Genomic DNA, 72,089 nt, shown 5'->3' on the forward strand with positions numbered 1-72,089 from the left:
CTCTTTTTAATTCCACTCACGTGGTCAACACATAACTTTAAGAGCCACGGTTTAATAAAGGTTAAATTAGCTTAATCTTGAAATAGGACCTTAACTCTAATTGACAGTGATTAAAAATAAAACACATAAATGGAAATAATACCTGGTCCAAAATTTCAATCCGTAGATTCAAGAGAATTTTTTCACTAGGAATAACACACAACACCACACTCAATCAATTATTTAATAACATAGAAATTACAGATTTTTGGACCTCTTGGATCGATTACAACAATTTCTCTGACCTCTGTTTGCCACGCAAACCCTATCTCTCTCTCAATCTTTCTCCTACTCACTCTCCTATTCCATTCACCCTCTCATTACATTTTTTCCTTTCTTTTATGGATTGAATCTTATTCTAACAACATCGACAACTCAATCTCTATTTTTATCAGCTTAACTATTAAATCTGTATTCTTAGGCTCTGATACACACCTATCCTAACAACTTATCTCCTATTCTAAAAATAATACAATGGTTTAATTATTACAATAATTGAAGTAAATATAAATTCGAGAGATCCAAATATCTCTATTAAAATGGATTTTGACCACTCAAGTGAATGAAATTCATATCATTTTAGCCACAACATGTGAACATACAATCACATTGCTAGCTAAGTCAAAATGCTCCTACATCACAAGGAATTGAATTTCTTCCTATAGCCAGCACAAGAGTGTCGAGTGATGGTTTCAAATGAAGGAACCATAAATTTCTCTGGAAAGCGCCATAATATCTAGCTATCCATGGGAGAATATGTATTGGATATTCCAAGGCTTTCCATTCCAATGGGTTTTGTTGATGTTGTATGAGGATTCAAATGGCTGCAATCTTTGGATACGATATCTTTTAATTTTAACGAATTTTTCTTGATTTTTTTTTTGAAGGAAACGATGTTCAATTAAGGGGTATCACAGGGTAACTAGGAAAGATAATCAACTCTAATGACATGAGAAAGCTTTTACAGAAAGAACAATAGTGTGTAACTGCACAATTATGTTCACTAGAGGTTCTCACATTGAAATCGTATATTTCTCTAGATCTCCAAAAAGTCTCGGACAATCATTCGAAGGTATTTGAGACTCCCAAAGGCCTCCCACCTATTCATGATCATGATCATGATATTAATTTGATTTCAGGAAGTGTTACTCAAAGCATCACACCTTACAAATATCCCTATTCCTAAAAGAGTGTAATTGAACCTATGGTTGCATAAATTCTAGAGGCTGGTATAATTCAACCTAGTCAAAGTTATTTCTCTACTCCAGTAGTATTATTGCACAAGAAGGATGTATCATGCCACATGTGTCTGTCTTATAGGGAGCTCAACAAACTCGCTATTAAAGATAAATTTCCCATTCCTGTCATTGATGAATTATTGGATGAATTTCATGGAGCAATTTACTTCGCCAAGTTGGATCTTCGTTCATGATATCATCAAATTATAATGAAGAATAAAGACATTCCAAAAACAATATTTAGAAATCATGAGGGTCATTGTGAATTTTTGGTCATGCCTTTTGGCCTTACCAATGCACCTTCTACATTTCAAGCTTTGATGAATTCCATTTTCAAACCCTTCCTTAAAAATATTGTTTTATTAGTTTTTGATGATATACAACATGATGATTAGTTTTTGAAGGATCATATTCAACATGTTGATAGGGTGTTAAACTATTGCAGGAGAAACGAAAAAAAACCTTGAAATGTTTCTTTGGAGTACAGGAGTTCGAATATGTGGGTCATATTGTATTGAATGAAGGTGTTAACGTAGAACCTAGCAAAATTAAAGCCATTAAGGAATGGAAAATCCCCACATCCATAAAGCATTTGTGAGGATTTATTGAGTTGACGGGGTATTATCGTAATTTTGTTAAGAGTTATGGGAGAATAGAAACACCTCTAACAACATTATTGAAGAACGATGCATTTTCTTGGACTTCAGAAGTAATGAAGGCCTTTGAACATCTTAAAGAGGCAATGTTCCAAGCACCGGTCTTATTTATGCCAGAATTCACAAAAACCATTATTGTGGAAGGTGATGCCTTGGGAAATGGAATTGGTGTTATATAAATACAAGAAGGAATACCCCTTTCTTTTTAAAGTCGTCCAATCAAGGGAAGTTATTTACACAAAGCTATCCATGAGAAGGAAATGTTGGCAATTCTACATGCACTTAAGAAATGGCGACCTCACCTAATGGGAAGACTCTTCAAGGTAATATCAAATCATGATAGTCTTAAATAATTTTTAGGACGAAGATTATCTTCAAAAGAGTGACAAAAATGGGTCACAAATATGTTGGGTTATGACTTTGAAATCATCTAACAAAAAGGGAAAAAAATGTTGTTTCATATGCACTCTCAAGAAAGGATGAGGATGTGAAAGCATTTCTTTGTGCCATTTATATCATCCAATCACATTGGATAAATAAATCAAGGGATGAATGGAAGAATGACAAAGAAGTGTGGGCACTGATTAAAAATTTGCAGCAAGATCCTAGTATATCTGATACATTTAGCTGGAAATCTAATTCATTATGGTATAAAGATCACTTATACCTCTGTAAGAATTCCCAACTCAAACAAAATATTCTTATGGAATTGCACACCTCTACCTTAGGAGGGCACTCAAGAATTTTAAAAACTTACCATAGGGTTAAGAAGGAATTTTTTTTGGGATGGCCTTAAATATAATATCCAAAAGTGTGCAACAGAATGTTTGGTTTGCCAACAAAATAAAGTTGAGACAATTAAGACCCCGGATCTATTACAAAATTTATCCATTACAAGTCAACATTGGGAGCAAGTTTTAATGGATTTTATCACAAGTTTACCCAAATCTGAAGGAAAGAGTGTCATCATGGCCGTAGTGGGTAGAATTACCAAGTATGCACAATTTTATTCATTATCTCATCCATTTAAAGCCAGTACAATTTCGACTGCATGTATGGAAACAATTCAAAAGCTACGTGGAAATGTAAAGATTATTGTAAGCGATATCGATCCAATTTTCACTGGAAATTTTTGGAAAGAATTATTTTCTTGTCTAGGTACTTAGTTAGCTCATAGGTCATCTTATCATCCTCAATCTGGTGGGAAAAATGAGATAGTGAACAAATGTTTGGAAGAATATCTTCATTTCTTTGTATTTGATAAACATACGCAATGGGTCAAGTGGTTGCCTCTGGCTAAATGTTGGTATAGCACTTCCTTGCATACTGCAACAAAAATGACCCCATTTATGGCACTTTGTGGATTTCATCCACCATCCATCACATCATATTTAAGAGAAAATTATATGGTTCAAGCAGTTGAAGATCACATCAAGCATAACAACAATTTCATCAACTCTTAAAGGATAACCTCACTTTGGCTAGAATAGAATGAAACAACAAGCAGATCAACATTGTAGCAAAAGAAGTTTTGATGTAGGTGACTGGGTGTTTATATGACTACAACCATACAAACAAATGTCCCTAAAGCAAGCTTAGAAAGATCATAAATTATCACCAAAATATTATGGTTCGTACAAGGTGTTGCAAAAGATTGGTACTATCACATAGAAATTGGAGCTTCCTGCATCTTCCCGAGTGTACCCAATTTTCCATGTTTCATGCTTAAAGAAGGTTGTAGGTGACAAGTTCCTAGTTCAAACAATATTTTCAAAACTTGAAGAGGAAGGAAAAATCATATTGGAACCTGAAGCAGTCCCAAAAACAAGAGCTCGACAGCTACGAAATCAATCAATTTTAGAGTATCTCATAAAGTGGAAGAACATACCCATTGAATATTCCACATTGGAGGATGACAATTTTATATAGAAGCATCCAGAACTACTCAAGCGTTGAGGAAAATACTTTTTTTAAGGAGAGGGGCATGTTAGTTCCCTATACTAGTGTGCCCCTTTTGTCCTCATATTGTTATTATTATGCCCCATAGAAGCCCACTATTATTATTGTTGTTCCCTTACCTTATTATTGTTATGTCAACTCTGATTATATTGTGACCCCTTAAACTCATTTATATAGAAAGGAGGTTTTTTCATCTGTATCGTCCAAGAATTGTTCTTTCTTGTAATGTAAAGGAGGTTGCCCCATCGAAGAGGCCAATTTTTAAGGTCGTTGATATATCTCTTATTCTATTTTGTGAGCTAGTTTCATAACATATATTCATATCAAAATTACGTGTAAACTGAGTAATGGCACTCTCCATCATTTGGTGGAAAGGTTTCATTTTCCCTTTACATTTTTGTTAGGTTAGAATTATTTTGTCCGTTAAAGAAGATACTATGTGAAATGCAATTTTTGTGCTTTTAATTGGTAAGGTGTTGGGTTGGGGTCCCTGGGGTAAATTTTGATAAAATTTGTAAGTTCTTTTTGTAAAAATATAAAGTCTCTGTGAAACATGGAAGCAGAGTGCGAAGATAGTCAAGTTCAAAGGTGCTTTGGTCCCTTAGGTGGGTAGGTGATATGATCGTTTTGAGACCCACCCATGGTCTGTGGACCATGGTATTGTAAAAGTGAAGCTATAAATAGAGGAGTCATAGAAAATATAAGAGAGAACACATGGATATAAATATTTGTAAGGGAAAGTGAACTAAGTGAGGAAACATTTGTTTCTTGTACTTAGGCGAAGGGCAAGCCTCCTACAGCTGAGTGCGCAGAGACCTTGGTAAGTGCGTAGGCTAAGTGCGCAGGCCCCTGCAACTCAGTGTGAAAGGAAAAAGAGTCTATATCTCAATGAATTCATCTAATAAGTACTATTTTGATCCAATATTTGTGCATCTTTGTATTATTTCTTACTTCCGCAAGTTTCTGTATTTTCGCTCTATATTGCAAATTATATGAATTGATGCTTATCTTGTGCACAAAAGTGGTAGATCAATACTATTTATAAATGTAATGGATGATTAAAGGCCTTCGTGAAGGTCTGGAAGTTGTAAAAGTGAATTCACTGTAATTATATGTTTCGAAAGGGTTAGGGTTCAAAAAGAGAGAACTAAGACCTAGGAACTACAGGAACCTATCACATTGACCTTTGGATGCAGAAACTAGGTTTTGTCATCCCCCAATACTACTTTGGGTGGGACTATAGCCTGTGCTATCCTGGTTGTTGCTGAAAGGGCCAACAATTAGGATTTTGTTTGTTGGTGCAGATAACCTTGAACCTATGTCAGGCCCCATCAAGCCAACAAATGGTTTTGTTTCCGAGGTGAGAAATTGTCTAACACACACAATGTTAATGATCATTCAGCTGAAGTGTGACACACAGAACGTGATGGGTGTCTCTCACTAGGAGAAACCATCCCTATCGCTGACATGCTGATCCATTGGATTACCATGCTACCCTATCAAGGTGTGGATCTAGCAGTGGCATTTGGAGGAAAAAGAAAATAGAAGCAACTCGTGGATCAGATGAAGAGCAAGTTCAGATTGGTGAAAAATTCATGTGTATGTTCCATCCTCTCCATTTCAGATAAAGCAATACGGTTTTCCACGAAGAACATGCAATGAAAAATCATGTGGAAGTGTCACATGAATGAGGTTCCGGTGCTGGTAATTTCCTTAGCTGCAAAATGTGTCAAAGTAGTCTAGTACAACTAGGCTCAGTACCTTTGTAAGGCATTTTTGGTGAACTGTCGTGAAGTCCAAGATGAGGGAAAGGCATTTCATTATGCCTAGTTATTAATTTTGATAGTACTGGTAGCATGGAGGATGCGAGAGGACAACTAGTTTCCTCCAGAAGACCCAAACCTTCCAGAGGCAGCGAAGTTCACTTTTCTCTGGGCAACCAAAGATGCACCGCAGGACACAATGTCCAAGATGTTTTGGGTGCTCATGGAGATGGATTTGCGCACAGTGATCAACCAAAGGCCAAGACTGTTACCTACTTTATATGAACAACTTGAGCATTATGCGGAATTCAACGTGGATTTGTACAATGTGTCAACCCGCATGTGGAGGGATCCATAGAAGACATGGTATAAGTTTTCCTACCTTGTGTGTGAGGTGAATGTACAAGAGGTTATTGAGAAATGGCTAGGGAAGTAGTTGGTTCCAAAAGATCCAAGTGCAAGAATGAGAAAGGCAGCAGAAGGTACCACCACGCACCTAAGCAGTAGACGAATAGAAGGAGGCCCAGTAGGCTACATCTCAGGAGAAAACATCGCAGCAAATTGAAGCTGCTCCTAAGGAAGCCGCTAACAGGGATGTTGTTGCTAAGGAAGCCACTCAAAAAACGTGGGCAGACAAGGAAACTACCTGTTGAAGCCCCGAAAATTGGGTCTACAACAAGGGGAATAACCACCCGGTGCAGAACTTGAAAGCAACTCCTTTTCCGTTTGGGATTGTTAGAGCCTAAATCTACCTCAGTCTAAGAAAGGTAGGATCTATGACAACATCAAACCATGCTTAACCTGGTAGCTAGCCCTACCAGGTCGGGAGAGGGCTCTCTCCTTGTGAATCTCAGAAAAATATAATCAATGAGGGCTTGAGATGATTGATATGAATACATATCTCAGGCTACGTATGTGTGCAAAAGAATTTGATTGAATAAAATGATGTTTTGTTGGCTCAAATGGAAAGGTAGAATTTGGGTGTGGGGAATGAGGCTCAGCTTTTCTGAGATCTCTATGGGGCAAGGTAGGCAACTGATTTGGCACTTCAAATTGAATGAAATGGAGAGATTTAGATAGGTGAGGAGTTGAACGGGGCAAGAAAACCTCAAGGATCCTCTTCAAACAACTGAAAACATCAATAACTAAGCAAACCCTAGGTACAACATTGCAATTTCAATGGATTCTACCTTTATCTTTGTTTTTTTTAGTTAAGAAGAAAGCAAGAGAGATAATGGCATACATAAAACACATATAAACTTACAATTTATAGAAGGAAACACAATACCAAAGCAAGATGCCACATGAATCCCATAAAGTGCTGCAAACCCTTGTCTATTCCTTAGCCAAAACTGCTGAGATGAGTATGCAATGAAGCTCCAAGCTTTCTCAAAAGTTCAACCATGCTAATGACTGAAAAATTACAAGATATAGGCAACCAACAACTCATCCTAACCTCTAGGGGTCGAGCTCATTATTTTAGGAGCTGTTCCAACAAATTCAAAACTGAGAACTAAAAAGTAGGTAGTGGAATAGCTTGCCTCTAAAAACTAGGGAACTGATTCATTTAGTTGCAAACTACATTTTCATGGATGAATCTACCTCTGTGAGTGAAAATTTAGCATAATTACATCAAGATCCATCAAGTTACATTAAATTACATCATGAGTTTGACATTTAGAAGGAGAAAGGTCAAACTGGCAAGAAACTAGGCAAAAAACAGAGTATTTTTGGTCAAACAAAGCAAAATTTCCCCAAAGTGCCACATTGATTTCCCTATGCGTAGTGCCTATTTGCAGCTGCTTTTGTAGGCCTTCCTAGTGTCCAAATTTCCTCCAAATGTGCTTTCTAGAAAGGTCTGCCTATCTTCTTTCAGGAACAAGTGTAATTTTTGAATTTTGCCTCCATTTTCCTTCCAAAATTGAGTTCTCCCAACACTGCTTCCTGTGCGTCCAAAAAGGGGCAAAAATGTCATTTTTGGGGTGTTTTTGACCTTTTTGGGGGCTCAAAACCTGTCAAAATTTCTTGGAAATTTGTGAGCATGCACATTTTTTCATGAAAAATTCAAAAATGTTGAGTTTTCATTAAAAGGAGACCCCCATCAAAAGCGAGCGACAGGTGGTGCGACACATTGGACAAAAAAACCTGTGTTTTGGCCCAAAAATTCCAAAATTGCAAAAAGTGTCTCAATTTTTTTGAATTTTGGGCTGAGTGTCCTCCATCAAGTGTTTTGCTGGGCCGAGGAAGCCTCAATCAAGATCTGAAGTCTATCTTGCTCTTTTCGCTTCGTCAATGGCTTCTTCAACTTGGCCTTCAAATTCCTGATTCTTGCCTTGCACACTTTGTTTCTTGCCAAGTAATGTTAGCTCATGTGCATCAAAATTGTTTTCTTCCTGTTGGCCTTCTCTAGAAACTTTTCCAAGTGCATGTTTGTCACCTCGAGCCAAGATCTACGATCAGCTTGAATTTCTGTTTCAAGTGTTGCCAATTTGGTTTTCATCCTCTTGACAGCTTGCCGATTTTTCTTTATGTTTTTGAGCTCCATGTATGAGTGAGACTGATGAGGGGAGGATTTGATGCTAACTATAGGGTTTTGGGGAATGAAAGGGTTTAGGGTATAACATTTAGGGATTAGGGATATTTGTTTAGGTTTTGGGATAGTGACATTAGGGATTTAGGGTTGGTAGTTTAGGGATATGGGGAATATGGAAAGGGTAAATATAAATGAAAAGGGAGGGAGAAAATGAAGTGAGGGAGTGAGGGAGTGAGTGAGTGAGAAGGATGGGAGTGGGATTTAGCAGTAAAAAATGCAATTTATAAACCCTATGCAATGTTTTTTCATCAAACTGCAAGGAGCTAGGGTTTCAATATTTCCCTATTAAATCACCAAGAGGACTGAGAAAAACTCATGCATTGAGAATATTGGAATGTGAAATTACTTGGGAAATGAGGAATTTACAATTTTGGGAGCTTTGGAGGAAGATTTGAATGATTTCAGGCCTGGAAGTCCTGTGCGCCGTGCTACCTCAATGCGTCGTGCCCGTTATAAAAATACACTGTAAATCACTGCCCAATGTGCCACACTGTCAATGTGTCACAAATTTTTAACTTTTACAAGGGTTTGCATCTTTAACAAATGGAAGGTGTGGTCAGGTGCACTGGAGACATGACCATTATGGTGCGGGACCGCAGGTAAGACAAAGAGAAAGTGTTGAGCACCGATTCTATGCGTAGCGCCTTTTTGTAGACCCATTTTCAGAGCCTTATCGATGTCCAAATTGGGTGCACGATAGCACGTTCGAAATATTATTGAGTCTACCTTCCAACACAAGTTGAAATTTTGAATTTGGAGATCATTTGCACTATCAAAGGTCAAATCTCCCAAGACTGGTCAAAATGTGCAAAATGAGGCTACCTAAAGGCAGAGTGTTGTTGCAGTAAAATTTTGAAGGTGTTCCTCAACTCCAAATTGAGCTCATGATAGCTCATTAGAAATATATTTGTGTCTAGTTATCATTTCGTTCCTCAAGCAAGTCATTTGGTCAACCAGACTAGGCAAAATTGTGATTTTCCCAAGGCCACGCCATAGGTGCAACAACCCTCCTGATGAAACTATATTTTTGACATTTCTCTAAAACCATGATAGCTATGTAAAAACTGAAAGAGTCTTTTCTTACTGGGTCATTGAAGAACAAAAGCCTCTCTCACTTTTTCCAAATTCATCTTTTCTTGCTCAGAAACACAATTTTAAGAAAAACCATCCCTTTTGTGTGATGAATGGCTTGTTCCTTGGAATGACTTCTCGACAAATGATGGAGATCTGATGTTCGATGATACGAAATGGACTCATATCTTCTGATATCCCTTACAACTCCTTTTCTCAGATATCTCTGATCCCAAACCTAACCCTAGCTCAGTGGGAGAGGAAATTAGGGATTGTTCTCTTTTGCTTTTGCAGGCAGATTGGTGCTCAAAATGACTTAATTTTTGTGGCGGCAGGTGCTTGGCAATATCACCAGGTGACCAGGAGCAGCTTGTAGATAATTATTACATATAGAAGACACTTAAAATTACATAAAATTTGTACATGAAATGGAGAAACCCTATACCCTTTATGGAGCAAATCATGAGTAAAATTTGTGATTTAGTAAACTTATTAAACATCCTCATGTGACTGCTGGCATGTTATTGAGCTTTTGAATATCATGGTGTTAAACCCTAGACCTAATGAGACTTGAAAAACCTAAAATGACTTCTGCAAAGGAAATGAAATAAAAATGACGGCAAATGATCTGTACATGTGCAAATAGGCCAGTAGATGAAAAGCATGAGGGAAATTGACAAAGAACCACTACCATCAGATGAACCATGAACTAATTGTTGTGGGGAAAAGTATCCGACTTGGATGACCCTATCCCTACTCTAAAGGTGACAGTCTTTAGCAACAACTGAAAGTAAAGCTTTGATATTTTCCTTTATGAAAGTACAGAGAGAAGGAAGAAAAGATTAACCAACCTGGTGTCTTTCGCTTAGTCGATCCTTATCCTCTCTCTTTGTCTCTTGTTCCCAGCTCCTTGCTCTCTTTGCCGGTCCAGCTACACACAGATCCTGCACAAACAAGAGAGGAAACTACAAGATACATGTACTCATAACTGATGCATGGATTAGAGTGAATCAAATATACATGTAAATACAATACATCAATGCAATACAAGTATATAGGAGAACATGCAAAACTTTATTGATAGAAGTAACAGGGTTCTGAGAAGGTTACAACCAATGATGGCTCCAATCCAGCAGCACCTCCCCAGCAGCAAGAACTCTCCTCTTCACCTCTAGTAAAACAATCACCCAATAGCTCTAACTGTAAACCAACAGCACCTCCTTACTTTACACAAAATTCCAGCCTCCTTAGACCTCATAGAAGAGCTCTATATATAGGAGAGAAGAAGAGAGGATGAGTCAGCTTGAGGCTGGCATAGAGCTGACTAGTGTCCTCTCCCTCTTCAGTTAATCTTCAGTTCTTGAGTCCACTTGGAGATCCTTGCTTACACATGGTGATCAAGTACCTCTTACTCATCACAGGGCGAATCTCATGAACCAAGTGTCAGTTTGGAAGCTTCCTCGGCAGTTGACACCTTGCAGAATGACTGTGCCACTTGGCCAATCTCGCCCAGCGCAGGTAGCCTTCATTAGATTTGACTTCCAGCGCAGGTACAAGGAGGAGTAGTTGCATTCCAGCGCAGATGCTCAGTGGAGCAGCTGACATGATCCAAAATTAGCCTGTTTTGAAGTGTTTTCAGGTGGAGAACTGATTGGAAGTGCTGTCGTTTGATGACCTTGTTCTTTTAGGGGTAAGAACAACATGTTTAGGGGCTGAGGATCCCTGTAATTATTGACATTTCATGCTCCATGTCGCGAGGCACAAAAATGTCTATAACACTAATGGAATGCAACTGATCAGATGAGACACTATTTTTGCAAGCAAAAAGAGAATTTTGATCGCTGATGGAGGGATGAAGATACCGGCGCTAACAAGGATAGTGGCTCCAACTAGGGATAATGGGACTAGTTTCCCAATTTGTTTGTGATGATGTTAAGGGATGATGTTCTCCTTCCTAAAAGTTTCTATAGAGAATGTTTTTAATCAAAATCTAATCTAACACATGCAATTTTATTCTAATGAATGGAAACATCTAATTCTAAAAATCTATCCCGAGATTAACTCTTCACTTATGCGATCTAAAATAGTTTCCAACAGTAACTGGCAATAAATATTATTCAATTGATATGAGAAAACAATCCATTAAAAGTAAATTGTTTCGTATAACAAATTAGCCGAAACAATTATGATAAGCATATCGCATAATAAGTTATTCATACACTCAACATAAAAAGAATAGTTACCACCGTACAAAAGCGCAAAAATGATAATTGAACATTCAGGCCTTCATATATAAACAACTGAAAATAACATATCACTTGATGCATAAACAGAAATCATTAAGAGATAAAAGTACCATTGGTAATAAGTCCTACTCATGAGCTTTAGGAATAAAGATTCATCTTCTCATAATTCAATATCTACTAAGAGTAAAAAAGTGCATTTCAGTAGCAGACATTAAACACAGATACAAATAAATCTCATTCCATTCATTTATAAAAACCTCCTCAGCGGGGCAAAAGTGCATGCTCTGAAGAACTATTTCTGATAAATTTTTGGACCCCTCTCTAAATACATGAGAGGGGTTTAAATACTACTAACTAAAGACTAAAAATAGCTATTACAAAAATATAGGAGGAGGTTTAAATGAAAATCCTCATATAAAGCAAAAATAAATTGAAATTAAATTGAAACTGTATCTAAAGATCAACTATGCATCTGTCTCTTAAGTCACAAGCGTCCAGCATCAGCTTCAGGAGTGTCGGTTGGCCAACCTCCGATTTTAATTGTCCTACGAAAATGAAATCAACAAGTGTTGGCGCTATCTTCTCGGTGGAATTTGTAAGGCACTTCAGAGTCATACACTGACTTTGTGGTTTCAGCAAATATTGTGAGTAAGTGTCGCATTTTAACTTAGTTAACTTTTTGATTGAATCTTCCTTTTCTTCAACTTTCTGTATCCAACTCGTTTGCAGTTGCTGTGTTTTTGGGAGAAATCCTAGAGTAGTTTTCGATATTAGGTTGGTTTTTTACAGATTTTTGTTGACACAGTCAATGATATTGCTTGCTACTGTCGCTGCTTCTTCCGTTGCCTGTTCTGCTTTTCTAATCTATGCATCCCATTTATTAAACATCATTTCTTTGTGGGATCATTGATCTTGGGTAACCTTGCTTTCTTTCTTTGCTCTGATTCCTACCAATTCAAATAGTCAGAAAATTTCTTATAAATTAAATCATAATCAAGTCACAAATCTATGACTTGACTTGTGATATTGTCACTCATTTCATAGTGAGGGTTCCATTGCGATATTCTTTGGCAAAGCGTTTCCTATTGTTGCAAGAGTTGATCATTCATGGCAAGGGCTTATGTGACAAATTCTGTGACTTTAGGGTCATCTTTGTGCATTTCTAACGTGGCCTGTAACTATTGTTCTTTTTCGGCCAGACTGCTTTGATAATCCAGTTGCATTTGCTAAAAATCCTGTTGTAATTTTACCAATTTTTCTTCTACTTCCCGGCTAACGCTAGCCTGTTGTAACTGTTGCTGCAAAAATAGGATTTTATCCTCTTTATCTTTAAGCAATAGTTGAACTTCGGATGCTTTTTCAATAGTAGCAGAAGCATAAGCTCCTGCGATTTGGGATAATCTAGTTAGGTTCTCTGTCGGATCAGTGGTAGGGTCTTGCCAAAGGACATCAAGTGGCTCTACTTTAGGTGAGAGCATGTTGACTATTTTTCACTTCTTTCTCTGTCTCTTGACCACAGCTTTGTGCTGTGGACTGTAATAAGCAAATCTAGAGGAGGGATTTCCTCTATATTTAGTATAATTTCAGATGATGGAGCTATGGGAATGTTCTCAGTTTCTAGAGCATTAACAATTGTTTCGATCACCATTTATGTGGTTGTCTGTGCTGGATTCTTTGGTGTCTCTACGTTTTTCTCCTCCATGTTGATCAATTCATTAATGTTTTCCCATTCTTTCTCTAGCTCTGTTCTTAATGGCTTTGTTGGCTAGATGCGGGGAACGGGAATTTCCACATGTGTCCGTGACAACACTTGCAGCTCAGGATTCTGCTTGGATTGGGCAGTATCCCTGACTGATCTTCACTCTTATTGTGATCACTTTCTGACCGTTTAGACCTTTATGGAAATTCTCTTTAGACTTCGATTTAGACTTGTCTAGCCCCGAGCTTCCAGTCATGCTAATGCTGGGAGTGGTTTCCCTCATTGGTTCTATGCGCAATTTGTCCAAGGGGACATTTGCCAATCTTCTTTCTCTGTAGATTTTAATCTCTTGGAATTCTGTTGGGCCAAACTAGATTTGGGCCTGGTGTAAGATCTCTCTGAGTGTGCTATTCTGTTGGAAGACGTCATTGAAGAGGTCATCTTCCTTAGTGAACACCTTTATTTTAACTATCGTGGAAAAATTATTTATCACATCAAAGGGATCAAACTATCTCCCTGGGAAATTAGGAAATTGTAGACTCAACATGTTGTCTACTTTCTTCAAACCATGACCTAGATCAAACAATGAAAAAGCTCCACAGACCACAGGGAATTGCGGCCATATTTCATTTTTCTTGTCCTTAAGTTCTCTACTTATTCCTCCAACACCACAGGTTTGGTAGGCTATTTCCCAGGGCATCAATTTTTCAGGAACATACAAGAGAAGTACATGAGGAGAGGTAATTCTTCTGAATACTCTGATATAAGTGAAAAATTCTTCTCCGAACCATCTTCCCACATGGAGAATATCAATTTTGGCTTCAGGATAAAATCTTGGGGCATCTGTATTATACAACATCTTGTGAATAGGTAGCATAACTCCATGGAAAATTTTATAAAAATATGGGGTGAACTTAGAATCCCACAGTTCCTTATTGTAGACTTGAATGGGTAAGGGATTCTGTACCATCCATTTGCAACCCATGAGAGGAAATTTAAAAACAAAATAGATAGCATCCATGACATAGGCAGCTAGAAAGAAGGGAGGATAAATCCTTTGAGAAGGACTCCTTTTAGTCCGATAGTTCCAAATAGCAGAGGCTAAGTTATTAGAAAATATTTGGGCGCAGTCCATTCTATTGGCATTGGTGGCCGCATCAAGTAGGGGTAGCCACTCGGATGAAAACTATTGATATTAGGTTTTCCAAATAGCCTACATAAAATTGCAACAACGAAACAATACGGAGAAGAGAGGGAACTGCTAATGTACATACCATTTTTGTCCTTCTTTAACGGCTCTTCCTTCACTGACCAACATTTTGTGCATTCTGCCAAATCTTCATTCTCCTTGGCGAATTTCTCCACGAACTGTTTGTTATAGCTAGCCTGCGGCTCTGGTAAATGATACATGCATCTTAAATTTTGTGGGGTAAATGATCCTATAACTTCCTTGTTCCACATCTTGAATTGACTGTCTGTTATCTCAACATGGTCTATCACTCATTTGACCATATCTGTATAGGGAAGTATTTTTGGCCTTGCCGCAATACCGTGCAGGAATGAGCATGCAAGCTCTATAAGTGATGCTTCGAATGACCCGTGTTCATCTGCAGTAGTTGTAACCTCCATGACTCTCAAGTTTTCTTCCTTCAGCAGGCTATACATGCCTTTCCAAGTAGATATCCCTGCTTCTCTGGTATAGGTGGTGTCCATGAATAATGGAGTCAAATCTGTTTTTCAGATACCAGAGCTTTTCCTTTCTTCCCCATCACATTCTGCGCACTGCTCTATGTATTGTTCTGCGTACCGCTCCTGTAAGTTCACAAGTAGAGAACTAAGAAATAATAAGAAAGATAACGAATGATGGTAAATAATAAGGTGAACGGGAAAGCTCTTTGTTTCAAAATGACATCAAATATATCACCTTGAGTGAAATAACCCTTTTGCTTAGATCTAAATCATTTATCATAAATAACCATCAATAAACCACTAAGTTGACATTAATTCCCATAACTCGGTATTGGATGACCAGAAATATTTCATCGAACTGTGAGCCCTTTTGATCTGCGATAAAGTGATTTTGTGATTTGCTTCGCAATATCACTAATCCTTTTTTGTTAACAATCTTTTGCTTCATTATGCGACTGTGAGATGTGATTTGCAAGATGCTTTATCGCATTTCGCAATATCGGGACATTTTATCTTAGGTGGCGTTGCGATATATGGGATCTGTGATATGTAATGAATCTATGTGGCTTCCTATCTCGCATCATCGTGTTTTCGCAATTCCAACAGTTTCTTTATATATGATGCCCTCCGTTACCCTTTTGCGATGTGATGTTCATCACTAAGAGAACGATTTTATTTGATACTTTTCATAATACTTAAGACTTTGCGTTTAAGGATGTATTTCCTAAGTTTATGATAGTGTGTTTTATTAAAAGGGAATTCTAAGTGCTAGTTTTTTTTTTAGAAGGCTCCCCATTTATTTAGTGTTATTACTAATACTAAATAAAAGCGGGGGTTGTTGCTAGCCACAACAATTTGCAATTCACTAGAAAGAACTAGTTATCCCTAATTATCTTTTGAATTTTCTAAAACTTCTAAAACAAAATTTTTTTCTGGAAAATCAAACTTTATTACAGAAATATTAAGTGCATAATGCTCTTTGCCATTAACAATAGTTTGTTCCTTCTGTGCCAATTCTGATTATTTTGTTCCCAAAGCTAGTCATTGCATTTACATCAGTCACTACTTGGTTTATAAGGATAAAAACAAAGACATCTTTGTAGATCAATTTTAAATATGCTCATTTGTTGTAGGTAGAGCTTTTGCTGCCATCAAGCGTTTATAGCCTTGACAGGGTTACGTGTTACCCAGCAATGATCGAGTATCCTACTTCAAGAAGTATACAATTTTCAAACATAAATCCACATTCACACTTATTGCTTTCATTTTCTTTTAATTCTTCAAGAACAATGTCTTGGTTTGGTGGCCAAATTTTGACAGTGCCATTCACTTGATTTATAACTCTACTGAACAAGTTGGCTCATGATGAGACCCCTTGTATTTTGATTGCAACAATCTTCAGTGATTGCCTTATTTTGGTATGCATATTGGCAATGTCAACTAGTTATAATCTTTATGATCATGATAAGCTGGCTCTTGATGAGACCTCTTATTCTTTAAGTTTATAGTGCATAGGTGGATTACTCTTTGAAACTTGCAATTCCCTAAGTGGGGAGGAAGTCATTGGTTCCTTAAGAATAGATCTAGATGACAATTATAGAGTTTTTGAAGACAACTTTTCTATATAGAACTTCGTTTTGTTATTGACGCTTTTTGTGACCGATATAAAACAAATTCCCACTAAAGGTTGTTTTTAATCAAAATTTGTAAGGTTGAAACTAGTGATATTTTCAGGCTTGTAGCACTTGACTATATTTTTTAATAATAATGATTAATTTTCCAAATTAGTTCTATTTATACAAGAGAAAAACAAAATTTACAAGAGACACTAATCTTTTCTGTGAAATCCAAAAGTAACCATTTACAACCTATTTTATTATCAACATAAAGCTATAAATAATAATTTACAAAAATATAAGAGGTCATCTTCTATGGAAAGTATCTTTTAAGGATTTTCCCATTAACAGGTAAAGATTCTCTTTTCCCTGCTAAATATTGCAACATGAAAGTCAATGGACCTATAATTTCAACAATTTGGAGTGGTCCAAGCCACATCTGTTGGAATTTAGAATGTTTGCCTTTTTCTTCGTGAGCCTTATTCCATTTCAATACTAAATCTCCAATTTAAAAATCCTTCCTAGATACCATGTTTGAATCGAAAGAATACTTTACTAATGCTTAATTATGTGCATAGGTAATTTTGGCCTATTCTCATTTCTCTTGTAGCTTAAGGATCTGCGATTGTCTTAGTTGCAAAGATGAAGAAGGTGTTTCCTCAATAAATTGAACTAAGTCTAAAGAAGGAATTGCTAGATGAGTTGCGAGAACTACTTCTTTCCCATAAACTAAATTAAAGGAGAAGTGCCAATGGAAGCCTTCTGAGTTATTTGATCTGCCCAAAGAGCATACATCAAAGATTTGTGCCAATTTCTATGGTTCTGATCAATAGTTCACTTAATGATTCTGATTAGGTTTTTATTTGTTGATTCAACCAACTCATTTTCTTATGGGTAATAATTGGCAGAAGACTTAACCTTAAAACCTCTTTTAAGTGCAAATTCAGCCATAGCATTGCCAGAAGAATATGATGCATTATCAAACATTGAAGCAGAAGGTAAGCCAAACGTGGTAATTATGAACTGATCTATGAAATCAATGGTATGTTCAGCATTACTTGTCTTGAGAGGAACTGCTTCTACCCATTTAGTAAAATAATTTGTATCTATAAGGATGTACCTATGCTGTTTAGAAGAGTGAGGAATGATCTCACCTATTATATCCAATCCCCATTGCTCAAATGGTTGGTCGATATTAACCAGTTGCAATGCCAATGATGGTTTCTTCTGTCTTCCAGCAGCAGTTTAAGAAACTTGACATTTCCTTACATAGTTATGTGGATATTTAAATAAAGTAGTCCAATAGTATCCTGCATGCAAAATTTTCTGTGCTATTGCATCTCCTGTATAATGTCCACCTACTGGTCCATGATGGAGTTCCTGCAACACTTTTTCAACTTAAGATTTCTCAAGACATCGAAGAAGAACATAATCATAATTCATCCTAAAAAGTACATCGTTTACAACTTGATATTGCGTAGCTTTCAATCTTAGGCTCTGTTAGGGCCTAAATCTACCTTAGGCTAAGAGAGGTAGGATCTAGGGTAACATCAAACCACGCTTAACCTGGTAGCTAGCCCTACTAGGTCAAGAGAGGGCTATCTCCATGTCAATCTCAGCAAAATATGATCAATGAGGGCTTGAGATGACTGATGTGAATACTGATCTTAGGCTAGGTATGTGTGTAGATGATTTTGACTTAATTTGATGATGTTTTGTTGGCTCAAATGTGAAAGGCAGATTTGGGTCTTGGGAATGAGGCTCAGTTTTGCAGAGATCTCTATGGGGCATGGTAGGAAAATGGTTTGGTACTTCAAATTGAATGAGATGGAGAGCTTTAGATAGGAGAGGAGTTGAAGAGGGCAGGAAATTCTCAGGTATCTTCTTCAAACAGCTGAAAACACAAATAAAAAAACAATACCCTAGGTAGAGCACTGCAATCTAAATGGATTCTACCTTTATCCTTGTTTAATTTAGTTAAGATGAAGCAAAGAGAGATGATGGCATTCATAAAACACATGTAAACTTACAATTATAGAAGGAAACACAATACCAAATCAAGATGCAACAAGAATCCCATAAAGTGCTACAAACCCTGGTCTATTCCTTAGCCAAAACTGCTAAAATGAGTATACAATGAAGCTCCAAGCTTTCCCAAAAGTCCAACCATGCTAATGACTGAAAAATCACAAGATATAGGCAAACAACAACTTATCCCAGCCTCTAGGGGTCGAACTCATAAGTTTAGGAGCTTTTCCAACAAATTCTAAACTTAAAACTAAAAGGTAGGTAGTGGAACAACTTGCCTCTAAAAACTAGGGAACTGATTCATTCAGTTGAAAAAAACCTTTACATCGATGAATTTACTTATATGAGTGAAAATTTAGCATAATTACATCAAAATCCAAAAAATCACATTAAATTACATCATGAGTTTGAAAATTAGAAGGAGAAAAGTCAAACTGTCAAGAAACTAGGGCGAAAAATAGAGTATTTAGGCCAAAATAAGCAAAATTCCCCTAATGCGCAACGTTGATTTCCCTACGCGTAGTGTCTATTGCAGCTTCCTTTGGAGGCCTTCTCATTGTCCAAATTTGCTCCAAGTGTGCGTGTTAGAAAGGTCTACCTATCCACTTTCCAGAACAAGTTGAATTGTTGAATTTGGCCTCAATTTTCCCCTCCAAAACTAAGTTCTCCGAACACTTCTTCCTATGTGTCCAAAAAGGGGTAGAAAGATCATTTTTTAGGTGTTTTTGACCTCTTTGGAAGCTCAAAACCTGTCAAAATTTCTTGGCCATTGCTAGGAATACATATTTTTTCATGAAAAATCTAGAAATTCTGAGTTTTCCTCAAAACGAGGTCTCCATCAAAAGCGAGCGCCAGGTGGCGTGGCGCATTGGGCAAAAAAACCTGTTTTTTGAGCCAAAAATTTCAAAATTGCAAAAAGTGTCCCAAATTTTTTTAGATTTGGGTTGAGTGTCCTCCATTAAGTACTATGTTAGGCCAAGGAAGCCTCAGCCAAGATCTGAAGTCTATCTTGCTCTTTTCACTTCCTCGATGCCTTCTTCAACTTGGCCTTCAAGTTCCTCATTCTTGCCTTGCAACTTTTGTTTTTCGCCAAGTAATGGTAGGCCATGTGCCTCAACATAGTTTTCTCCCTATTGGCCTTCTCTAGAAACTTTTCTAAGTGGATATTTGTTCGCTCAAGCCAAGACTCATGATCATCATTGATTTCTTGTTCAAGTGGGGTGAGCTTCACTTTCCTCCTTTTGGCAGCTTGCCAGTTTTCTCGTATGTTTTGCAGCTCCATAATGGTTTGCTAATCCTCTAGTTGTTTTTTTCTTTGCTTCAGGTATTTTATTATCCACTTAGCTCTTTCTAGATTGGGAGACAAATCATTGATGTCTACTTGTTATTCCTGAATGATCTCCTTGAGATTTGAGCTTTGTGGGCCCAAATTGGTCTCATCATCCTGAATGAGAATGAAATTTGTCTCGTGCTCTCTCAAGGGTCCCTCATCATGTAATGGCCACTTGCCCTTGTCCTGAACCTGCTCTACTTAATGGAGGAAGTGAGACCCCTTCCACCCTATGTGGAGATAATACATGCTTTGCTGCTGCAAACAACCATCTAGTGCCCTTTTGGTAGGTGATAAATATTGGCACACTAGCGGTTTGTTTCTCATGAATCTCCTGTTGATGTGAAGGTCCACCTGTCTCATAAAAAGCTACTAGTTGGCACTTGAGGACCTATGAAGACCTCATGTGAAATGAAATCCTCCCATGAGATGTTCTGTAAACCAAGCTGATGCAAGACCACAATTTTAATTAGTCCAAAATGATATATGTTGTTATATTGCTGCTGAGGAGTCTTCCTTTGCACTAAGGTGGTCATATTCTCAATGTTTCAGCAAATAAACTAGGGGAGATTCATCATATTCACCCTTTTAAGTGCATCAAAAATCTGATGTGATAGGCATATAAGTGAGAAAACTGGCCCTCACAGCTAAAATACTTAATTATGAGTTTCATCAAGGGAGCATATGAGTCTTTCAGATACCGAAAGGGAAAAACTCTGCTAAGATGTCTCTAATAACCATCCTTGATGTAAGGCTCATAATGTTCTCTATCAATCTTTTGCTTTTTATCCCACTACTCACCGACATTTGGAATGCCAGTTGCTAGAGAAATAGACTCCAGTGTCAAGGTGAATGTCACACTTGCTAGAGTGACTTGGCCATTATGAAGATGGTGCACAAACAACTTGGCCAACTCATGATGGTACTAGACTCTCTCTACCATCTCACAGAACTGATAACAAGATTTGTGTTGAAATAATGTGACAACAAGAGGGTAGGCCTGTAGCTCAGCAAGTGAAGTAGGCTCCTCTCGTATATGTTTACCACCCTTGTGAGGTATCCTTGGTGCATGCATTTCTGTAGGAGAATCACTGTGTGTCTCCTCATCTCGGTCATAGGAAGGATCAGATTCCATGTTTTCCAAATGTTTGAGTTCTCTTAGATGAGTATGAAGAGATTTAGAGTGTCTTAAATTTTTTTGTCAAATGTATGAAAATGTATGAGGGACTGTGGGGGAAGAGGGTAAGAGGGATTTTTGGGAAAGTTGCTGACAGGATTTTGGTGAATAGAAGGGTTTTAGAGGGACAGTAATTAGGCTTTGGGATAACAATTAGGGTTTAGGAATTTGTAGCTCGGGTTTGGGATAGTGAGAATTAGGGATATGGGGTTATTGAATTTGGGGATATAGGGATTAGGGAATGAGTTGATGAAACTAGAAAATGATTGTGGGAAATAAAGAGTGTGGGAGTGAGGGAATGGAATTGGCAGCAAAAACACAAATTGTAAACCCAATGCAACTGTTTGTTGGCAAAAATTGCAAGGAGGTAGGGTTTTGATTTTTTCTCACTAAATCACCATAAACATCTAGAGGCACACATTCATTGGTAGTGGAAGAATGTTTGACTTACTTGGACAGGTGGAAGCCGAGCACATTTGGCAATTGGATGAGTTTCGTGAGTGAAATCAAGCTTGCAGCCCTATGCACCGTGCCACAAACCAAATGCATCGTGCGAGCTCTATGAGCCATGCTAGTGTATTTTTTTCACTGTGGAGGGCGGTCCAATGCGCCGCACCAGCTCTATGCGTCACACCCATGACCCAATGCTCCGCGCCCCTAAAACTTGCACAATTTGCTGCGATTTTTCCCTCTTTTCTCCAACACCACCTTGCTCTTATTTCCTTTTTCTCCTTTGGGTGCAAATGAGTTCTTTAAAAACAAGAAATGGTTTATATACAAAATTTTTTAATTTTTCACTCATAAAACCCACTTTTGTAATGTTTGCATTTGACATTTTCTTTTTCAAACTCTGTTTTTAGGCATTTTTCTTTATTGTTGCCTTTGATGAACTGAATGATTGGACTTTTTGTTTTCCCTGCAGGTGATGGAGATGGTAAATCTTGGCAAGGTGACCAGGGTTTCCACTAAAGCTGTTACATATGAAAAACTGAAATTACATCAAATTTATACATGAAAACATAGAATACTCTATTTTTCCTCAAAACATGGTTTTGAGGAAAAATAAGTTTCTAAGCATGTGATTATGGAATTTATTATTACTGGAACTTTATTCAACCTCTTCATGCACCTGCTGACTATTATTGAGCATTTTGAAAACCTTTTTGACGAAAACCATAGACCTAATGAAACTAAAACCCTAAAAATGACTCTTGCAGAATTAAAGACAAAAAATGACTGTTAATGATCTTGATGAATGGAAATGGGCCACCAGGTAAAGGAAATGAGGGAAAATGTATAATGAGCCACTACCATCAAATGATCCATGATCCTAATGGAATGCAGCTTACCGAGCAAGACACCTAACATGTAATGCAACAAGAGAATTTTATCACTGACGGAGGGATGAAGATACCGACACTAACATTGGCTCCAATGGTGATGGTAGCTCCTTGGAGGTGCCAAGAATGACAGATCTTTGGGAGAGAAAACCAGTGCCTTATCCATTGGGCAATGGAGTGAAAAACTCAAGCTGAAATGCATGACTAAAAACTGAAAACTTGATGACACAAACTAACTCTCACTCAACTAAACACTCACTCGATACTTAAACACAACTGATAGACTAGAAATGATGCTCAAAGTAGAGCTTATTCATCAAAACGTACTCTAATGGTGTCATTCATCACCTGATCAAGTGAAATGAAACAACCAATGCAACCAAGTAAGTATTCTGACTTCTATTTGAATTCTCCGCAAGTGCTTGCTTATGAACAACAGGAGAGAACTATTGAAAGGCAACTCCCATGACAACTTGTGAAGAGATCCATTGAATACTATGGATTCTCTATATGCCGCTGGGACTTAGCTCATCCAATGGATTACTTCTATTCTCTTCATACCATGAATGCAAACTTTGATATGAGCTTTGTGATGAGACTCCTGCTAAAAATGACAAAGAAACCATCTGTCGGATCAAGTTTGTATCAGTATTTTTTTCAAGCTCACAGATAGGAGAAGGACTTTGACTAGAGACATTATCCAACACATCAGCTATTGGATCATGAAAAACTTGAAAAGGCTACTACAACCCATTTTCTGTTGGTCCTAATGACATTGCATGACTTTCTACAGGCTGCTCATTTGAAGATATACTATGAAAATTTTCCTTCAAAAATTGAAATGATACAAAATAAAAAGGTACAAAATCATCTTGTATCATTTGATCGTATGTGCCAGCTTCCATGTCTTCATCTGCAACTTGAAAATCAATGGAATTCGAGGGCCACAAATCTGGATATAAGAAGTCTTGAACAAGGTTTTCATTGCCCTCAAGATGGTCCAAATCAAGACTTGTCGACATTTGATTTCTAATTGCATGAATGTTGTCTCTGATGAACTGAAATGAAGCAAAACAAAAAGGAAAGGATCCTTCACTTGCTTCAAAATTTGCTACAATTTCCTCATCATTTCCATAGCTGATATGTGATGGCTGAACATTGTATTCGAGCTACTGAAAGTGAACTTCTTCTTCCCACAAACTAGCTGCTGGTTTGTCTACAAGATTAGCTTATGTTTGGAGAACATAATCATCATCATCATACTGATCAAACTGAGGCAAATCATCAGTATAAAATACATCATCAAGCATGCATGTCATATCAACAAATCTCTCTTCTCTGAGATGATCTATAAAATGATCATTATCATATCTATGACAACTAGGATAAGAAAGAAAATGTTTTGGAGCAACCATTTGTTCTTCTTCAATTAGCGAGTGATGGGCTTGAACAATATACTCATTCCTTGTGGTGATCCTTTGCATCATCTCTTCCACTGCACTTACCAAAATGTCAAGCTTTACCTCTAGAGATGTCAGTTCATCTGGATCTATGTTTTTCATCTCTTCTTCCTTCAAATTTGCCCTTCTGATCAACAAGTGAACCTATACATCTACTACACTATTTTGCATCTCTTCAAGTGTTCTAAGGTTCCTTTCTCTTAGGTGAAACTCCATTTCCGGATCAAAGGCACCGAGGTAGTGCAAGAGAGTGGATCCAGGAGGAGGTCTTATATTAACCGACATCAAAAAGTAGACTTGATTAAATCTAACATAAAACTGTTGTACTTTCTCCCCTGGCAATCTTTTCAGTTGGTTATACTCTTCTATAATCAACAAAGGGTTTTTTCTGATCATCCATCTGTCGAGGAAAGCTTTGACGAACTGCTGGAAATCTGAGATGCTCGCATTAGGCAGGGTTTTGAACCAACTCTTGACTTTGCCTTGCAAAGAAAGAGAAAAAAGCCTATTACTGACATCTTCTTCATCAACTTCAAAAAGGTCGAGAAAAGACTCAAAATTCAATACATGTCTCTTACCAGTGATGTTGTCGCATTCACCGTCAAATATTGGTAGATATAGGTCATGATTTTTAGGGAAAGCACGGGATATAGGAGGTAAAATCAGAGGCTTGTATCGATCTGGAATTTTACAAGGTAGTGGGGTATTTAGAGAAGCTGTAGAATCAGCCTTGGTCTCATTAGGCTCATCAGTTTGAAGATGGTCATCACAAAATTTTGAAAAAGGGTCTTGATCAAGCTCAAAGGCATGCAAATCTTTGGTATTTATAGTCTTCAAAGGGAAGGAATCAAATGTAGGCCGAGGATCTCTTCTCAAACATAGTATACTTTGCAAATCCTTCCTGACATTCTCGGGAAATGAGAAGAAATAATTAACAACAAAGAAAAAAATGTCTTGGATGAAATTCCAACTTGAATAACTGATCTTTCCATATTGTCCTTTCATGTTACTGCTGGTCAGGTTCATCCTCCGGTGGAATCATTGGATCTGATCTCAAAATTGATTTGGAATGGCCAGGTGAATGATTTCATGCTTTCCGGTGTCTGATCATTGTCCACCATCAACAATCAGATCTAACTTGATACATGTACTAGGGAAATTTGCAAGTCAGATGTTCAGCTTATAAGACTAGACCGGAGATTGACTGAAGCAACTTTTATCTACTTATGCACTTGCAAAGCAATGTGCAGTTCGAAGGCTTCCTGGCATAACTTCAGGCTCCCTCTGTACTTTATAAAGAAAAGAACACTAACAAACAAATAAAACTTCCCCAATACGGTCGCCACTATGTTGAGGCCCAAATCTGCCTCAGGCTGAGAAAGGCAAGATCTAGGGTAACATCAAACCATGCTTAACCTGGTAGCTAGGACTACCAGGTCAAGAGAGGGCTCTCTCCTTGTCAATCTCAGCAGAATATGATCAATGAGGGCTTGAGATGACTGATGTGAATAATGATCTTAGGTTAAGTATGTGTGAAGAGGATTTTTATTGAATTTGATGATGTTTTGTTGGCTCAAATGTGAAAGGGAGATTTGGGTCTGGGGAATGAGGCTCAATTTTGTAGAGATCTCTATGGGGCAAGGTAGGAAAATGGTTTGGTACTTCAAATTGAATGAGATGGAGAGTTTTAGACAAGTGAGGAGTTGAAGAGGGTAAGAAATTCTCAGGGATCCTCTTCAAATAGCTGAAAACATAAATAACTAAACAAAACCCTAGGTAGAGCACTACAATTTCAATGGATTCTACCTTTATCCTTTTTTGATTTAGTTAATATGAAGCAAAGAGAGATGATGGCATACATAGAACACATGTAAACTTATAGTTAAACAAGGAAACACAATACCAAATCAAGATGCCACAAGAATCCCATAAAGTGCTGCAAACCCTGGTCTATTCCTTAGCCAAAACTGCTAAAATGAGTATACAATGAAGCTCCAAGCTTTCCCAAAAGTCCAACCATGCTAATGACTAAAAAATCACAAGATATAGGAAAAAAACAACTCATCCTAGCCTCTAGGGGTCGAGCTCATAAGTTTAAGAGTTTTTCCCACAAATTCTAAACTGAGAACTAAAAAGTAGGCAGTGGAACAGCTTGCCTCTAAAAACAAGGGAACTGATTCATTTAGTTGCAAACTACCTTTACATGGATGAATTTACCTCTATGAGTGAAAATCTAGCATAATTACATCAAAATCGATCAAGTCACATTAAACTAAGTCATGATTTTTAAAATTACAAGGAGAAAAGTCAAACTGTCAAGAAACTAGGCGAAAAACAAAGTATTTAGGCCAAAATGAGGAAAATTCCTCCATTGCGCCGCGTTGATTTCCATATGCATAGTTCCTTTTTGTAGCTGCTTTTCAAGGCCTTCCTAGTGTCCAAATTTTCTCCAATTGTAATTTTTGGAAAGTTATACTAGTCTACTTTCTAGAAAAAGTGGAATTTTTGAATTTGGCCTCTATTTGTCCCTCCAGAACTGAGTTCTCCCAACATTGCTTCGTGTGTGTCCAAAAAGGGGCAGAAATGTCATTTTTTAGGTGTTTTTGACCCTTTTGAAAGCTCAAAACCTATCAAAATTTCTTGGCCATTGGTAGGTGTGCATATTTTTTCATGAAAAATCCAGAAATGCTGTCTTTTCCTCAAAAGGAGGTCTCCATCAAAAGCGAGTGCAAGGTGGTGGTGCGCATTGGGTAGAAAAACCTGTTTTTTGAGCCAAAATTTTCAAAATTGCAAAAAGTGTCTCAAATTTTTTGAAATTTGGGTTGACTATCCTCCATTAAGTACTATGTTAGGCCAAGGAAGCCTTAGCGAAGATCTAAAGTCTATCTTGCTCTTTTTGCTTCCTCGATGCCTTCTTCAACTTGGCCTTCAAGTTCCTGATTTTTGCCTTGCAACTTTTGTTTTTCGCCAAGTAATGGTAGGCCATGTGCATCAACATAGTTTTCTCCCTGTTGGTCTTCTCTAGAAACTTTTCTAACTGGATGTTTGTTCGCGTAAGCCAAGAGTCACGATCAACGTTGATTTCTTGTTCAAGTGGAGTGAGCTTCACTTTCCTCCTTATGGCAGCTTGTCGTTTTTCTTGTACGTTTTGCAGCTCCATATTGGTTTGTTGATCCTCTAGTTGTTTGTTTCTTTGCTTTAGGTATTTTATTATCCACTTGGCCCTTTCTAGATTGAGAGACAAACCATTGATGTCCTCTTCTTGTTCCTGGATGATCTCCTTGAGCTTTGAGCTTTGTGGGCCCAAATCGGTGTCATCATCCTCAATGAGAATGAAATATGTCTCCTGCTCTCCTGAAGGCCCCTCATCATGTAATGGCCACTTGCCCTTGTCCTGAACCTGCTCTTCTGATGGAGGAAGCAAGACCCCTTCCACCCTGGGTGGAGATAATACTCGCTTTGCTACTGTAAACAACTATCTAGTGCCCTTTGGGTAGGTGATAAACATCGGCACACTAGCGGTTTGTGTCTCATGAATATTCTACTGATGTGAAGGTCCACCTGTCTCATAAAAAGCTACTGGAGGCACTCGAGGACTTGTGAAGACCTCATGTGAAATGAAATCCTCCCATGAGATGTTCTGTAAACCAAGCTGATGCAGGACCACAATTTTAATTAGTGCAAAATGATATATGTTGTTATAATGCTGCTGAGGAGTCTTCTTTTGCACTAAGGTGGTCATCTTCTCAATGTTTCAGCAAATAAAGTACGGGAGATTCATCATTCTCACCCTTCTAAAGTGCATCAAAAATTTGATGTGATAGGCATATAGGCGAGAAAACCGGTCCTCACAGCTGAAGTACTTAATTATGAGTTTCATAAAGGGAGCATATGAGTCTTTCAAATACCGGAAGGGAAAAACTCTACTGAGATGTCTCTGATAACTAGCGTTGATGTAAGGTTCATAATGTTCTCTGTCAATCTGCTACCTTTTATTCCACTGCTCACCAACATTTGGAATGTCAGTTGCTAGAGAAATGGACTCTGGTGTCAAGGTGAATGTCACACCTGCTAGAGTGACTTGGCCATTATGAAGATGGAGCACAAATAACCTGGCCAACTCATGATGGTACTGGACTCTCTCTACCATCTCACTGAACTGATAACAGGATTGGTGTTGAAAGCATGTGATAGCAAGAGGGCAGGCTTGCAACTCGGCAAGTGAAGTAGGCTCCTCTCGTATATGTTTACCACCCTTGTGAGGTCTCCTTGGTGCATGCATTTCTGTAGGAGAATCAATGTGTGTCTCCTCATCTCGGTCATAGGAAGGGTCAGATTCCATGTTTGCAAAATGTTTGAGTTCTCTTAGATGAGTATGAAGAGATTTATGGTGTCTTAAATTTTACTGTCAAATGTATGAAATTGTATGAGGGACTGTGGGGGAAGAGGGTAAGAGGTATTTTTGGTAATGTTGTTGACAGGATTTTGGTGAATAGAAGGGTTTTAGGGACAGTAATTAGGCTTTGGGATAATAATTAGGGTTTAGGAATTTTTAGCAAGGGTTTCAGATAGTGAGAATTAGGGATATGGGGTTAGTGAATTTGGGGATATAGGGATTAGGGAATGAGTTGATGAAACTAGAAAATGAATGAGGGAAACAAAGGGTATGGCAGTGAGGGAATGGAATTGGCAGCAAAAACACAAATTGTAAACCCAATGAAACTGTTTGTTGGAAAAAATTACAAGGAAGTAGGGATTTTATTTTTTCTCACTAAATCACCATAAACATCTAGAGGCACACATTCATTGGCAGTGGAAGAATGTTTGACTTACTTGGACAGGTGGCAACCAAGAAAATTTGGCAATTGGATGAGTTTTGTGAGTGAAATCAGGCTTGCAGCCCTATGCGCCGCGCCACAAACCGAATGCACCGTGCCAGCTCTATGCATCGTGCTAGTGCAATTTTTTCTTTGTGGAGGGCGGTCCAATGCAACGCACCGGATCTATGCACCGCGCCCATGACCTAATGCACTGCGCTAGCTCTATGCGCCGTGCCCGCGACCCAATGCACCGCACCCCTGAAACTTGCACAATTTGCTGCAATTTTTCTCTCTTTTCTCCAACACGACCTTGCTCTTATTTCCTTTTTCTCCTTTGGGTGCAAATGAGCTCTTTAAACACAAGAAATGGTTTATATACAAAAAATTTTAATTTTTCACTCATAAAACCCACTTTTGTAATGTTTGCATTTGACATTTGCTTTTTCAAACTCTGTTTTTAGGCAGTTTGCTTTATTGTTGCCTTTGATGAACTGAATGATTGGAATTTTTGTTTGCCTTGCAAGTGATGGAGATGCTAAAGCTTGGCAAGGTGACCAGGGTTGCCACTGAAGCTGTTACATATGAAAAACTGAAATTACATCAAATTTATACATGAAAACATAGAATACTCTATATTTCCTCAAAATAGGGTTTTAACGAAAAATAAGTTTCTGAGCATGTGATTATGGAATTTATTGGTACTGGAACTTTATTCAACCTCCTCATGTGCCTGCTGACTATTATTGGCCATTTTGAAAACCGTTTTGATGAAAATCCTAGACCTAATGAAACTGAAACCCTAAAAATGACTCTTACAGAATTAAAGACAAAAAATGACTGCAGATGATCTTAATGAATGGAAATGGGCCAGCAACTAAAGGACATGATGGAAAATGTATAATCAGCCACTACCATTAGATAATCGATGATCCTAATGGAATGCGACTGACCGAGTGAGACACCTAATATGCAATGCAAAAAGAGGATTTAATCACTGACGAAGGGATGACGATACCGACACTAACAGGCTCTTTTCTCTGTATGATTCAGATTTGAAGGAGCATATCCATTTTTTAAATAAAACATGAAATTAGCATATCTTGATTCAATATCGTTTAGGCTTACCTCATATATTTGTACCTCTTGATTGGGAGATGGTATTTCTAATATAAGTGATGCTCCAGAGAACATTCTGCTAAAGCCTTGACCTTTTATAATATTTGTTGGCTTGACCTCAACATTGTATTCATGTAGGGCAGTGACCCAATTTACTCTCTCTTCAGCCACATCTTTCTTTACCAAGAGATTTCTTACTACTAGAAATGACACTATTATCTTTGTATGGGTCTTAAGAAGAAAGGGTCTAAAGTGTTTGAATGCTTTGAAAATAGCATAAGCTTGTTTCTGAACGTTCGAATAATTTAATTCAACCCCTTGAAAATTTGAACTAAAAAAGGCAATTGGGGCTTCTGCTTTGTCTTCATTGGCTTGCGTGAGTATTGCATCATATGAATTCTCAGAGGCAAATGTATACAAAATGAAAGGATTGGAAAAATTTGGAGTTGCTAAGGATGGGGCATTAACAATCGCTTGCTTCATCAGATTGAATGCTTCATATTCTGCCTGACCCCATTTAAAGAGTGAATTTTCTTGATCATTTCTTGTAATGGTCACACAATTATTGAGAAGTCTGGGACAAATCTTTTAACAAAATTAATTTGACCAACGAAGGATTGCATTGCTTTCTTATTATGTGGTAAGGATATTTCAGAAATTTCCTTACTCCTATCTAGGTCAATATGGATTCCAGATTTAGACACTATAAATCCAAGAATTTTTCCTTCACTTAATTCAAAAAAGGAATTTTTTGGATTAAGTGAAATCCCATACCTTTGACAACGTTGAAAGATCTGCTTTAAATCTCTAAGGTGATTACTACGTTTTTTAGAATATACTGTTATGTCATCTAAGTAAATCACCACTCCTTTGTTTACTAATCCCTTAAATGCAATATCCATGGCCCTTTGAAATGTGACGCTAGCGTTAATTAGCCCAAAAGGCATCTTTTTATATGCATATGTACCCCATTTGGTTCTGAATGTGATTTTTGGTTGATCATCCGGATGGACTAAGACTTGGTTGTAGCCAGAGAAACCATCTAAAAAGGACATCAATTCTGATCCCACAACTGCTTGTAATATTTGTTCCATAGGAGGCAATGGAAAATTATCCTTTTGGCAGGCTTTTTTAAGATTACAAAAGTCAATACAAATTTGAATGTCTTCGTTTTTCTTTCTGACTAGAACCGAATTGGAAACCCATCTAGAATGCTGAATGGGAAAAATAATTTTGGCTTTCAACAATTTATTGAGCTCACACTTAATCTAACTTTCCATATTAGGATGGATCTTCCTCAGGTTTTGTTGGACTGGTCTTTCATCAACTATCATCGAGATAGTATGTTGAATGATTGAAGTGTCATAAGTCTTAAGGTCAATGTAATTCCACGAAAAGACATTTTTATACTGTTTTAGGAGTTGAACAAAGACTAATTTTTCTTCTGGGGCTAGACCAAGACCTAAGTTGATATTCTACGACTTAGTATCCATTCCTAGATTTGCTAATTCATATTCTAGAGTTGAGCTCTGAGGTTTTGAATTGGTAGACCTTTTGAATTTGTCTTTTAAATCGTATAGGTCTTTTAACTTGACTACAGGTTTTGGTATGGCATGATTGGTGCTCTCTTGTTGTCATTTCTTGTCATGTTGGTCCTCGTTAATTATCTGATTATTGTAAGATCCTTCTAAAGTTAGGAAACTTACAATATCAGGGTCATCGTTAAAAACTCTCCAGTTGGTAACATTATCAGGGATGGAGGACCTAAAAATCAATTCGATTGAGAATCTGTCTAGACTAAGTCTTTTGAGGGAATGAGCTTGGAAGTTATATTAGCCAGGAGGTCAGCACTAGCATTTTGGAGTCTGGGGATGGATGAAATGTTGAATGCTATAAAATGTGCAGTCGGATCTTGTACTAAAGATTGATAATGCTTTAAATGACCTGATAGACAATGTATAGTATTTCATACCTATTTAATAACAATCTCAGAATCTCCAAAGACTTGTAGATACTTGATGTCCAGTCTGATTGCCTTGTACAACCCTTGCACTAAAGCTTCATATTCTGTAGTGTTGTTTGTGCAATCAAACTCGAGTCTATAGTTTAGCATGGTTTTATTCCCTTCTAGACTAATTAATACACATCTTGCTCCTACTCCATCATTAGAATTAGAACCATCAAGAAACAATTTCCAAAACAAAGAGTTATTTAGAGGACTATCTACAAAATTAACATAGTTAGAACTATTTGTTTGAGAAAAAATTTCTACTTGAGACAAAATAGAATGTTCTAAATGAGGCGAGGCATGAGCATTAAAATTTCCTAAGAAAGAGTCAACAGAATAGTTCCCAATTATATTTTTGTTGTACGTTATAGGTTCATTTTCTCCTTCTAGTTCCGTCACTATGTATTTTTTATGTCTTTCTCTCTCAACCTTTATCTGATTTCGTTTACCATTGTAAGGGAGCCACATATGTGACCAGTCAGTCATGAAGTATCCATGAAGATTTTCAGACCAATCCCTGCTAAGAATCAAACCGTAAAATTCAGGAATGTCTGCAACTAAAATATCAATGACTTGACATACTTTTGGATTCAATGAGAGCCTTATGGTCACTTGATTTAGTTCACCAATAACTTCAACTTGCGAATGGTCCAACTAAAATATGCGTACTGCAGATTTTTGCGGTTGGAAATTTAACTTTTCACAAATTGTTTTAGGCAAAATATTAGATGAAGCACCTAAATCTACCAAACAATTATGCAAGTCTTTATTGAAAATTTCAAAAGGAGGAATGGAGGAGTATGGGATTTTGACCTACCTCTAATTAAACCAATATCATTTGGGTCAACTTTATTTGCCATACTAGTTGGAGGTCTTCCCATTTCATGAGAAGCTTGTGAGATTACAATGACAGGAAGAGGTGCAGCGGGTACTGCATGCAGCTCTTTCAAAGGTAGTTTCTGCTGATGCTTTAATTTACTCAGTTCATGAAAAGTAATGTTGGCCATAGTCTTCTTCATGTCTTCAACAATATTATACTCCATATCATTGGAAACGATGAGTGTTTTAGATGGAGTTGATGACTCGGATTGTACTCGGTTTGTTTGACTCGCTTTTGGTGATGATTTCTTACCTGCGACTTTATCCTTGGAAACCGAGCTTACGTTCTTCTATTTATAACTAGGCTTTGGAGGATCGAATTGATTTCTACTTCTGGTACTGACTGATGATGCCTCTTGATCCTCTTCGTCTGGAAGAATGAAGTCCCACATTCCCTGTAGCTCTACAACCTCATCTTCATCAATAGGTTCTTCATTGAAAACTTTTTCTTCTTCTCCTTTAGATTTTGCATTTGCTATAACATTGGGAGGCTTTGGTTCAGTTGAAGGGTTTTTCCTATAAGGCTTGTAGGGTTTCTTAGAAGAAGTCTTTGCTACTTGTCTTTTAATGTTGACCATTTTGTTAGACACGGTTTTCAAAACTTTCTGTAATCCTTCCAAATCAAATGGGTCCTTTAATTGCTTTTTCTTAGGATCATCTCTAAAGGAAACCTTCTTAGATTTTATTTCATCACTATTGTTTTTCTTTTCTAAAGCTAAGATACGCTTTTCCACTGCTATCACTTGCTTCATGTTTTCGGCCAATGTTGGCTTAGTGGCCCATCAACAAAGATTTCTATATTCGATGGTAAAGAAGATATGTATCATTCACTTCGAACTTCTTTGCTAGGCTTGGAAGTGGTAGGGATTTTATTCAAGAGTTTGTTGAAATGCGAGTTGAAATCTTTGATAGGTTCTCTCAATTCAGTCTTAAGATTCAATAGATCATTGATCAATGTTGCCGTAAAACTATCATCGCCAAACTTTGTCAAGAATTTCTCTTGGAAAATGTTCCAACTAGTAATGGATCTTGATGGTGATGAAAAATACCAGGACCCAACAGCTTCTTGTAAAGTATATGGAAAAATTCTAACAACAGTGTCTCCATTTGTAACTCCATTTAAATTTATTGATAACATAAAGCTATTTATGTGTTCTTCTACTAGCATGCCTATTTCAGGATTAAAATTGGGCAGCCATTTCTCAGGATCGGCCGGTAATTGACTCAAGGGTGTAGGCATTGAGACTGCCCCTGGATTGTTCCATGGGCTTTGAGCTGTCATTGAACTACTAACAGAGGAAAGCGCAGATGAAGTTCCTTATGATGGGGACGAAGATGTCGAAGGTCCAGTACTCTGTTGAACAATGATATGAAGTGGAGGAGTGGCTAGTTGACTTTGAAATGGAGATGATGAAATGGATGATGATAATGAAAGAGTCTCACTATCAGACCCTTGAGGTGTCTTCCTTGCTCTTTTCCTTTTAGGTATAGGTAATTCGGTTGGTTCAATACCAAGCTTTTCACTCTGCAATCTGGTAAGAGGATGAGAAGGAATATATTGCGAAGTCACACTACCTTGAGATAATTCAGATTTCTGTGGTGATATGGAAAACACTTGAAGTTTATGGGTCAAAGAATGAACTTCAGGGGGTTCGATAGAAGATTTATCTGAAATATTCGGGTCTGCGGCAGTGGTTGTTGTTTTATCAACTTCTCGCTTAAGGTTTAAAGACTCAGAATATGATGGAGAAGTTGAGGGAGATGTTGAGGGTGATTTACTCTCAGAATGGGTTTTGGATTTAGATTTACTAGCCATTCACAGTTCGGGCCCTCCTTCTAGCGCCAAATATGTTGAAGCCCCAAAAATCAGGTCTATAACAAGGGGGATAACCACCCGGTCTGGACCTTGAAAGCAACTCCTTTTCCATTTGGGATAGTGGCTCCAACTGGGGATAATGGGACCAGTTTCCCAATTTGTTTGTGATGATGCTAAGGGATGATGTTTTCCTTCCTAAAAGTTTCTAAAGAGAATGCTTTTAATCTAAATCTAATCTAACACATGCAATTTTATTCTAATGAATGGAAACATCTAATTCTAAAAAACTATCCCGGGATTAACTCTTCACTTATGCGATCTAAAATAGTTTCCAACAGCAATCAGTAATAAATATTATTCAATTTCTATGAGAAAAGAATCCATTAAAAGTAAATTGTTTTGTATAACAAATTAGCTAAAACAATTATCATAAGCATATCGCATAATAAGTTATTCATACACTCATCATAAAAAAAATAGTCACCATCGTACAAAAGTGAAGAAATGATAACTGAACATGCAGGCCTTCATATATAAACAACTGAAAATAACATATCACTTGACGCATAAGGAGAAATCATTAAGAGATAAAAGTACCATTGATAATAAGTCATACTCATGAGCTTCAGCAATATAGATTCATCTTCTCATATCTCAATATCTACTCAGAGTACAGAAGTTCATTTCAGGAGCAGACATTAAACACAAATATAAATAAATCTCATTCCATTCATTTATCAAAACCTCTTCACCGGGGCAAAAGTGCATGTTCTGAAGAACTGTTTTTGACAATTTTTTTGACCCCTCTCTAAATACATGAGAGGGGTTTAAATAATACTAACTAAAGACTAAAAATAGTTATTACAAAAATATAGGAGGAGGTTTAACTGACCATCCTCATCTAAAGCAAAAATAAATTGAAATTAAACTGAAACTGTATCTAGATATCAACTATGCATCTATTCTCTTAAGTCGCAAGCATCTACCATCGGCTTCAAGAGTGTCGGTTGGCCAACCACTGATTTTAATCGTCCTACGGAAACAGAATCAGCAAGTTCTAGCACTATCTTTTTGGCAGAATTTGTAAGACACTTCAAAGTCATACACTGATTGTGTGGTTTCACCAAATATTGCCAGTAAGTGTCCCATTTTAACTTAATTAACTTTTTGCTTGCCTCTGCCTTTTCTTCAGCTTTCTGTCTCCAACTTCTTTTCGTTTGCTACATTTTTGGGAGAAATCCTGTAGTGGTTTTTGATACTAGGTTGGTTCTGTGTAGATTTTCATTGACATAGTCAATGATATTGCTTGCTGCTATCACTATTTCTTCCGCTGCCTATTCTGCTTTTTTGATTAGTGCATCCCGTTTATTAAACGTCATTTATTTGTGGGATTCATTGATCTTGGGAAACCTTGCTTTCTTTCTTTGCTCTGATTCCTGCCAATTCAAATAGTCAGAAACTTTCTTATAAATTAAAACATAATCAAGTTGCAAATCTACGACTTGACTTGTGATATTGTCACTCATTTCACAGTGAGAGTTCCATTGCAATATTCTTTGGCAAAGCGTTTCTTGCTGTTGCAAGAGTTGATCATTCAGGGCAAGGGCTTCTGTGAAAAATTCTATGACTTTAGGGTCATATTTGTGCATTTCTAATGTGGCCTATAACTGTTGTTCTTTTTCGGCTAGACTGCTTTGATAACCCAGCTGCATTTGCTAAAAGTCCTGTTGTAATTTTACCAATTTTTCTTTTGCTTCCAGGCTAACGCTGGCCTATTGTAACTATTGCTGCAAAAATAGGATTTTATTCTCTCTATCTTTAAGCAATAGTTGAACTTCGGATGCTTTGTCAATAGTAGTAGAAGCATAAGCTCCTGCAATTTGGGATAATCTAGCGAGGTTCTCTATCGGATCAGTGGGAGGGTCTTGCCAAAGGACATCCAGCGGCTCTGCTTCAGGTGAGAGCATACTGTCTAGTTTTCGCTTCTTTCTCTATCTCCTGACCACAGCTTTATGCTGCAGACTATAAAACACATCTAGAGGAGGGATTTCCTCTATCTTTAGTATAATTTTAGATGATGGAGCTATGGGAATGTGCTCAGTTTCTGGAGCATTGACAACTGTTTCAATAACCATTTCTGTGATTATCTGTGCTGGATTCTTTGGTGTCTCTACGTTTTGCTCCTTCGTGTTGATCAATTCATTAAAGTTTTCCCATTCTTTCTCTAGCTTTGTTCTTAATGGATTTGTTGGATGGATGAGGGGAAAAGGAATTTCCACCTGTGTTTGTGACAACACTTGCTGCTCATGATTCTCTTTGGATTGGGCAGTATCCCTGACTGATCCGTCACTCTTATTGTGATCGCTCTCTGATCGTCTAAACCTTTCTGGCAATTCGCTTTTAGACTTAGATTTAGACTTTTCTGGCCTAGAGCTTCCACTCATTCTAATGTTGGGAGTGGGTTCCCTCATTGGTTCTACGTGCAATTTGTCCAAGGGGACATTTTCCAATCTTCATTCTCTATGGAGTTTAAACTCTTGGAATTTTGCTGGGCCAAATTGGATTTCAGCCTGGTGTAAGATGTCTCTGAGTGTGCTCTTCTACTAGAAGATGTCATCAAAGAGATCATCTTCCTTAGTGAACACCTTTATTTTAACTGTCGTGGTAAAATTATTTATCACATCAAAGGGATCAAATTGTCTCCCTGGGAACTTAGGCAATTGTAGACTCAACATGTTGTCTACTTCCTTCAAAGCGTGACCTAGATCAAACAATGAAAAATCTCCACAAACCACAAGGAATTGCGACCAGATTTCCTTTTTCTTGTCCTTAAGTTCTCTTCTCATTCCTCCAACCCCACAAGTTTGGTAGGCTATTTCCCGGGCCATTAATTTGTCAGGAACATACAAGAGAAGTACATGAGGAGAGGCAGTTCTTCTGAATACTCTGATATAAGTTAAAAATTCATGTCTGAATCATCTTGCCATAGGGATAATATCAATTTCGACTTCAGGAGAAAATCTTAGGGCATCTATATTATACAACATCTTGTGAATAGGTAGCATAACTCCATGGCAGATTTTATAAAAATATGGGGTGAACTTAGAATCCCACAGTCCCTTATGGTAGACTTGAATGGGTAAGGGATTCTATACCATTCATTTCCAACCCATGAGAGGAAATTTAGAAACAAAACAGATAACATCCATGACATAGGTAGATACAAAGAAGGGAGGATAAATCCTCTGAGGACTCTGTTTAGTCTGATAGTTCCAAATAGCAGAGGCTACATTATCAGACAATATTTGAGTCCAGTCCATTATAGTGGTGTTCGTGGCTGCATCCAGTAGGGGTAGCCACCCGGATGAAAACTTATTGATATCAGGTTTTCCGAATAGCCTACATAACATTGCAGTAGTGAAACAATACGGAGAAGAGAGGGAACCAGTGTTATACATACCATTTTTGTCCTTCTTTAATAGCTCTTCCTTCGCTGACCAACTTTTTGTGCATTCTACCAAATATTCGTTCTCCTTAGCGAATTTCTCCACGAACTGTTTGTTATAGCTAGCCTATGGCTCTAGGAAATGATACATGCATCTTAAATTCTATGGGGTAAATGATCCTATAACTTCTTGGTTTCGCGTCTTAAATTGCCTGTCAGTTATCTCAGCATGTTATATCACCCATTTGACCACATCTGTATAGGGAAGTATTTTTGGCCTCGCTACGATACGGTGCAGGAATGAGCATGCAAACTCTGTAAGTGATGCTTCAGATGACCCGTGTTCATCTGTCGTAGCTGTAACCTCCATGACTCTTGGGTTTTCTTCTTCCAGCAGACTATACATGCTTTCCCAAGTAGATATCCCTGCTTCTCTGGTACAGGTGGTGTTCATGAATAATGGAGTCATCTCTGTTTTTTTAGATACCAGAGCTTTTCCTTTCTTCCCCATCACATTCTATGCATTGATCTATGTATTATTCTGCGTACCGCTCCTGTAAGTTCACAAGTAGAGAACTAAGACACAATAAGAAAGATAATGAATGATGGTAAATAATAAGGTGACGGGAAAGCTCTTTATTTCAAAATCACATCAAATATATCACCTTGCGTGAAATAACTCTTTTGTTCAAATATAAATCATTTCTCATAAATAACCATCAATAAACCACTAAGTTGACATTAATGCCCATAAATCAGTATCGGATGACGATAAATATTTCATTGAACTGTGAGCCCTTTTGATCTGCAATAAAGCGATTTTATGATTTGCTTTGCAATATCGCAAATCGCAATATCGCTAATCCTTTTTCGTTAACAATCTTTTTCTTCATTATGTGACTGTGAGATGCGATTTGCGAGATTCTTTATCGCATTTCGCAATATTGGGATGTTTTATCTTAGGTGGATATATGGGATCTATGATATGCGATGAATCTGTGTGGCTTGCGATCTCGCATCATTGCGCTTTCGCAATTCCAACAGTTTCTTGATATATGATGCCCTCTATTACCCTTTTGCGATACGATGTTCATCATTAAGAGAATGATTTTATTTGAGACTTTTCATAATACTTAAGACTTTGTGTTTTTGGATGTCTTTCCTAAGTTTACAATAGTGCATTTTATTAAAAGGGAATTCTAAGTTCTAGTTTTTTATTTTTTTAGAAGGGTCACCATTTATTTAGTGTTATTAATAATACTAAATAAAAAGGGGGGTTGTTGCTATCCACAACACTACCATAGAGGTTGAGGAGTCTGCCTCTCAACACACTCAGGATCAGTAGGAATCAAATGTTGAAGGAGGTTGGGGTGCGGATCAGGCCACCCCCTTTGTGGTCAAGAAACGACCAATGTAGACATCCTCGGGACCATGAAACAAGCAGAATTCCACCAGATTCTCCCAGGTGGATCCGCTAGTCCTCACTAAGGGGGACTTAGACAAGATTGGAGATAAGGTATGAGATATGCGAATAGAGCTATGGAACTAGTTCGAGCAGCAGTACCAGCAAGTGCTGCGAAATGTGGAGAAGGATCTGTGCGATCTGCAGATCTAGATGGGGTGACTACCAGTGAGCATTGGTCATGTGAGTAGGACTGAGTCAATCCTGTAGAAAGTGAGCACGATGGTCCCAAATACAGATCGGACCTTGGATTCAATTTCGGGATGGAGTTGTGTGCACCCAATTAGAATAAGTCACCGCCAAAATTTCACAGATCATGTTTTTGGGTGTCAATCTCATGACACTCCCTATCCAAACCCTACATGAATTGCACCAAGGCATATCCGATGAGTTGAGGATTAGGGAGCAGCATGCGCTGCTAGTGATCAGTGAAGTCAATACCAACAATAAGAAGATATCCGAAGAAAAGGCACAAGCATTGAAAGAGAAGGAAGAAATTGCTACGCATAACCAGCACTTGGAAGAAGTGATTACATAGGCATGTAATGCATTGCCTAAGCTCAATATTACAGCAGAAGTAGAATCAGTAGAGAAGATACTGAAATTGGTTGCGGCAGTCAGGGAATCAAAAGATGAAATTGGCCAAGTCTGATTTAAACTACAACTGCAGATTTCAGAGCTACAATTGAAGCTCCAACCAACAACTCCACCAGAGGTCTGGGAGTAGTGTGGAGTAGCAATCAAGGAAGGAATGGCCACATTAGATGCAACAGTATAGGACTACACCAAATTGTTTGAGTACACCATGGAGCTTTGGAAATCTCTGCAGGAGGGCTCCACTCTGTAGAAGATTGGCACTGACCTTAGGGAAAATCAAAAACAATTTGATGAGATAAGGTCCATTGTGTGCACATTGGTGCAAGTCCAGTAGTTCGCATGATTATAGGCAGGAAAGCAGCTGAAAACTGAAATTGAAGAGCTGCACTGAAAATATGCCATTCTAATGGCCAAAACGAATCCTTGGACAAAAGAAGCTAGCAATATCACTCTGTAAGTGTAGAACAAGTTAAAGGGCATGCAACGGACACAAAGGACAATGGGCCTTGCGGTGGAAGGCCCAACTATAGAGAAGCTCATAGAGGAGGTACATTAGGAAACTATGCAAGCACAATTGGTATATAGCTTCTAAGGATGGAGTTCCACTAACTCTAGGAAAAGATTGTAGCACCCACTGAGTGACTCGAGGATGAGTTAGCAAACTGTGTTGGGGGCCTATTGGGATGGAGTCCCTGGGGTAAATTTTGATAAATTTTGTAAGTTCTTTTTGTAAAAATGTAAAGTCTTAGTGAAACATGGAAGCAAAGCACCAATATAGTAAAAGTCAAAGGGCCTTTGGTCCCTTAGGTGGGTACATGATAGGAAGGTTTTGAGACCCACCCATGGCCCGCGAACCATGGTATTATAAAATCAAAGCTATAAATAGAAGAGTCATAGCAAGTCTAAGAGAGAACTGATGGATATAAATCTTTGAAAGGGAAAGTATCTAAGGTAGGAAAGGTTTGTTTCTTGTACTTAGGCAAAGGGGAAGGCTCTTACAGCTAAGTATGCAGAGACCTTAGTAAGTCCGCGGGCTGAGTGCACGGGCCCATATAGCTGAGTGCACACAGAAAAAGATTTTTTATTGGAACAAATTCATCTAATAAAGGCTATTTTGATCCAATATTTGTACATTTGTGTATTATTTCTTACTTCTGCAAGTTTCTGTATTTTCCCTCTGTATTGCAAATTATATGAATTGATGCTTATCTTGTGCACAAAAGTGGTATATCAATATTAGTTATATATGTAATGAAGGATTAAAGGCCTTCACAAATATCTGGAAGTTGTTTAAGTGAATGTACTATAATTATCTATTTCATAACTGTTAGGGTTTACGAAGATAGAACTAGGCCCTAAGAACCCAACGAACCTATCGCATTGACCTCTGGATGTAGAAACCCAGTTATTTCATCCCTCAATACTACTTCAGGTGAGACTGTAGTCTGCACTACTCGGGTTGTTGCCTAAAGGGCCAACAATTAGGGTTTTGTAGGTTGGTGCAGATAACGTTGAACCTGGATCATGTCCCATCAAGCCAACATAAGGATTAGAGAGGAATTTATACTTACAAGATATTAAAATTTTAATTTCTAGAAATAATGCCTATTAATTCCATTTATGGAAATATATATGTGCATAAATTAATGTTTATAGGCTTGTGTGATAAGTCTCCCCGCTTGAAAAATCTTACAAAGTCTAGAACTAGTGGAAGTAAAGGATGTGTGCAATAAGGAATGTGCAGAGTTAAATATTGTGTAGATGCAAGGTATGTGCAGAGTGAAAGTTCATGCAAGAGTAAGGCATGTGCAGAGCTAAAGTTCTCTTGCTCGACACAAGGTGGGACCAAAAATGAAATATTTAATTTATAATTTTGTTGGCTAACAGGCTGAGGTATTTAGAGTACAGTGTGAATGTTAAATAATAAATTTGCAATGATGAAATTAAGAAGAGATAATAGATTATTATTTATAATTTCTGGAATTTGACACGATTATTTAAATCGGATACGAGGTGATCAAATAATTCAATTATGATAATAAAGTAAAAAGTTAAGAAAAGGTCTTGTACTTGTTCGTTGGAATTCAAATAATTTAGAGCTTATTTTGCATTTGATTGTTTTTTTAGTCGTCATTTAAACTCTAAATGTAGAGTGTTCAACTTTGCGTTGTATGTTTTTATAGCGGTGAAAAATAAATGCCATGACCATAACATTTCAAAATTGGATATAAGAGTAAGACAATGTAAGGAATTACATTGCACAAGTTAAGACAAGATAATACAACAATCCAGCTAAACTTTTTCTTATAGAGTTCAGACACCTAAAAACATTGAAAAAGAAACATAGAATATGGATGAAAAATATGGACTCATAAACATAATTTATAAGCTATAAAACCATTAAATAATGAGAATTCATTATTATTATTGTTATGTAATATGAGGATGTACAATGTTGAAAAGGAATGTTAGTCGCACCATACAACCGTAATGAACTTAATAATCACAAAGAATTACATGACCAAATTTCATGTGAAACATATGGTTTAATACTACATATAACCTTTAGTCAAACATGGTTTTTCCCTAGATTATTTTTTCTTAATCCTTGTTGCATTTATTATTATTGAATCATGTTATTTCATACACAACTATAAGGAAAAACATAATGATATTTCCATATATACCATGCATATGAATCAACAATATATATTAAAACATGAAGTATATGATTGCTTACATTTAGGTAAGTAATTGATTTAGACACCGTTTTTTTTAGTTAATATCTTGCTTGCTATTGTTCCTATTTCTACATTTCTTCCACGTAGGAAATTGAGAAGACATAACCAAGACAAAAAAAATAAAAATGATATTTACACTAAACTAACACTAGAAGGCTATAAAAAGAAATGAGAAAAAAAAGAGTGAAAAATGTGAAAAAATAACTTACTAAATACTAAACAAGGGAGAAGAGATAAGAAAAAAATAATAAATTGAATAGAAATACATTTGTTTTATATGAAATTCCTTTAACAAAAGTGTATCACATGAAATTAAAATGTACAAAGTCATTTGCATGGATGCTGAACAGTGCAAACAATACAAAATGGAAATAAATTACAACTGCCTTCCAATTATGTCACTTGGGTTTAACACCAATTTTTATTCATGGATATATTTTTGGTTATTTTTGTTGAGCTGATTTTGTTTAGAATCAGTTAGAAATTATTGAAAATGGTAAGTTTGAGATGTGTAATAACAATAATTATAATGCACAACATTATATATGTATATATATTAAGCAATACTTATTTAATAGTATTGCAATACTTTCAAATAAAGAATTAAAGAATGGCCATAAAGTGTTAAGATGTAATTAAAAACTTGTTTGAATATTTTTTGTGTCTACAAATAAGATTTTTTTGATTCAAAAATATGTAAGAAAAGCTCGACCCCCCAGCAATCTGGTCCTGGGCTTCACAATTGATGGTGTCGAACCTTCTCGCAGTTGCAGAAGTGTCAAGATCTTTGCGGCCCTAAATTTTATGTTCATTGTTCTAATATCTAATAAGAAGAGCCCTAAAAGCTTTGCAAATTATAGAATGATCTCTTTATGCAATACAGTTTACAAAATGATCTCAAAATTAATAACAGGTAGGTTGAAAGTGACTATGTCATTATTCATATCCCTGGAGCAGATTCATTTCTTCGAAAGAATATAGATTGAAGATTACATTTCTATTTCTCAAGAGGTTTTACATTCTATGAAGACACAAAAGATCAAGGTATTCTTTCTCAAATTTGACTTGATCAAAGCCTATGATTGTGTAGATTGAGAATTCCTAAGGCTGGTCTTGCATAAAGTCGGTCTCAGTACACAAAATATTTGATGGATTATGGCATACCCCATTACTAATAAATTTGTATTAATCAGTAATGGATTACCTGCAAATTTATTCAGGGCTTATAGGGGTCTAAGAGAAGTATGTGCCTTGTCTCCTCTCCTTTTTATTCTTCGTTATTAACTTCTTGAGTTGTATGATGGGGGGGCTGAAGAACAAGGGATATTTTTGGTGTTCACATCACAAGAGACAATGCCATTACCCATTTGATGTTTGTGGATGACTTATTCTTTGCGGGTGAGGCGACCATTGAAGAATGGTTTCATATGAACCATATTATTTTTACTTTTAGTGAGGCTTATGGTTTGTGTATGAGAAATTCAAAATCCATGTTGGTCCATAGTGATAGTGAGATTTCAATCATTAGGGAGATTGGTAATATTTTTAACATCACCTCCACTCATTATGATGATGGGTTTGAGTATCTTGGTTTTACATTAAAACCAAGCAAATACTACATTAAGGACTGGGAACGGTTGACAGGTAGTTTTGCCAAAACGTTGGATAGTTGGGGGCGTACGTGGTTAATGATGGGAGGTTGCTTGACATTGTTGAAATTAGTTCTTAAAAACATATTTATATTCTGGATGCATTTGTTCAAGTTACCAACAATGGTTATTCACAGGATAGAGGCTATTATGGCCAAGTGTTTGTGGGTTGGCTACAATTAAATGGATAAGATTCACTTGGTACAACAGAAAGCGTTAACTAGGCCAATTATGGACAGTGGTTGGGGAGTATTAGACACTAACTCATTTAATCAAGCTTTGATTATTGAAAATTGTTGGATGGTTATGTCTGGTAATGGTATTTGGACTCACATTGTTAGAGGGAAATATACGTTTGGTCATCATTTCACATCTTGTATTAGGTGTGGGGCAAGAAGGAAACCTTTCCAACCAATCATTTAGAGTAGCATGATGAAAAATATTAAATGGATGATGGGTTTATTGCATAGGAAGTGGGCGATGGGGCTAAGATTGAGATAGGTTTCGATGCAATGAGGGGTTTCACAGGGAATCATACACTATCGATCTAATTACTTGACTTTCTCCATGGAAAAGATATTTATCATCTTCATCCAATTCACTCCATTCACCATAACAACATCAATCGACAATCATGATGCAAAGATATGAGTTGGGGCTAGATGGTGATCTTTCTATTGAATGGGATTTTTTTATATCTCAATTAGGTATTACTGGTATATCTGTCTCTGAATTCTGACAAAATGGTTTGGAATGGGAAGATCATGAAAGGACAACCAATGATGAAGGAGATTTATCATAACATGCCCATGGCTGAGAGAGACTTTGTATACTTCTTATGGTTTCGGAGGAAATGGAAATGAGAGATTCCACAAAAGCTTAAGTGTTTCTTCTTTTTGGAAATTCATGATCACATTGTCACGTGGGTGAATCTATCACATAGGGGCTTTATAGGCCCTGGTATATGCTCTACATGCAAGTTGGAAATCGAAGATGTTGACCATATGATTATTAAGTATCCATTTGTAGTGGCAGTATGTAATGGGGTTCTAGATGTATTTGATATTACTCGTAATAGGACCCCATAGTCCTTAAGAATGTGATTTTATTATTGGTTCAATTCAATGTCTCAGTATCATGTCCACCCCTTCTACATTATATGGTCCATATGCAGTAGTCAAAATGCACTAGTTTTCGAACAGAAACGTATCATGGTGCAGGAAGTGGTTATAAAGGTGTTGAGCGATAAAAATGTGTCTTTTTAACTCCTAATTATCTTCACATTAATTGTCAACCCAGGGACGACTTTTTATTTCAAGAGTGTACTTAGTCTGAGGCGGCTATTTACTCAAGAGTAATGTTTTGCAGTATAGTACTTTAAATGTGAAAGTAAATGAATGTTTGAAACAAAATCTACTTACAATTAAAAGAAACTTAACACTCTGAAACTTAAATCACTCAGTGAAAAAACCACAACAATTATCAGTCAAGGATACAGTAGCAATAACTCATTCCTTGTTTAACTGATATAAATTAAATCAAGCATAAATAAGATCCACAATCTGAGAACTTAGGTAGTGATAGCCAATGTCCTTTATAGTTGTTGGTCTCACACACAACACTAAATAACCAATTGGAAATTGCAAAGAACTAAATCAATCGTGCTACTGCAACTTAATCGGAATGAGACAATTGTGCTAACTATAAGAATGCTGAAAGGAAAGCTTAAATAATTGTAGATAGTAAATGAACAATAGTGCTAGGTATTATAAATGAACAGCCAAACTATTATAGCTATAATGAATAGAAAATTGTTAAGTTACTGGACTGATCAACGCAGCTCTGTAGATGAAATGAATGGCACAACAATCTGCTTGCGAAAAGAAGTGACCTCTATTAAGAAGGAAATGAATAGCAATGCAATCTAAGTACAGTATATAAAACAGATCAATTCATTTAGTCTGGAAATACCAAGCAGTAAAGTAATATGATTACGATAAATAGAAATAAAGTCAAACCATCACACGGAAGAAATTGTAAAGATATAATACACAGCAACAGCGTAATCCACCAAAGGCTGGGCCCTTAGCCACCAGTGGATGCTATTGGGCTACTTCAAATGAGAGGAATGAACAACAACTCCCAAATCATATATTAACCATTAAACTTGGTTGGCATTACAAATATGATCACGTCCTCTTGGCACCACAAGTCTGTAAATCAGAATTACAATTTGAAATAATAGAGACCCATGCTCTTTCCTCCTATCCTATCCTATTATCTCTATTTAATCATCCATCATGGATCATGAATCCATAATTTTGAATCTCGAATCCATCATTCCCTTCTCTGATCTCTGTTTTGATTTAAATACATAGAGAGTAGAGAGTAGTTGCAACCATGATGATTACAATATGATCATTATTATTAAAAAATTGAATTGTTTCTAACCAATTGATCAACAAGAAAATATATTTCCATCCATCTTTCAACAAGAGCAAGGCGAATTTGGCTTTGTAGCTGAGATTTGGAAAATGGCTACACAGCAAATCTGAGAGAATCGTGCTCAAAGAGCCCTGTGTTTCCCTCAATACAAGCTGAATTTGGGCGAAACAACTTTTAGTAAAGTTAATTTGGCCTGTTTTTTACAAAACCCATGTTTCGGATTTTCTAGATTCTTCTTCATTTGCCCAGAATCTCAACCGAAAAACTGTCATTTCTGATTCCAGCAAATTTCTGAGTTGGAATATTTGATGATGAAATCTTCAATTTGGAAATTATCTTGGAGGTTAAAAATGGTGAGTAATGTTACAATCAATTTGTTAATACCATCATTGAGAAAATCATGCATAATCATCAATTTATTAGAAATAAAGGAGAATAAATAATATTTTTCCATAAGAGCATAAATCATTATAAAATGGATTTATATAATAAATTATAATAAGTGACATGATAAAGAAGAGTAAAAATGGATGAAATAAGTGTTAAAAAGTGGTCGTATTCACGGCCCAACACACCCCCGCACTGAATATATTGCATGTCCTCATGCAAAAAAAACTGAATATATAGCATGTCTTCATGCAACCCAAAGACAAAACCCATGTGTTAACCAAGCAATAAAAAGTTTGTTCATCCCAGCTCATGAAATGGATAGAACAAATGAATTCTTCCTTAATTAATGAATATTCAATTTTAGCAATCTTAATGAAGGCATAACAATGTTTACATTGACGTTTAAATTATGTGCATATGAAGTTGCAGCAAAAGATGATATAAGTAATAGAAAACTTCATTAACCATTTTCTCAAAAACTACAAACCAAATTTTGCTAAATTTTTGCAAGCAGATTTCTACTATATTAATGTTTCTATGATCCAAAAATCAGAACGTTTTGATGCATGGATCATAAGATATGAACAAAATGGCTGTAGGTGATAGTGCATGATTTCTGAAATTTTATGAACCAATTTAACTCGAAATATTTGGGTTTGTATATTTTAATAATATGTCTGTGTTTTCCTGAAATCACAAGAATTGAGTTCATAGTTTTAAAAATATTATGGAAATCAATTTATGCACTGAAATTGTATGCCTTAAATGAGAAAGAAAGTAGAAAACATCCATCATGTGTAGCAATTCCTCCCCCTCTCTGAAGAATTAGCATGCCCTCATGCGATGCTAGAAAAAAATTCAGGTGGTTGCTACCATCTACTGAATTCTATGCCTGGTGTAAAACAACATGGAATAAGGGAGGTGCTGAGAAGGAATAAGAATAGAAATGGATGATAAAGATATTAATAACATGGTCATAAGAAAGAAATGAAGGAAAGAAACACTCTCCCAAACTGGAAGATGATATGTCGCTGAAAAAGGGGAAGTAGTAAAGATGTGGAATGAAGGATGATAAATAATGCTCAAAATGGATTTTCATTAAATTCTCCTAAATTCATAATAAATCAGAAAATTATTCTATTTTATCTCAAGTTGTACCTCCAAAAAGAAAAATGTGGAATGACATATATGTATTGGCATGTGTGGAAGCTGATGTAGGCAGAGTTGGTGTTGAAAGTGATGCAAAAGTTGGAATCCATGCAAGCACATCATGTCTGAACAATTGTTCACGTTCGCAAGCCTCTTGTGTTAGTTGCAATAGTGTGGTCATGCTATGAATAGAGTTCTCCCCATACTTGTTGTTTTCCTGTAAAAAAATCACTATTTTGCATAGAATGTTCTTGAATCCATAGTGTTAGTTTTGAATAGAAATAGATTAAGATGCATGCAAAAATTTCAATTAGAAAAACTTTTGTATACATGCAATACTAATCAGTGCAGTAATCATATTGCATGCTATCCCATAATGCATAAATTCCCCCCTCCAATTGGAAAAGGGATTCCATGACCATAAAGCCTATGAAAGGTGTTATACTAACGGCAAGGCAAGGTAATGAACAATACAACAGTAAATGAAGTAGAGTACACATATCAATGATAAGATGGCAAGAGTTATGGTTATAATGAGAGCACAGTGTGTAAAGATAGTTATGAAAAAAAGATAGGACGCTTTGGATTGATGATAAGTTATGCGAAAAAGAAAAATGACAGAAATATACCAAAAAGATGCTATGCTAACGGTATTCTAGCTAAAAATGATGTGATTGATCATAAAACAATTTCTCATGCATAAAGGTTCAAACTAGGGAAAAAATTAAGGAAATAATTTCTCCGATAAAAGGAAAAAATAAGAAAATGGTCTTATAGTAATAATTGACAATAAAATATAACTTCAATACCATAACCAGAGCCTCTGCTGCCAGCAGGCATCCATGGCCTCGACAAGGTTGCTTTTTAACCCATATGAGCCAAGACCCTCAATTTATAAATAGAGAGTTTCAGTGGTGTTCTACATAAGAGATTAATGTCCTAGTGTAGTAACCAGATAATCACACTGTCATTCACTGGAATGTAGCAAAAGTGATCAGGTCGGCTCATGATAAGATCTCCTGTTCCAAGGATAATTTAGTTATCCAATGGATCATAACCTTGGTGTGGTGGCCATAATGGGAATGTCACTTTGTTACAACCTTCTGAACATGGTAGGCTGGCTCGTAATGTGACCCCCTATCCTCCATCTGCGAACAAAATTTTGTTGTTATTACAGATTTTTATGATAAAAAGAGGAAGGCTAAGTACCCCTTAAGAGTAGGTATGGTGGAAGAAGTTGAACATGTCAATAGAAAAAAATATACCCATAATCTCATTTATTACAAACAGGGAAGATTATAACTAGGAAGGGTGGAACCAGTATGGTATTAAGATGATCAATCAATATCATGTTCAATAGAAAACAATGCAGTAAAGTAGTATATAAATAATTGTCCCTTTTGAAAAGAATATATCATCAAGGACCTATCCTGTTAAAGATCATAACGTGAATGATATTAACTCGCTTCAAAAAAATCCAGAATTCTTATCCTCATAAAAGTAGTGTACTTCATGCCATGAAAGGGAATTAGTAAAATGTGGTTGAGACAAATTATGAATAATCCCACAAGAGGAAGAAAGGGTTGCTCCTGAAAATACTCCCAAAGTGTTGCTCCTTTGAAGGAACAACAAAAATACTCAAAAAAAAGTGTTGTTCCTTGTAGGGAACAACAAAGGAAATGCACACCAAACAGAAAAAATACACACGAAAAAGTGTTGTTCCCAAATGCATGTTAAAAAGTGTTGTTCCCTAAGAGAAACAACAAAAAATGCGAAAATGTTGTTCCTTTGAAAAGGAATAGCAAAAATGTGAAAGTGCGGTTCCTTCAGAAAGGAACAACAAAAATGTGAAAGTGCAGAAGTGTTGTTTCTTTCAGAAACGAACATCAAAACGTGAAAGTGCAGAAGTGTCATTCCTTTCAGAAAAGAACAACAAAAACGTGAAAGTGTAGAAGTGCTGCAAAAACGTGAAAATGCAGAAGTGTTGTTCCTTTCGGAAAGGAACCGAAAAACGTGAAAGTGCATAAGTGTTGTTCCTTTAAAAAGGAACAGCAAAAATGTGAAAATGCAAAAGTGTTGTTCCTTTCGGAAAAGAACAGCAAAAACGCAAAAGTGCAGAAGTGTTGTTCCTTTAAAAAGGAACAACAAAAACATGAAAATGCAGAAGTTCTATTACTTTAAAAATGAACAGCAACAATGTGAAAGTGCAGAAATGTTGTTCCTTTGAAAAGGAACAGCAAAAATGTGAAAATGCAGAAGTATTGTTCCTTTGAAAAAGGAACAGCGAAAATGTGAAAATGCAAAAGTGTCGTTCCTTTAAAAAGGAACAACAACAACGTGAAAGTGCAGAAATGATGTTCCTTTGAAAAGAAACAGCAAAAATGTGAAAGTGTAGAAGTGTTATTCCTTTAAAAAGGGATAGCAAAATCGTGAAAATGCAGAAGTGCAACAACATGAAAGTGCAGAAATGTTGTTCCTTTGAAAATGAACAGCAAAAATGTGAAAGTGCAGAAGCGTTGTTCATTTAAAAAGGAACAGCAAAAACATGAAAGTGTTGTTCACTTCTTGAAAAGGAACAACAGAATGCAGAAGTGTTGTTCCTTTGAAAAGGAACAACAAAAATGCGAAAGTGTTGTTCCTTTTTTTAATGTAGAAGTGTTGTTCCTTTGAAAAGGAACATCAAAAGTGCGAAAGTGTTATTCCTATTTTGAAAAGGAAGATCAGAATGCAGAAGTGTTGTTCCTTTAAAAATGAACAACAAAAGTGTGAAAGTGTTGTTCATTTTTTGAAAATGAACAACAGAATGCAGAAGTGTTGTTCCTTCAAAAGTGCGAAAGTGATGTTTATTTTTTGAAAAGGAACAACAGAATGCAGAGTCATAAAATGCAAGTACACAAAAAAATGAATTAGCCTTTCAGGGTATTGATGCTGAGGATGGGTTATAATTTAAAGGAAGCAACACATGAAACACAAAATATAAGAGAAATCAGAAAAGAAACAACATTTTATTTAAAAACAATATGTAAATAAATAAACTAAGTTATAACAGCTATGATGTAAAAAAAATGATCTCTTTGAAAAATGTTTTGGCAGCAGTGACAAGAGATGAATTTTCAAATGAAAATCAATTATTCATTTCTTCTATTATGAATCTGTTGGGTAATGAGTTGGATGAAATTCCCTTGTTTCATTAAGATTTCTTTCAAGAATCATTTGTCCATAAATTAGCCTTCGTTTTTTCCTAAGACCTGCAAAAAACGAGTATCTACCTATAATAAAACATTAAATCATAGAGAAAGAGAGGTGTGTGGGCTCCCCTAATCCAAGAATTATGCAAAAAACTAACAAGTAGTTATTCTATAGAACAAATCCATGGACAAAGTAAAATTGATTTGTTACCTGCGGGAGAGCAGTGACCAATCATGCTAACCAGCAGTGTTTCAATCATAACTTCTTTGTTTTTCATCCGATTTGAATGATTCCAAAGCAAAATGAGAGCTAATTCAAAGTTTTATCTCTAATAGAAAGAACTTTCTAAAAATTCAATGATATGATATGTCAAATTTACTTAGAACCACTGGCATAACAGAGTCATCTTCAATTTTCCAACTTAGACCAACAATTGATATTTTAAGCATAGATTCTTCATTTGATATCATATTCGAATGATTCAAATTGGAATATAAATTAGATTCATTTATGTATCTCCAATAGAAATGTGTTTTGAAGACAAGAATAATTGATAGGTCAAATACTCTAAGGAACAGCCTGAAAGATAGAGTTTTAGGAGTGCTGATTTACGATAGACAGTCAGAATTTTGATCATAACTTACTCATAAGATATCGAAAATGAGTGATTCCAATTGAATTGTAAACTATATTCATAGTGAAATCTACCATAGAAACAAGTTTTTAAAATATGGTCATTTAGGCCTCCAAAAATTGACTGTCCCAACTCTATTCCAGAGTTGCCCGCTAGACACCCTCTCAATGTTTCGGTTCTAACTTTTTCGTTTCAAATCCAAATGCAGTGGTTCAAATTGGGTTGGAAAGAAGACATCAAAGGCTAATTAGGATAGAAATATTCTTTAAAAATATTCTCTTTTGATCCCTCAAAACATGATTGTCTCGACTGTGTTTTCAAAAATTTCATCAAGCCCATAAGCCAAAAACCATGATATTCAAGCATGTTTTCCATATTGATGATAAAAATGAATATAAGTCTTTGTAGAATTTTTATTTGAAATAAAATTCATCTACATACACATAAATTAGAATATTTACCATCAATGTTGATTTCACAGTGTGTTGCAACAAAGAAACAACTATTTTTACAAAAACAAAAAGTGTTTGTTTTATTTCTTTATTTATTTTATTTTCTCCACTGTCCTACTCTTCTTTGAGAATTGAATATGTTTATGTATAAGATTATTTCTGGTCAAACCATTTTAGAAGTAAGGCCTCTAGTATGTACATACCCAAATTTGAAAAATGCATGTTGATAAAAATTAGGGTATGAGAAGCCATCTTCCCTTGAAAAGATGGTGCCAAAAATTGTTGAAGCATAGAGTGATGTTGCAAACAAATGATGGAGTGAAACCAATCTTCAATGTATCCATTACTTTCTTGATTTGTCATAGCAATCATATCATGAAGTTTTTGAGCTTTTAAAATGACTTTTTGATGCATACTAAAAGAAACCTCATTTTCTTCCATCGCTTCTACAATTTTTGAATTTGAAACATTCTGAATCTCATTGTAAGTTTTTTGAAATGGTGCATGTGAGATAGAATGGGTGGGAAGGGTGGGTAAATTTTGCAGTTCAACATTGTAAGCATGTTTTACTGGTTTATTGTGGTGAGGGTGTGGAATTAGTTGAGCAGGAAATTGTGTACAGAATGGAGCATTTTGATGATGTCGATGATTGGGTTGTGTGGATGATTTTGATGGGAAAGCAAGATGTTGTGGGAGAGATGGTGAGGAATATGGAGAATATGCTTGTGTTAGAAGATGAGGGAGAGTAGTCATGCAATCATAAGGTGAACCATGCAAAATTTGTAGACAAGATTGATAATGTTTATATTGAGACTGACATGGCTGCCCTAACACATTAGTATTCCATAATGGATTATGCAAGTAAGAGAATGGAGAAGAAGTGTTTTGAACCATACCTGCAGGCCATAATTACCATGTTTTTGAACTTGTTCCATCTTCCTCCTCTTTTATATGATACTTCCATCATAGATAAGGAAGAACAACTATCTATGGGATGCTCCTTCCAGTAATGAGGGCAAAACACTTTATCAAATTCTTGATTTTTCTAAACCTGCAAAACATCCAATTGTGAATTTAAAGATCTAATAAGATCAGTTTTAAAATGTTCAAATAAATCATTCATTTCAGCTCTTATATCTCATGTTCTTGTAGCAGATTTGGAAAAGAAAGAACAAAAGTCTCTAGAATTCTTACCAACCTTGAAGATTCCTCTTGAGTATCTTATGCACAATTCACAAACGTCATCATATGATAACTGAAAAACATCACCTTTTCCTATCATATTTAAGAGTTCCAAAAATTCATCTTTGATTTCTTTAAGAAGGAGTGTTTTCAAGATCTCTTTTTCCAAATGCTTATGCTTTCATTTTTGAAGGTTGTATTGAAATTGATCCACATAGTCCTCCAAGCTCTCATCTTCCCCTTGTATCATATTGAAAATATCTTCATTGGCCTTGTAATAGTGTTGGTACTTCTTCAAGAATATGTTCTTCATGTCCTCCCATGATTGGATGCAATTCCCACCTAGGATCATGAACCATCGGAGAGCTGTTCCTTTTAGAGTAAGAGGAAACATTTTCAATCTTTTATCATTAGTACAATAATCATACCCTCTACAAAGTATTTCGAACTCAAATAAGAATGTATCTGGATCTTCATTTGCTAAACCATGAAAATTTGGTAGAGAAGATGGGGGAATTATATGCATTTGTATCACTCCTCCTAGATCTTTGATAGGAAATTCAAAAGTATAAATGTGAGCCATTCCTTACCATAGTAGAAGATGTTATTCATCTGTTTCTTTGAGGCTACTTCTTCAAATGTTCCTGTCAATTGTTTAGTGAAATGGGTGGTGCTTACATCACCACTTAAGTGAAATCATGAGTTTTATTTTTTCAAAATTTCTATTTTTTTCTTAGTCATTCACACAAAAATTCAAACATTTATTTGTACCATAAGTTCTTTAACAATTCTGCTAGAAAGCAGGCGGGGGAGAAGGGCTTTTACATGCTCCTGTACGCAGGTTCTTACCTTCCATTTTTAATACCCAGTTCTTTCCTAACAGGCACTCATCAGATGCACACCACTCTTTAGAAATGGCTACACTCTCCCCGGCAATGGTGCAAAAATGTTGAGCGATAAAAAGGTGTCTTTTTAACTCCTAATTATCTTCACATTAATTGTCAACCCATGGATGAATTTTTATTTCAAGAGTGTACTCAGTCTGAGGTGGCTATTTACTCAAGAGTAATGTTTTGTAGTATAGTGCTTTAAATGTGAAAGTAAATGAATGCTTGAAACAAAATCTACTTACAATTAAAAGAAACTTAACAGTCTAAAACTTAAATCATTCACTTAAAAAACCAGAACAATTATCAGTCAAGGATACAGTAGCAATAACTCATTCCTTGTTTAACTGATATAAATTAAATCAAGCATAAATAAGATCCACAATCTGAGAACTTAGGCAGCGATAGCCAATGTCCTTTACAGTTGTTGGTCTCACACACAACACTAAATAACCAATTGGAAATTGCAAAGAACTAAATCAATCGTGCTACTGCAACTTAATAGGAATGAGACAATTGTGCTAACTATAAGAATGCTGAAAGGAAAGCTTAAATAATTGCAGAAAGTAAATGAACAACAGTGCTAAGTATTAGAAATGAATAGCCAAACTATTATAGCTATAATGAATAGAAAACTGTTAAATTACTGGAGTGATCAGCGCAACTCTGTAGATGAAATGAACAACATAACAATCTGCTTGCGAAAAGTAGTGATCTCTGTTAAGAAGGAAATGAATAGAAATGCAATCTAAGTACTATATATAAAATAGATCAATTCATTTAGTCTAGAAATACCAAGCAGTAAAGTAATATGATTACGATAAATAGAAATAAAGTTAGACCATCACGCAGAAAAAATTGTAAAGATATAATACACAATAGCAGTGTAATCCACCAGATTCTGGGCCCTTAGCCACCAGCGAATGCTGCTGGGCTACTTCAGATGAGAAGAATGAGCAACAACTCCGAAATCATATATTAATCATTAAACTTGGTTGGCATTACAATATGATCACGTCCTCTTGACACCACAAGTCTGTAAGTTAGAATTACAATTTGAAATATTAGAGACTCGTAATCTTTGCTCCTATCCTATCCTATTATCTCTATCTAATCATCCATCATGGATCATGAATCCTCAGTTCTGAATCTCGAATCCATCATTCCCTTCTCTGATCTTTGTTTTGATTTAAATACATAGAGAGCAGAGAGTAGTTACAGTTGTGATGATTACAATATGATCATTATTAAAAAATTGGATTGTTTCTAACCAATTGGTCAACAAGAAAATATATTTCCATCCATCTTTCAACAAGAGCAAGGAGAATTTGGCTTTGCAGCTAAGATTTGGAAAACGGCTACACAACAAATATGAGAGAATCGTGCTCAAAGAACCCTGCACTTCTCTCAATACAAGCCGAATTTGGGAAAACCCTTTCTAAGTGAAGTTAATTTTGTCCGTTATGGACAAAACCCATGTTTCACATTTTCCAGATACTTCTTCATTTTCCTAGAATCTCAACCGCAAAAATATCACTTCTTATTCTAGCGAATTTCTAAGTTGGAATATTTGATGATGAAATCTTCAATCTGGAAATTATCTTACAGGTTAAAAATGGTGAGTAATGTTACGATCAATTTATTAATAAACCATCATTGATAAAATCATGCATAATCATCAATTTATTAGAAATAAAGGAGAATAAATAACATTTTTCCATAAGAGCATAAATCATTATAAAATGGATTTATATAATAAATTATAATAAATGACATGATAAAGAAGAGTAAAAATGGATGAAATAAGTGTTAAAAAGTGGTCGTATTCACGGCCCAACAAAAGGTAGTTGCCTATTTTTTTGAAATTAGACCAGAAAAGAGGGGTAAAAATAAGAGAGAGACTAGGTATCTAGATATATAGAAGTTATTTCCTGTAGGGTTCTTTGAGCAGACATTCTTGCAGAGACAATGTGGATGTCGAGCATTCATTGTGTTGGAGTCAGGCAACTACTATCATTTTTGGTGGGAGGGTGGATCTATCACTAATAACATAGTAGAAGTTATTACATTATGGGGAGTTCTTATATTTGTGAAGTGGATGGGACTAGAGAGCTTAGAGTTTTTGGGAGATGTAATAGGCATCCTTGATTGGGTAAACGATTATATTATATTTAATCCTCCCATATTATCAAATTGGATAAGGAAGATAAGGAACCTAGTATGCTCATTTATATATGTTGATTTCAATCATATTTATAGGGAACAAAATCAGATAGAAGATCTCCTTTCCAAAAGAGGTGTTTCCAAGGAACCTGATCAGATGCACTTTGTTACATTTTTACAGGATGTTTTGATTAATGCAGATAACATAAATTTCATGTACGAGATGAACATGTTGTATGTTGATTACAAGCCTCTGATGTAATAGGTAGGGACATATGGTAAAGGATACTTATGTGGTACTTTTTTTATATTTTTATGGACAATATTATGAATCCATTATATCTAGGAATTGTTTCTGAATATAGACAAATCTCCACCAAGATGAGAGAAGATACACCAGTCAATGCGACCAATGCCAAAGAATGGGGAAACCTACTCCCACGGATGAAATTCCTTTGCAACCTCAAGTGACTCTTAAACCATTTGACATGTGAAGCATGGATTTCATTGGGCCCATTAATGCACCATCAAGGAACAAAAGATACATAATTGTATGCATTGATTATTGGACAAAGTGGGTTGAAACCAAGTTTGTGAAGGTAGTAACAAAAAAAAAAGCGGTTGATTTCGTAAGGGAGAATATATTTTACAAGTTTGGGTACCCTAGAGAGATAGTCACTAATCAGGGAGCTCAATTCAAATTACACCTGATTGAGAATTTGTTGACGCAGCATAGGATCAAACATAGGAATTCAACTGCTTATCATCCTTAGGCCAATGGACAGGTGGAGGTTACTAACAAAGCATTGGAAGGAATTCTGGCCAAGGTTGTGTTAAGTGGCAGAAAATATTGGGTTGACAGACTAGTGGATGCATCTTGGGGCTTATAATACAACCCAGAAGACAACCACTAGCTTCACCCCTTATGAATTGGTCTGTGGGAAGAAGGCTCTACTCTCCATTGAGTTTGAGTACAACACTTTGAGAATCCCATCCCAGTTACATTTGGATGTTATGAAGGGATAGCAAGAGATGTTGCACCAAGTCAATGCTTTAGATGAATTCAAAATGTAGACCCTCCTACACATAGAAGTTGTTCAAGTACAGAGAAAGGTTTGGCATGACAAGGACATTGAGGAAAGGGTTTTTCAAGAAGGTTATTGGGCTCTACTATATGACTTCAAGTTCAAGGACTTTAAAGGAAAATTGATGACTAAGTGGCTGAGCCCATATCTAATTGAAGACTTCCTCAACAATGGGGTTATGAAAATAAGGACCATTGATGAAGAAGGTATCCCCTTGATTTTCAATGGGCATAGGTTGAAAGCCTACAAAGGACCTATGCCAAGGGAAGATTTCATTAGTACCATCAGTAAGGAAGTGAATGTGCTTGGAAGTGTCTCAGCTTCCATCACACCAAATAATTGAATATTATTTTTATTTTTGAAAAAATGAAAAAAGGAAAAAAAAAAATAAGGGATGTAGGTGAAACCTTTATGAGGCACATGAGGCCAAAATTTGGGTTGATAACCTCGTTGAGGCTGTTATCACTCAGAAATTTCTCAAGGTTAAAGAAAGAAATTTCCAAGGTAACCACAAACCAATCTTTTAGACTTGGGTTCTAGCCAACCTAAGTCCAAAGAGCGCTCTCTCTTTACAATTTAACTCTGTTTTGAGTGGGATTTCAGGCTAGTTCTTATTGCTCAAGAGGTTTTGATTTTGATTGGGTGGTGGAATTTAGGGAACAGATGGGCAAAGAAAGCATTCAGGCCATTGGGCTATGGAGTGAATCAAAGAGTGGCTCAACTGGATCAGATCAATTTCTAAAGGAGGATTTCACAGGGCAAGCTAGCACATCAAAAAGAAAATATGCAGGTTCAAATGGATGAGGTAGTCCTAACAAGGAAAAAGGGCAAGGAAGAGTCCTTAAACCAGGATCAAGATGAAGAACAGAAGGAGATCGGTAGCAAAGATCAACTAAGAATCCTTTACTATGGACCTCAGGGGGGAAATGACATAAGTAAGGGAGCAATTAAAAATTCACAGACTAAGATAGTTCAGCAAAAAAACAATGAGAAAGTAAATAATCAAGACAAAGAGCATTAAAGCTAATTTTGAAATATCATTCCTTGTTTACCATTCAGATCTCATAGAGAGAACATGTGAATATTTATAACATGACGAGAAAATAGTAATAAACATGAAGAGATAATACTTATTTGGTTTCCACTGTGCACAAGAATCTTGTGAAACATCTTTAGCTTTATTTCATGACCCAACAAGCCAGTCTAGTCTTGATGATAATAGCTCCTTAGCTTGATATAAAATGTCTACGGAAATGTCTTTTAATCCACACCAAATACTTAAAATGAAGAATTATTTATACTAATTCTAAACTAGAATATCTTGAAGAAATATCAAGATTGGTTTTACAAATATCTCAAATTGTTTTACATTAATATAACTTAAATAAAGGAAAATCAAAACTAATGAATCTATTTGGCACTATGTTTATGGATTTATGGTGACAAAGAAGAGAAATTCAAATTTGATAGCAACTCTTAAGTGATGATGAGGCTTCCAAGTCACTAACTGCCTCCTTCCTTTATGCATTCTGCCCCAAACATTTTGCATGCTTAGGGTTCACTGATACACTTGTATATCTCAATATGAGATAGATATGTAAAATGTAAAAGAGGTTATTTTAGATAAGTATGTTATTGAGATAAACCTCTCTCATTATCTCAAAATTAAGCTCCCGATGTTCACAATATTCTCTGCAAAAAGATGTCAAAAATAGGACTTTGCATAGTCCAAAAACTAGACTCTAAATATATGCACATATTTCCCTTTTGGTAATACCTATGTAAAATGTGAGATAGGTTTTTGTAAATTAACCTTTTAGGAACAAAAACCTCCTCCAATATCTTAAAATACATCTTTCATTGGTCACAATAGTTCGTGAAAAACTATGACTTACACAGGAAATTTATGAAGAATGTACCATTTCTACTTTGATTTCATCTTTTAACCTTAAATTTATTTTAACTGTTTTTCACTTTTAATTTGGAAAAACTTCATTATTTCTACTAAAAGTGTTTTCATCTTTTTTTAACATTTACTACCTCCATGTTTACTTTCACTGTTTACTTTTACCACTCTATTTTTTCATTTGTCTTCACTTTGACATGAATCTGTATGCTCTGTAACTATCTTCCCTGTTATTTCTCATCATGATAGCTGATTTACTTGACTTGGTCTTCAATCTGATACCCTTGAACGCTAATACACTTTGAATATTCTTTACTGTGTCCTTTTACCTTCACTGTATATTTTATTTTACCTTCACTGTATATTTTAGGTTCTTCACTATCTATTTCAACAGTAAATCATTTAATTTTATGTTTCCTCTGCTTGTGTTTTAACTATATGCTTTATTTTCCATCTCTGTTTAAATATATTTGATAACAAAATCGGAGTAAAGAGGTCTTATGACTAGTATTAAGACTATTTATCCAAGGTTGCAGTCGTCTAATCACCTGTAAAATAGAACAAACTATTAGGAAAATGTTGGGTTGACAGGGAGGGTCATCAATGGATTTATCGAGCTTTATAGGTCTATGAAATGAGTCCAAAGTGATTTCGAGAGGTAAACCATGCTTGAATTGGTTAGTAGAGGCTTCAGGTGGAGCAGAAGGGTTTCATAAGTTTACACAATAGAATGGGTGAAGGGCAAGAAAACCTGGGTTCTTGGGGTTTGATCTTTAACGGACAAACTTTTAAAATATGGCGCAAACTGAACAGTAGACGGTTTTGTCATTTAGCGGGGTGAACAGTGGTCATTTTAGTGTGTATTAGACTGGCGGTAAGTGGATTTGACCACACCGCTTTTGGGCTAGAGTGGTTTTGGGGGGAGGTCGCTCAATGCCATTCATCGGGTGCCACATAGCATCGAGGCCCAACAGGAAAACCACCCATATAGGGCGGGTAAAGGTCAAACTTCGGAGGCTTCCTGATATGATCGTCCACTATTGGATCAAAGGGGGCTTGATCGTATGGTGATCGAGGTGGAGTCTTGTCATGAAGTATAATGGAGGGGCCTGGCAAAGGTTTAAGAGTGGCGGGTTTTAATTAATCACGGATTATGGTGGATTAAAGGCATCGGGGGTGATTTCATTGACGGAGGTCGATTATTAATTAACCGCAAATTGGTTAATTAATTTGTTTTATTGGGGTTGGGTTTTATTATAAAGTTTATGTTTCAAACTTTCGAGGCGGGGTATTAATATAAGGGTTTTATTTATAATTATATATGGGAAGGGTTATATTTCTTTTTTGGGATTTTAATATATAAAGTTAAAGTTAATATGAATTAAAAGCAGAAAACAACTTAGCACCAAGTTAAGTGTGTATTTATAATTTATTTGCTTTTATAAACACATTATAACTTGGGCTTAGTGTTATTTTTGTGGGTTTCTTTGGAAAATGGGTTTGCTTGGGGGAACGGCTTTTCCTTAGGAGAAATAGTGTTTAAACCTTAGGAAAAGGGGTTTATTAGGGGAAAGTGAGTTTATTTGGGAATATGAGTGAATTTGAATGGGGTGAATGTTTGTGAGGGATATTTTAGTACTTAGGATCTATGAGTCATTAGGTTGAGGGTCCGGTTCCTCAAGAGGTTAGAGAAATTCTCTGAGCCCCTTTAATTTAAGATTTTAGGTAATTTAAGACTTTCCTTGGAAATTAGTTAAATGGAAAATATAATGAATGAGGGAGATTAATCAATTGACTTTGTGTACTTTGATAAATGCTCAATTTTCATTCATACTTAGAACTTTGATGATAAAGGTGAATAACATGATCTTGTCTAATCAATCATCACAATTCTACAATGATTCATCTACTTACCTATCTACTCATCCTACCATTTTTACTTCTTTTTATTAGGGTGAACTTAAACTAGCAAACCCTTTATCAAAACTTTTTCTTTTCTTTTAAAAAAGTAATATATCTAAGTTTAACCTTATTACATCCAAGGGCTCAGATTAAACAGTTGAGCTCCTTTTATTTTCTCTACCTATCTACTTATCTGCCAATATTAAACAGTTTGGTCAGATTTTATTCTCTATCTCTAAGCATAAAATTGAAAACATGAAACAACCAAGTTTAAACATTTTGACCATCGTAACAAGCTGCAGACAATCTTTTATTCTACATCAAAAGTAAATAGTAGTGGCATTTTGACTTGCACACTTTCATGGTCTTTTTTCTTTCTTTGGGTTCATTTTTTTTTTGATCTTTTTTATTCTTTTTGTCCTTTGATTTTTATTTTAGGAAATAACCTCTTTACATTTTTTTATTTTTTTATGTTTTGAATATGGAAAACATTTACAGAAAGCAAAGGTATGTGCATATTATAGATTTAATCTCAGTCATTCAAAAATTATGACTCCTATTGGTATAGGAACCTAATAGAGGCAACCCAAGAGTGAAAAAAAAAAGAAAATGAAAAGATACCTAGGTGAAAGCCTCCGTTGAGGCACCTAGGGTAGGAAAATATGTTGAAAACCACCTTTGAGATGATCTGTGTATCTTTCAAAAAAAACGAGAAAAGAAAAATGAAATATGCCATGGCAAGCACCTCAAACCTTCCCACTAATAAAAATCTGTGGTTTTTCTAGGTTTGTAAAGGAAACAAAGGACACGGAGTTCAAGGGATAGTAAGCCAAGAATCACCCCATTATTTCTCCATTCACTTCATATCTTCCATGCCTACTATGAATCCATCATCCATCCTCATTTCCACGCATCAAAAACCAGTTTTTATGCACATTTCTAACTTCTACAGGGTTCCTACAGTTACTACAGGAAGATCATGTAATACTAGAGGATTTCCTGAAACAATACAGGGATGAAGTAGCAATTTGGAATGATGATGTTGGCCTCTGTTAGGTTCAAAAAGGTAACCATATACCTCACCACCTCTCACCCAACACCATCTCATGACCATACCAATCTCAGTGACCGTCAAAAACCCCTCAGGAGAAAAAAATAAATAAAAGAGTCGAACAAACATGCCATCATTGGCCTCACTCACCTACCAATCTAGCTGCTCCATTTCCATCCTTCCACTCCCACATCACCACCCATCCCTCCTCCAAGTGAAAAAATGAAAAAAAATGATGAAAAAAGACAGCTACAAGATTTTCTATAGTAACTACAGGAAACCCTCTAACAACCTATGTTATCACAACAACAATTTCTCAATGCATTCTCCTTCACCATCCATGCAAGTAAAGAGATGTAGCACCAATGCATAAATTATGACTCCTATATAGAACTCAACAAAAACAACAAATACCATGCACCTACACAAAACATCAAAGAAAACAACTACATCAGCTAGAAGAAATCAACAGAAAAGTGACCAAGGAAAAGCACTTTCTTGAACAAAAAGAAGCACAACAGAGTCACCCTCTAGCATGCATCAACCAAGCGAAGCAAGGCACAAGTATGGAACCTCACCCAAATTATTCCCTAAGTACGATATGGTAGAAGTGTATGAATATGAAAAATTTTGATAAGTTGGAGGCAGCGAGTTAAGTTCGCACCCTCAGCTTGAAAACAAAAAGTGAACTATTAGTTAGCATGCCACGTTGCAATGTCACATCAAGGAGAACGAGTTGAAAATGTGGTGGAGTTAATTTTTTCGATAGTGGGTGATGATTACAAGGGAATATTGCATGATAACCAACAGTGGGTCAATGGTCCCAAAGAGAAAATCATGTAGATTGCCAACCACTACAACACTCCAAGGAATTTCCCATAAATAGCAAACATTCCAAACTCTCATGCACAATTTGGTCATTTCAAGATTAGAGAAGACCGAGATACCCTTGGAAATCCATCGAGGAAGCCAACTTGTTTTACCACCCACCAAGAAACAAAACTATAGGAACAACTACAAGAAACACAGGGGGCTACAAGGAGCATTGGAAATGCACAGAGAACTCTGCAAGGGTGTGCCTAGGGTCCAACTTTTCAACAATTCTCTGAATCCAAAGTGTCACAATGAAAGTTAGGTGACCCATATATTCTATGTTTTGAATTGATAGCTATGAAAGCAGAAAAAATCTGAGTTTTCTAAGTGATTATCATGGGCCTGGGGTTTTAGATAGAATTGTGTAAAGTTTAAAAGTTGTGTCGAGATAGAAAGAAATTGAAGCCATCCACGAATATTCTAATCTCTCAGTCACCCTAGAAAGAATAAGGCAAGCCTACCAAACTCCCTTTAGTCAGCTAACTAGAGAAAGACTTGACAAGAGGATTTAATAAAAGGGAACCCACAGAAACATCCAGGATACACCTCCATCCCCCTGTGGTAGAAATATTTAGAAGGCGTAATTAGTTTGGATTATTTGAGCTGTTCAAAGGGTATGATGATAATATATCTCAAGAATTTTCCATCACTCTCTTCTTTGAGCTTGATAAAGAGAGAGGAAGGACACATCACTGGATGAAAATTGCCAAAATAAAGTAAGTAGAGGATGTGGACCATATGGAAGAGAAACTCCTAGAGTTGGTCGGAGAGTTGGGTAAGATAAGGGAGAGGGAAAAAATTATGAAATATCAACTAGAGGTAGAAAAAACATGGCTAAGGAGGCAGTTACAGGAAAAAGAGAGCCAATTAGACACCATGCAAAACCTCTCAATGGAGGCGCTCCAGTGTAGGATGACACAAAAATCACATGCCTTGTACCTCAAAAATAAATGGCTACAATTTCAAATCAAGACACTAGCACAACAAAGGACTATGCCTTTGTAAGATTATAGGTAGTTCACGAAACTATGTGACAAGAGCACCGTAGAGGATAGGGGCAAGATATCTGAATTCTACTTTCACAACTTGACCTTAATAGACTTGAATGTGTGAGATCCCAATGCAATGTTGGGGGACTTACAATTAATGGTCCTTGCATCATGGATGAGTCATGAGTATGCTGGGACTAAGGAGGTGAAGAGGGTGTTGTAAACATAAGAAAGGAACCCCCTTTACATTAGAGCGGAACAGCTAAATTCAGTGGATGTCATTACAACCCACAACATCATCTCCAATGACGCAAAACTTGCACCAAGATACCTATATACACAAGAACATGCCATCACCCACTTTGAAGACACCTTGAGGTTTCTGGGAAATGAAATTCAGAAAGCATGCTAGAGGAGATGGAGCACCCTACCATACAACCTAAGGACCAAAGAGTGGCATTCGCTTGAGAGGATGAGAGATGCACTAGGAGGGACCCCACTGTATAATAATGCAATGCAGAGACTCAAAATCAATTGGATTGGTTTGAAACTCAGTCCACCCTTGCTATTGGGTATGCTAGAAGGTAGAAAGGAGGAAGAGGAAAGAAAGTAATGGGAGGAAATATAGAAACATGCAGGGTTTTATCCATAAGAGGGTGAAAGATATGGAAACAGACTAAGTTATTCAGAGGATGATCAACACGTTCAGTAGGGAGATGATGATGAGGCTCATCAATAGGTATATTATATGGGCCTTAGTGCCACTCTCCAGCTTACTAAAATCAACTTTTCTCACATTTCTTTAGATATTTTATTATATTTTTCTTAGTGAGAAGGGTAAAGGTGAGATGTTATGTCATGTGGCCTAATGTACATTAATTGCAGGATTTAGAGTATTTTTGGGCTAATTTAGTGGTAGGAACTCGAAGTAGAAAAGCAAATGGTATTTTAGGATATTTTGTCTTACTCCATAACTCCTCAATCACTCGAAGATTCCTCTACCAGATCTCATTAGCTCATAGTTACAAGCAACTAATCCAACCTAGTTCATTGGTACTCAAGCCAGTGATAGTTGAAGAGAAGTCTATCTCAAGTTTGGGAGACAAGCCTCCCTAATTTTTAGGAAGTTGTTGGTAGCTTAAGTTGTATAAATAAGAAGGCCTAGGGCCTCTCTAGGATTGGACGTTTTATTGTAGTCAAGATGAAATTTTGAGCTAAGATATTGTGACTAGTATTCTAATGTTATTTTTGAAATTTTGATGACAATGAAAAGGGTTTCCTTGATCCAGCACTGAGCTGAATTAGAGGGCTAAAGATCCTGGGTTAGGGCCCAGCCCTAGAAATAGAGGTTCCTCTTTTTCTACACGTATTCTTAGACTAGGATCGTAGGTTAACTGTTGAAGATATCTTTGTTTTGCTTAATTTAAAAGTCTTTGAATGACCGGTTAGCTTTTCTTCCATTAGTTGGAGAAGTGGATCAGTGTTATAGTAGTGAAAGAAAATACTTCAGAAAAGCTTGTGATAGTGGCCTCTTCCTCATCTCCCTCATGGGATCATGGCTTAAGCGCCCCACTCTCACAACCCCAAAAACGTATTTATCCTTTGGTCATTGCATAGCTTAGGATTTCTTTTTGAGTAGATCACTATTTATGATTTCTTAGAAGCACATGCAATTGTCATTTTGGTTTCTTGAGTGTGCTATCAATTATAAAGAATTCCATTCAATAGATTTAAGCCATTAGCCATCAATAAATCAGTTTCTCAAATTCAACTAATCTTTTCCACATTTACATAAAGTTGTGAATAAATGAATAAAAGAATTTTTTTGTTGCAAGAGTTGTTGATCTGTAGGGAGGAACTCATTCCACCGGCATCATCAAAGTCTTCTCCACCTCTCACCCAATCCTACCAACCACTAATTCATATTTCTGTTGTGTAGCCACCATTGACAACCACCTTGAGAAAATCCAACCATCCTAAAGAGTTGGGCTAATACTTGGGTATTGTGCAGCTTCGTCATACCTTATTCGATCATCATACATCATCTCAGAACTTCCTTTCACCTTCGCTACCTTCTTAGAGACTTCCTTTAAGTTTCCTATAGTAAACCAGGACATCCTGTAGTAGCCTATTTTAAAATGTTTTAGGCAGAAGTGATTATCAGAGCCTAGGGTAGGCCTTAAAATTGATTTCCATGCCCCTCAATGCCATTTTTGACCAGATTTTCCATACCTTCCTCCCCTACAAAAGATCAGATTATTAGCTTAGTATTTAGGTTTCTAAATTGAAAACCAAAAGATATTTTCTGCAATATTTAGCTAGTGCATGCATTCATTAGTCATAGATGTGTTAGGATAATTTCCATGCCTACTTAGTCCATATAGCTCGATAATAGAATGCGAGGTTAAATTATGTCTCTTCTGCAAGTAATGTGTGTTAATTCTTAGCTAGGTAATTTCATGTCATTTCATATCCCTTTCTATTCAGTACTTTCATTTCCTTAAAATAGGAAAGCATTTACTTTCTACATTAAAGATAGCTTTACATTCACTATTAGTAATCAACCTCCTTCTAGTTAATAGAAAACTGGTTTGGAAAACCCTAGTGGTCTATTACCCTGGTTGAGAAGTGACAAGAGTAGACTATTGCATCTAATGCACATATAGCACTGTCACCTCCAAGTTTGTACAAACCCAGGGTTGATAAAGTAGATTGCGTCGCCCTAGGAGTTTGTTATGAAACCATCTCACAAAATAGAAGAAGAGATAGATCAACAACTTCAAAATAAGACTCTTTCAAGGGGAAACCTCCTTTAAATTACACAAATGAAAATTCCTTGGATGATATAAATGATAAGACCTCCTTTCTATAAATAGGAGTCTAAGGGGTCCTGGTATAATCAGAGCCTACATAACAATAATATTGTAGGGGCACAACAATAACAATAGTGGGCTTCTATGGGGCACAACAATAACAACACGGGGAGTACATGGGAACAACAATACAATAAGGGGGTTGCACTAATAACAATAAGGGGGTACACTAGTAGCATAGGGACCTAACATTCTCCTCTCCTCCAAAAAATTGTTTTCCTCAATGCTTGAGTAGTTCTGGATGCTTCTATATAAAATTATCATACTCGCATGTGGAGTCTTCAGTGGGTAAGCTCTTCCACTTGATGAGATACTCTAAACTTGATCGATTTTGTAGATGTTGTGTTCTTGATTCCGTGACTACTTCAGGTTCTGATATGATTTTTCCTTCCTCATCAATTTTCGATAATATGTTTTGAACTAGGAGCTTGTTACCTATAACCTTCTTTAAGCATGAAACATGGAGAACTAGGTGCACTTGGGAAGATTTAGGAAGCTCCAATCTATATACCATAGTACCAATATTTTGCAACACTTTATAAGGACCATAGTACTTTGGTGATAATTTATTATCCTTCTTAGCTTGCTTGAGGGACATTTGTTTGTATGGTTGTAGCTCAAAAAATACCCAGTTGCCTATGTCAAAACTTATTTCCCTGTGATGTTGATATGCTTGTTGTTTCATTTGATTTTTCATCAAAGTGAGTTTATCCTTTAAAGGTTGGAGAACTTGTTGTTGATGCTCGATGTGATTTTTCATTGCTTGAACCTTTTCCTTCTTCATATGTCCTTCTCGCTTGAGAGTTTGAGGAGTGGAAATTCCTACCAATACACTACAAGATATGGTCGAATTCATTCATTATTTCTCTGGAGTTGGTTTCTGGTGTATATCCTCTTGTTTTTATGTTTCTTGATACTTTCCTTCCTCCTCTTCACAATCTATGTAAAATAATTTCTTCTCAACACACTTATGACCTTTAGTGCATTTTCTGTCACAAGTATAACATAGCCCTTTTTCTATATTTTCTTTCAACTGTTGTGGTGTCAACCTTGTAGGTTGTGGAAGGCTAGGAGAAATAACACTTCCATATTTATAATTGTGAGTGGTAGGATTCCTTGTTGCCATAAATTTTCTTTCAATTTTTCTTGCCAACCTAAATGCCTTCTCCAATGAAACAGGTTCACAAAAATGAATCTCATATTGAATGTTAACCTTTAAAGTCCCTATCAAGACATCAATCATCTGCTTCTCTGGAATATCATTTGTTTTTATATTAAATTTTTGGAAGTCCTCAATGTGCTCTGCCATTGAACCCTTTTTTTTGAGATTTATCAATTGGCTAAAGAAGGTGTTTCTCTTTGTATACTCATAATGTGTTATCATTTCCTTCGTGAAAATTAACTAGGTGACAAGTGATTTATGAGAATAAATCCCCCTATACCATATAAACTAATACAGTTCTAAATATAAAGATGTAGTACCTACCTTTTGTAAATTTTCACATCATGTAGATCAAAATATTGCTCCATCTGTAGTATCCCAGTTATCGGATCCTTGCCATCAAACTTCCTCATATCTCTTTTTCTTTCTTTTAGGAGATTGATATTGTAACACCATAACTCTGTAATTTTGAATTCCCAAGGTCTGAAATTTCCTCGTGTGATATCCCTCTTTGACTTATTTCTAACCCCACAAGGTTGATCAAGATTGGATTCTTCGAAAGAGTTATAGCATATCTTACACGATGACCATATTATAGACTAGTTTAGTATAATGAACTTGTATGAATTTCCATGTGTAATTGTTTTTTCCTTAGCCCTAGAAAACGATACCCAAAAAGCTATAGCTCATCCTCTTTATTTCAAGTTTTACAAAATTTGTATCTGATTCTAAGAGATAAGTTTATGAGGATTTTACCAAGGTCACCTATTTGAGATGGAATTTGAGAGCCTACAAAAACCCTAACTTCCTTGGATCGAATCTCTGAAAATAAAGCGAACCAAGTTCTGACAATATAGAGGTGAAGCACGATTATGACTCAAATTGGTTTTAAGTTAAGCTTTCGAAGCTTCCTCGAAAATAAGGGATAGAGAAAATTCCACAATGGCCTATTTGAGATGGAATTATGGAGCTTGCAAAAACTCTACATTCCGCAACTTATATCTCTAAAAATATAATGAGTAAAGATCTAAAATTCAAACACGTTGTTCAACAAGATTTCGTTTCAAATGGGTTTGAATATTAGCTCCTGAAAATTTTTAGAAGCAAAGTTTTAGCAAAAATTCCATGATGACCTGTTTGAAGCAGCTAAACCCCTGGTATCCAAAGCTTTGATACCAAATGTTATGAAACTAGTTCAAAAAATAGAAGAAGATATAGATCAATGACTTCAAAATAAGCCTCTTCAAGGGGGAAACCTCCTTTAAATTACACAAATGAACAATTGTTGGATGATAAAAATGACAAGACCTCATTTCTGTAAATAGGAGTCTAAGGGTTCCTAGTATAATCAGAGCCTACATAATAATGATATTGTAGGGACACAACAATAACAATAGTGGGCTTATATGGGGCACAACAATAACAACATGTGGACTACATGGGCACAAAAGTACAATAAGGGGGTTGCACTAATAACAATAAGGGGGTACACTAGGAGTATAGGGAACTAACAGAGTTGCAACATCCTTGCTACAATACTAGGGCTCATAAAAAATACCAACAAAGTCAAGGACTTCAACGTGCCACTAGACCATACATTGCGCTTACCCAAATCTCTCTTTAAACCAATCACCCCCATGCCATATTGTAATCATGAATGTGGTATCTCATGGAATAAACTAAGACAAACTAAACTAGGGATTCTAGTGGTAAAACGACCTCAGCTATGGTCATTCCATCTCGACAGTTAGACATTAATAACAACAACCAAATTCATCTCTACCTAAGTTGTCTAGGGCTATAGAAGCTAGTAACTAAACCCACAACCTTCAAAGGCCCCAAAGAATTTTGCCAACCTGACTTTAGGGACTACTAACTCAACCCACGAAAGGCTCCAGAGTGCTTTTCCCAACCTAGTCTCCAGGAATAGTAACTCAACCCAAGTTGTTATAGGGCTTCCAAAGTGATTGTTCTAACCCACAACCACAAGGAACCTGAGCACTAATAAAAAAACAATAAGTAGAAAAACCCACAACAACATGGATATCTAGGAAATGACAACACAAGGCTCAAACCAATGTAAATCCAGGAAAATTTCCATGCCAATGATAACACATAACTAGAAAATCACATGCATATACTATGCATCCAAAAATCAACAAGGAAATCACACATGCTACCTGTTACCTACAAAGAAATGTAACTATAGTTATTGATCCACTACTTCTATTTTTCCTCTTTCTCCAAATCAAAGTGAATACTAGAGTACTCCAATCACACTCCCAGAATGCTCGAAGATTTCTCTAAGTGTGAAAGAGTGTTGAGAGAATGAGAGAATAGAAGCTCCAAAATTGGAGAGACAAAAGGTTAACTAGCCAAAAGCTATGAACTGATCCTTAGAATCATTTTTATTATTGAGGCCTCCACCCTTAAATATGCATCCTTGCGTTGGTTCATGGGTTTACCTAGGGACAACGTCACTACCTGGGCTCAAATGCAACAAGCCTTCAGCAACAAGTACACAGATTATTGTACGTCTATAGACACCAAAGGGGAAATATTTTGAATGACCTTGGGACCTAATGAATCATTGGAAGATTATGAGGAAAGGTTCCAACTCAGATGCAAAAGGGCTAGATGCACCCTCAACCCTGAGTCACTCAAGTTAGTCCTTCTTAGAGGGATTAGGCAAGATATCATAGAAACCCTAAACATGTTGTCTAGAGGGGACACTACCAACTATCTCATATCAAGGAATTTTTCAAAAACCATACTAGGGTATCTAGAAACAAGGGTAAGGTTACTCAAGCTTTGGGCAGTTCATCCTCCTCTAACACATCCATCAGAAGTGAAATTTGGAACATGTTGGAGGACTTCAAGAGTGAGTTTTTCATACCCTTGCTCTACAGATGGACACCATGCAGATCAAGAGGAGGCAGAAGGAAGCAGAAAGAGTCTTAACTATCTTTTACCCTATATGCACCAGGAGTTACCCTATAAATGAATGTCCATTGAATATTATATAGATCTACTTGGTTTGAGAGGAAAACTACTCCACAAAAAAGTACCCTTCTTTGCTTGGATTAAAGGTTGTGTATCAAGGAACTGAAGTTGTGACCGAACAACTATGCTATATCAACCAAAGGAGGTCTCAAGGACCTCAACCATACCAACAAGGCATGCAAGGGGAGTCCTATTCATATTACAACCCCAACAATAATGCATATGTTCGCCCTTGGTGTCCTCCTACTCATCCTTCATGGTCCACACCTTCTCATTGGTCTTATGCACCTCAATACCTTTCCCAACCTGCCAATAAA

This window comes from Pinus tabuliformis, chromosome 3_2, assembly GCF_031772625.1.
Source record: "Pinus tabuliformis cultivar Carrire ecotype Pingquan chromosome 3_2, CPIR1, whole genome shotgun sequence".
NCBI classification, from domain to species: domain Eukaryota; kingdom Viridiplantae; phylum Streptophyta; class Pinopsida; order Pinales; family Pinaceae; genus Pinus; species Pinus tabuliformis.